At 36.8% G+C, this 72089-nt stretch overlaps 2 protein-coding genes and 1 long non-coding RNA gene across 4 annotated transcripts; 2 read left to right on the top strand and 1 right to left on the bottom strand.

The window, feature by feature from the left end:
• Nucleotides 1–12879: 12879 nt before the first annotated feature.
• LOC115721283 (uncharacterized) lies at nucleotides 12880–20438 on the top strand. The gene is made up of 11 exons (XM_030650550.2): nucleotides 12880–15751; nucleotides 15956–16195; nucleotides 16533–16662; nucleotides 17020–17172; nucleotides 17289–17533; nucleotides 17636–17705; nucleotides 17854–18060; nucleotides 18702–18937; nucleotides 19021–19099; nucleotides 19174–19311; nucleotides 19529–20438. Exons 1-11 carry the CDS (start codon nucleotides 13296–13298, stop codon nucleotides 19730–19732), a joined length of 4158 nt encoding a protein of 1385 aa, XP_030506410.2. The 5' UTR covers nucleotides 12880–13295; the 3' UTR covers nucleotides 19733–20438.
• LOC115721284 (uncharacterized) lies at nucleotides 20410–23696 on the bottom strand. 2 transcript variants are annotated; one of them, XM_030650551.2, is made up of 14 exons: nucleotides 23451–23696; nucleotides 23255–23352; nucleotides 23087–23169; nucleotides 22595–22721; nucleotides 22419–22482; nucleotides 22196–22293; nucleotides 22012–22096; nucleotides 21787–21910; nucleotides 21495–21596; nucleotides 21343–21407; nucleotides 21178–21259; nucleotides 21013–21092; nucleotides 20801–20915; nucleotides 20410–20656 (listed from the first exon to the last, which is right to left on the bottom strand). In XM_030650551.2, exons 1-13 carry the CDS (start codon nucleotides 23666–23668, stop codon nucleotides 20858–20860), a joined length of 1284 nt encoding a protein of 427 aa, XP_030506411.2. In that variant the 5' UTR covers nucleotides 23669–23696; the 3' UTR covers nucleotides 20410–20656; nucleotides 20801–20857. The 2 variants fall into 2 exon arrangements, with proteins under 2 accessions (XP_030506411.2, XP_030506412.2); XM_030650552.2 differs by lacking the exons at nucleotides 20410–20656; nucleotides 20801–20915 and having other exon boundaries at nucleotides 21009–21092; nucleotides 21178–21254.
• A 17961-nt stretch (nucleotides 23697–41657) lies between these two features.
• On the top strand, nucleotides 41658–43864 carry LOC133034952 (uncharacterized). Its single transcript, XR_009686262.1, has 3 exons — nucleotides 41658–41746; nucleotides 42463–42525; nucleotides 43601–43864. It is a non-coding gene; the product is annotated as an uncharacterized LOC133034952 (long non-coding RNA).
• Nucleotides 43865–72089: the final 28225 nt, after the last annotated feature.

The following is a 72089-nucleotide window of genomic DNA, read 5'->3' on the forward strand; positions in this document are numbered from 1 at the left end:
AAATAAAATTGAGGAAACTGCAAAATCCAAGTGAGGCCCATTTCCCTCCATGGCCGGCCACTCCCTTTGCTTGTTTCCCAATTATTATTTTCAATTTTAATTGCCATGTAATTGCTAATCAAAGCCTAGCAAAAATAGGAAAGTGATGGATCACACTAAATAAGGCAGTTAATTGATTACACAGTAATTAAGGAAACTGTTTTATTTGGAAAGTTGTGCTCTCCCTTCTCCCTATATAAAGCAACCTTTGTTCTCTTCTCTTGTAAGCCATAAGCCACGAAATTCAAGAGAGAAAAAGAGAGAAAATTTCGAAATCCTTGTGAGATGAGTAGTGCCCACACACATCAAGTGGTATCTCAATCATAGTACGTAAGACTATGGAATTTCTGCATCAAAGAAGGAGAAAAGAAGATCCAGGTTCAGATCTTGGTGATGCTCTGCTACAGAAAGGAATCAAGGGCTAGAGATCTGAACGGAAGGAGTCATATTATTCCGCTGCACCCACTGTAAGGTTTTCTAACTTTATATGTGTTTATTTTCATTGTTTTAGAATTCATATTAGGTTGTTAATCTAACATACTTGTTAGTAAATCTAGATCCTGGTAAATAATTTCCAACAGACACGTGGAGTCTACTTGGAACATCTGCTCGGGAAGCACAGTCCGAGCAGAATGCCTCACTGGCATGCCCAGAGCAAAGTATTCAGTAATCCGCATAGAACACTTAGCGAATTCAACTTTCGCATCGTGAGTCATCAGCACAATCCCTATAACTCAGGGATCAATTTACGTGGATATGGCATACACACAATCCCGCTATCAATGTATTCAGCCTCAATCCCACGATCCTTGCATTCAGCATTGATCCCACGATCTTTCTGTTTATACGCATTGTAACGAGAGGGGAAACTCTTCCTCCCCAAGCTTACTAGCCCTATAGATAGTGATGCATATTCACTGGGTAAGAGATAGGTCGAAAAGCAGTTGAGCTAAGACTATACCCTAAATATATTATCTAAGAATTATATATTCAGAGATACTGTTGTAAGAGCTATAAGAAAAGGAATCTTTCTCCTTGATCTTAAGTCAATACAAGTAACGAGGATTAGGCTATTACCGAACTGCTCGAGGCTGAACCTCTATAAAATTCCTGTGTCTTTTTATTGCTTTATCATATATTTGTTATTATAAATCATTTATCGCTTATAAAATAGACTCATTGTCGCTGACTAAAAGTGAGGTCAACATTTTGGTGCTTTCATTGAGAGAAGGATCACGAATCGCTATTTATTCAACATCCAATCGCTAATACGATGTTGCAAACTCGTACAAGCCTGACTGATCCAGCAAATTCACAGATGTTGGATCCTGCATCGCAAAACCTAGAAACACGAGGGTTCCGCCTGCTATTAATCCTGGACAGCCGACGAACGTGGGGAATGGTGAAACAGTTCCTATAGATGAAATTGCGCCTGGTGTGGAAGAGACTGGGAATAACAGTTTTGCACCCAAACAGGGCATTCATAACACAACTATTTTGCCTGGAACCAACGCCCAGACGACTATCGGAGATGCCACTGAATTACAAAATCTCTGTGACGCGCTCAGACTCATGCAGGGTCATAATAATACCCTACATCATGATCAAGACGAACTACGCGTTGCAGTATATCTCGCGTTCGACGAACAAAGGCGTATGTTCACCGAATTGAGAGATAGAGAATGGAGGCATTAAGGGCTCACCATGCAGAGATCGAAGATCGTAGTCGGCAAGCTACCGTGCTGATACGAAGAGCCTACCAAACTGTAGGTCAGCAATCGGCAAATGTCATTCCCTTGGGAGAGACGGACGAGGATCCAATGATGAATACTTCCCAGACTGCAAATGGTCAGCCGCCCAATCCCCGGTCACAAGTTCCACTCGTGGGCCCAGCAGTAGGCGAGCAGACCTTGTCTGGTAATTCATTAGGAGGAGTCATACCTGATGGTTCCAACCAGATCAATGGTACCATTCGTCAACCAAGCGAATCAACCGCTAAGGCAGCCATACGCTTCTATGTTCGAAAGGTTAGGGACAACCCATGACCTAAGGAATGATCTAAACATAAGGAGGGGAGCAGACGATCAGAATGTTACGACAATCGTGCAGCCCAGAGCCCGTACTCAAATCCTCGCTCAGAAAGATGCTGACGCAATCCAAATTGACCAGAATGCCGAGCAGGTCAGCCCAGTCGTACAGGCTCAGCTAGACGAACTGAAAAATATGTTTCATGACATGGCTGGACAAAGAAATAATGATCTCGAGCTAGACCGAGCACGCGGAACTCCTTTCTCGTCGGAGATCAATCTCCTGCCACTGCCCCACAAGTTCAAAATGTGGACGTGGAAAATGTACACGGGGAGAGAAGATCCCCTTTCCCATCTCAAGTACTTCGAAATGCAAATGGATTTGCAAGGGGTACGAGGAGATGTATGCTGGAGAATCTTCCCTGCCACTCTGTCAGAAGCCGCTCAGCAATGGTATTTCAAGTTGGCTCCTGGAAAGTTTAGTTCATGGAAAACCTTCTCTTCGGAATTCCATGCACAATTATCCTCCTCGCGCCAACTCCCATTGCATTTGGGAGACCTGGTCGAAGTTAAGCAACGACCGGGCAAGCCACTCTAGGCATACATCAGCAGATTCATGACGGAGGTGACCAAAGTTTCACGGGTAACTGAGGATGGAAAGTTATCTGCAATACTAGGGGGCATCGAAGTCATCGGTGAACTCTTGAAGGATATAAGGAAGAATGGGCCAGTAGATTGAATGAGTGATTTCCTTGATCGAGCCGAAGACTTCATCAAGCTCGAAGAAGCTATTCAACGAGCGGAAGGTGAACAAAAGCCTGGCAAGTCAAAGGCTCCTTCCACTGGAACATCCACCCAACTTCCCCAATGCCCAAACAATTCAAGCTCAGGTGGTAAGCGCTCCAGTAACAACCACAAGCAAGGGAATGGGAAGAAAAGAAAGTTTACTGGAAAATCCTAACAAGCTCCCCGGGAGAATCATGCCAAATACACTGCATTCACTATTCTGACTGAAGATATAGAAAGTGTATACATGGCAACTGAGTCGCTGGCCCCGTATAAGAAGCTCGGGCCCATGAAGAAAGATGCCAACAAAAGGGACATGACAAAGTTTTGTCGGTTCCACGAAGACTACGACCACGACACTAATGAATGCTACAGCTTCAAGCGGGAAAATGAATTCTTAATAAGGAAAAACAATCTGCACCTGCAAAAGTATGTTAAGACCAACCAAGGTCAGAGGAACGACAACAACCAAGATTTGCTACCTCCACCAGTAGATGGACATCTGCAAGTCATTGTTGGAGGCCCTCACATTGCTGGAGATTCGGGCAAAGCTCGGGAAAGGTATGCCCGAACAGTGCAGCACAAGCAAGAAGTCATTTTGGCCGTGGAAGAAAGGAAGCCCAAAGTTCCAGGAGCAGGAGAGCCGACCATAACCTTCAACGATGAAGACGCTATCAAAATTAGATTTCTGCACAACGACCCGCTGGTCGTGGAAGTCCAGATAGCCAATAAAATGGTGGCCAGAACAATGATCGATAATGAGCCTCTTCTAACATTTTGTTCAAGACTGCTTACGAAAAGATGGGACTCCAACTCAAGGATCTAACCCCATGCCTCCAGCCTGTCTATGGTTTCTACAGTCAAGGAGTTGCACCTCTAGGACAAATTCGTCAACCCCTCACTATTGGACAAGCTTCAACGAGCATGACTATCATGGCACAATTCCTAATATTGGATGTTCCTTCAGCTTTTAACGTAATGCTTGGCCGGGCGGCCTTGTATGACTTAAAGGCTGTCACATCAATATTTCACTCGTGCTTGAAGTTCCCAACAAAGAATGGGGTAGGGTGTCTGAGAGGAAACCAGCAGTCTGCACGGGAATGTTATAACCTTGCAGTGGTCAAGGCTAAGAAGGAAGTATCCTCCAGCCAGAGCACAGACAAGGGAAAAAACATTCCCAAGTAGGGAACTTCCCAAGGCGGGGATGAAGATGTGGATCCTCGACTTGGGGACCCAAGCAGCAATGTTGGACCTGTAGAAGAATTAGAAGAGATCGAAATCGATCCAGATATCCAGACCAGAAACCTAAAGATCGGAAAAGGTTTGTTGCTCGAAGTAAAATCAGAATTGATAAAATTTCTGAGAGCAAACCTAGACGTTTTTGTCTGTTCACATGCGGATATGGTCGAAATCAATCCTTCTATTATTTCACATGTTATAAATATCGATCCCAACTACCGGGCGATTCAACAAAAACGAAGGTTGTTGGACAAAGAACGAGCAGTAGCTCGAAAGGATGAAATTGAAAAGCTGCGCAACAACAACTTCATAATTGAAGCTTTTTACCCGGCTTGGGTCGTAAATCCCGTACTAGTGCCCAAGCCGAACAAGAAATGGCGAGTCTGTATTAACATCACAGACCTTAACAAGGCGTGCCCTAAAGACTGTTTTCCATTTCCAAGAATTGATCAGCTTATAGATGCAATAGCATGGCACGAAATATTAAGCTTCATGGACGCTTACTCAGGCTACAATCAAATCAAAATGCATCCACCAGACCAAGAACATACAAGCTTTCGAACAGATATGGGTCTCTATTGCTACAAAGTCATGTCGTTTGGTCTAAAAAACGTTGGGGCTATGTACCAAAGATTGGTAACAAAATGTTTAAAGATCAGATTGGGCAAAATATGGAAGTATACATGGATGATATGCTCGTAAAATCCAGAAAGCCTGGGGGGAACATAGATGACCTGGACGAATGCTTCAAAGTCCTTATCAAATACAACATGAAACTAAATCCCTTAAAGTGTTCCTTCGGAGTCAGCTCGGGAAAGTTTCTAGGCTTCATCGTCAATGCCCGAGGAATTGAAGCTAATCTAGAAAAGATTCAAGCCCTCCTGGATATGGACTCGCCAACAAAAACCAAAGAAGTGCAAATCTTAGATGGCCGGATCGCCGCGCTCAGCAGATTTGTTTCAAAATCAACAGACAAGTGTGTCCCATTCTTCAACATCCTGCGAGGAAACAAGTAGTTCGAGTGGACAGATGAGTGTGAAAAAGCTTTCCAAGGACTAAAGGCACAACTTGCAAAACCTCCCGTACTCTCAAAACCTCTGGACGGTGAAGAACTGGAAATATACTTAGCTATTACGGAACATGCCGTGAGTGCCGTGCTAATCAGAGAAGAGAATGATATACAACACCCAGTCTATTACATCATTAAAAGACTCATTGAGGCCGAGGGTCGATATCCGTTAATAGAAAAACTCGCCTACTACCTCATTCTAGCAACAAGGAAGTTGAGGCCTTATTTCCAAGCTCATCCTGTTCGGGTGTATACCGACCAACCACTACGCCAAATACTGCAAAAACCAGATGCTTCTGGACGGCTACTCAAGTGGGCGGTAGAGTTGGGCTAGTACGAAATCACTTTCCAACCCCGAACAGCAATCAAAGGCCGAGCCTTGGCAGACTTTGTGGAAGAATGCACAGGCAAAAAAGAAAGCATACCAGAAAGCGACCCCTAGCCGGTACAAATACCTCAGCCAAGTCACAATGAGGACAAACCGACCTGGAAACTACATGTGGATGGGTCAGCTAATAATCAACTATCTGGTGCAGGAATTGCCCTTGTCACGCCAGGGGGCAACACCTGCACGCTGCAGTCAAGTTCGGATTCAAAGCATCTAACAACGAAGCCGAGTACGAAGCTCTAATCGCTGGGCTAAGACTAGCCCACGAGATGAAGGCCGAACACATCGAAATCTACAGTGATTCACAGCTGGTGGTAAATCATGTATCCGGAGAATATGAAGCTCGGGGAGAAAAGATGATAGCACATCTGGGCAAAATACATGATCTGCTCGCACAATTCAAAAGCTACGGTCTCAGACAAATTCCAAGAGAAGAAAATACAACTGTAGACGCTTTAGCTCGATTGGCAAGCAGCAATGTAAGTGACAAGGCAAACCTCGTTCCTATCCAGTTTCTCGAAGAGCCTAGCATCACTGACATGGAAGAAATCGAAATGATTTGATACATCCCCAAACTGGATGACACCAATAGCGGCCTACCTCGAGTCTGGGAAACTCCCAGATAACCAAAATGAAGCTCGGAAAATGAGAAGGAAAGCTGCACGGTACATCATAGTAGAAGGAGTCATGTACAGAAGAGGATTCTTGATGCCATTGCTCAGATGTGTCACTCAAGAAGAAGCTGCACGACTCCTATCCAAAGTACACGACGAATTCTGTGGAAATCATGCCGTCAGACAAAGCTTATCAAAGAAAATTCTAAGGCAAGGTTACTTCTGGCCGACAATGATTGAAGATTCAAAAGCCTATGTTAAGAAGTGTGACAAATGCCAGATATTTTCAAAGATACCAAGAGCTCCACCCAACGAGTTAACACAGATGCAAAGTCCGTGGCCCTTTGCCATTTGGGGGATTAACCTGATCAGACAATTACCTAAAGGTAAAGGTGGAATGCAGTATGCAGTGGTAGCCGTTGATTACTTTACTAAGTGGACTGAGGCCGAACCACTCGCAACCATCACATTAAAGAAAGTTCAAGACTTTATTGTGAACAAGATAATATGCCGGTTCAGATTACCGTACAAAATAGTCTCAGATAATGGCAAGAATTTTGACAGCCAATCCTTTACTGATGTCAGTGCAAACCATGGTATCATCAAAAGTTTCTCCGCAGTGGCGCATCCTCAGGCAAACGGTCAAATTGAGGCAGTCAACAAAACCTTGAAGGATACACTAAAGAAAAAACTTGAAGATGCCAAAGGAAACTGGCCAGAAGAGCTTCCTGAAGTCCTATGGTCATACCGTACAACTGAAAAAACGGCAACCGAACAAACACCATTCGCAATGGCGTACGGTTATGAAGCTATGCTGCTCGTCAAACTCGAGCCACCTTCCCATAGAAGATTGACGTATGATCAAGGTACCAATCACATACTCCATGCAGAATCACTTGATGAAATCGAAGAAAAACGAGCAACTGCAAACTTAAAGTTGATGGCCCATCAACAAAAAGTAGCTCGGTATTTTAACAAACAAGTGAAGGCTCATAAATTCTTCGTGGGAGATATGGTCCTAAGAAGGGTCTTCCTGAACACCAAAGACAGTACGACAGGTGTACTTGGACCTAACTGGGAAGGACCATATCAAGTGGTCGAAGTTCTCGACTCCGGAGCATACAAGTTAGGTAAGTATGACGAAAGAATGCAACTCGTTCTAGTACCACAGTATTGGAATGGGGAACATTTAAGAAAATACTACCAATAAAGTACCAGGTTGAACGACCACATTAAGTACTGAATAAGCTTGACTCGTGGACTGTACAGAATTTTAACTGCAAAATCACGTAAAAAATTTTATGTTCATATTTTTACTTTTATAGCTTTATTTTTTCTGTGTGAGATTGTCACGGTTAGGCTCAAATTTAGTTAACGAAAATCTGCGTTAACAAAAAATATTATTTTAAGATTAAAATAATAAACAAATAATAATTATCTAAATTATATGTCAAAATATCTCAAATTAAGCCTTTTTTTAATATTTCTATAAAAATATCTAGGTAATTTAAATATTTAAAATACTATTTATAAATTTTGGATAAGTAAAATGATATAAAACATTATTTTCCTAACTTATAATTTATGAACAATTAAATATTTCACAAAATAACCTATTTTTGAATTTGAAAATATAATGATTAGAATATCTATAAAAATATCTAAGTTAATTTCAAATTTATTAATATTATTTAATTTATCGTATAAGATTATTTTAATAAAATATTTCAAATTAAAAGATAAGGCTATCATTTAATTTAAAAAATACTCAATATTAAAATATCTAACTTTATAATTAAATAATGTATAATATTAAAGAAATTGACAAATTTTTAAAATCTTGCCATAATTTAAAAAATAAAATAATCAATTTTTAAATCTAAACCTCAACATATTAGAAAGTAATAATAATCTATTAAAAATTAAATATTATTAATTTGCGAAATTGATATTTAAGTTTAAATATATTAAAAATAATATTTTATTTTGAAATTAAGGTTTAAAAATTGGAAAAATTCAAAATTGAGTGAAAAATCCCCGAAAAATTGGATTTCGGTGAAAAATCACCCATGGTGTGCACACATGCTGCGTGCAGCCTCATCTGCGCGCCCAGGAGGCTGCATTGTAGCCTTCGTGTGCGTGGAATCAGGCGTGCGTGTGTCTGAACAGGGGGAGACCGAGGGTTTTAAACAAAATCTGTCTGATGCACGCGCGCGCATCCTGGTCTAGTCCGAGGGTCTGTGCGTGCGGCGTGCAGCCCTCGACACACCTTGGACCCAATTTTTCAAATGCCCATAACTTCTTCGTTTTTCATCGGAATCGAGTTCCATAAAAACTAAAATTGCTTAATTTTTCGCAAGGAACCCAAATAAAATAATTTTAGAATGAAAATAAAATTATTTTCATGTAAAAATTTCGTAATTCACATATATTCATCAAATAATCTATAAACCAACATGAACATATCCAAATCAAAACAATAAACAATATTCTTCATTTTAAATCCATATTACATGAAAGTAAATCATTACCATGGCTCTGAGGCCAGTTTTTGGGAATATTTTACTAGGATCTAGATTTACTAACAAGTATGTTGAATTGACATCCTAAAATAAACACATAAGAGTTTAGAAAACCTTACATTGGTTGCAGCAGAATATAATGACTCCTTTTTGTCAGATCTCTAACCCTTGTTCCTTTCTATCGCAGAGTATTATCAAGATTTGAGCCTGGATCTCTTTCTCTGCTTTGGGTTTGGTTATCACCGTCTTACTCACTATGATTGAGTACTTGACTTGCTATGTGTGGGTATGACACTCTATTACTAAGAGTTCGAATATGAAGAACAATGAAGGAGGCTTGAAAACTGTATAGAAGGTGTCTCTCATATACTAGCTGTCAGATAATGAAAACTAGATTTTGGCAGGTTGAAAACCAAGTGTTCAAGTGGATGAGATGAGAGCGACATGTTCCTTATATAGTGTTTCAACTAGGGCTTAGGGCTGAATTATATGGATTAAAACAGAATAAAATATTGGGCAAAAATAACTCTACGGCTGACCACATAAAAGGACCATTCTCTAGTTACAATGATGCCACTTTATTTCAACCACATATTCTTCTTTCAATAATACCATATTTTCCAATTCAATCCTAGAAATGCCGAAACTATTTAGTTAATAATTATAATTAATTATCAAATAAAAATACCATTTATATTATTTATTATTTAGACCATACAAAATCTCTTAATCAATAAATTGACCCCATAATATTTTTTTCTTCACAATTAAGCCATTGCTTAGTGAAAATTCATAAATAAGACAGTCTAATTTTAGAATTATAATTGATTAATTAAAACCAATTAACTGAGCCTACAAGCAGTATTATCTTAACTAGTGAGGGGGACCACGGGCCTTTATAACCGAGCTTCTAATAAGTAGATCTAGAATTTACCAAGTAAATTCTCTAACTTATTAATTCTGTCTTGCGCCACTATAGATTTGGAATTGAATACACTCTCAATTATATAGAACGCTCTATATGTACCACGATATAGATACGTTATGATTATCCATTGTTACATCCTAATAGTCAAAGATCCTCTATAGATGATCTACACTGAATAGGGACAAATTTACCGTTCTACCCTCAATATATTTTATCCTTAAAACACTTAGCTACCTATAAATGATACTTCAATAAACTAATATAATTACTGAAATGAGGCCTTAATCATTTATCTCTATTCAGACAAACTCAAAGGAAATCATCGTTTCACTTCTAAAAACTTATAGAAGCTATAGATTCCGTATCGTTTCAATTGAACTACCATGTTCCCAAGATGTAAATATCTGCCAGAACCAATGGTTAGCTTCTACGAATAACTTGAAGAACATAAATAATACAACTAAGTTGAACCTAAGTATATCAGGATTAAGATCCATAGACCTAAGATCAACCATTGATATTGACTTAGAAAGATAAAATGGTAAGTTTATGATATCTTATCCAAGATCAATATCGGTCCCTTCCAATGTATACTCCATACATCCAATACTAGTAAAATTTTCCAATGCCCTGGAAATGACATAACACTTATCTAAGATGTAAGTATACCTTATCGCTGATTATCATGTCAGTTTAAATCCAGTGAATTGACAAATCATGAGAATTAAACTCTAGAACATATAATCATGATTATATTCTACTGTGCTGACGACACTATAATCATGAACAAATATATATAAATTTATATATTTTCTTCATAGAATTTATACATTAAATATAATCAGAAAATAAATCATGTGAACCATGCAACATAAAATAATTTCTGATCTTTTATTAATTAGTAAATTTGGTTATATTGAAATGTGTTTTATTTAGGGGACAAAACCCAACACCCTAGGTAGTGTATTTAAGTTTATTTTGCCTTTTCTCTGTGTTCCCGACTGGTTATACAGAGATGCATCTTCTTAGAGGACTGGGCTATGCCTCTTGACAATTAATCTGAGGGGGACCTCTCTAAGCAGTTCATAGGGGAGGCCTACGTAATTATCATGAAATTCATTTTGAGTTTATGGTATTGAATTCTTGGAACATGTCAGGTAGTGACTTTGAGCTCGAGACTGTAGATCTCGTTGAAGTAGATGTTGAGGCTGAACTGTGGGAACCAGCTTTGAAAGAAGAAATCATAGCTCTTGAAGCGTCTTCAGAAGAAGAGGTGCCAGCGCCCCTAGGTTAATATTTTTTCAACCTAAGCCAATTCCGAAGAGTTTTTCCAAAAAAGCTTTTACGCATATTCTCTGTTTTCTTCAAAGATTAACACTCAACTATTTTTGGGGAGCAAACAAAATTGTGCAAAGGCCTTAAGCTAGACCCAGTGCCCAAGTTGACACCTAGCATTGGGCCCAGCACCCAGGTTGACATATTGTCAACCTGGGCTATTTTCAATAAGTTTTCTAAAAAAGTGTTAAGGGCATTTTTTTCTTCATCAAAAATAACAAAGGTACAAGTAAACTCGAGGGAACACAACAAATCTAAGAGCTTAAAAACTGAGCCCAGTGCCCAAGCTGACTTAGTGTTGGGCCCATCGTGTTGGTTTCGATCATTAAAATGCAAATTTTTCTTCGGGCATTCTCTTCGAAATGATCAAAAACAAGGTAGGAGACCTCATCCTCAAGTTCAAGAACCTTGGAAGTGTCAAAACAACATCCCAGAAGCTCTAAAATAAGCCCCTAGCGCCCAGGTTGACATATGGCTTGGTGCGCTAGGTTCTATTTATCCGATTATAATTCTGTCTCGACCATTCGTCTAGTTTTTCATAGTAATTGGGAGCTAAATTCAGAAGTGTCAAATTCACAACTTCATATTTTTACTTTTTCAGCAAAGTGACTTATTCGAAAATTGGGGAGTTTCAAGTTTCCGTTTCTGCAAAACAGCAACATCTCCGAGAACTAGTAACCAACCTTACCAGAACACATAAACTAGTTAAGTGATGTCCAAATATCACTTAGGCATCAATAAATACATCTCCGTCATGTTTTTACTCACTCAATATTGCACCGATTAATGTGATTCAACTTGCCTTTCGAAGTTATTTCAATGCTCAATCAAGTCATGTCTCATACTCCAATTGTAATTCTGAAGTTATCGACTCCAAATTTCACCATCAAGAGAGTTACGAATTTAAGCTGCAACTTACTCGAAGCAAGCCCCGCGGACGCGACTCAAGCTCTAAAAATTGACGACCGATCTCAAGAGTCAATTTCATCGTTAGATCATCATCAACGGTCAAAAATAACCTAAATGTACTTTTTTATATTTTTTTTATTATTTTAATAGGACCTTCTTCCCTATAAAAGTAGAGATCCACTAGCTTATTTTTTAAGTTCAGAAAAGTGTCCATAATGTCAAAGCATCTCTCTCTAGAAATTAGAGCATCCAGACTTAGTCATTTTTCTGTAATCCATCTCAGGAGAAATAAAACTCGAAGTAGACGTAGCTCTATTACTGTCGCGATATAGAGAGTCAACTACTACAAATCGTCGTGTCCCTCTTATTTATACTTAACTTATAATACATTCTCGTCAATCTAATCAACGAGTGTGACCAGATATTTGTGTCCAGATTTCTGCGTCAATAGGTATTTAGACATATAATGAGATGTTTGGATGTGTTAAGTAAGAGTGTAATAAGGTGGTAAGGGATTGGATAAGAGATGCTCTCCATGAACTCTCACATACTCGATTAAGCTAATATGTATTTATCTATAATTTTACCTTTTTAATTAATAATGAATTTATTTATTTATAAATATATGATATGAGATGAGTTAAGGACTACTTACTATTTTTTTTAAGAGGTTATGGCTACTAATCAAGCCAACGTGGAGGATCAAACCAACCCTTTTGGGTGGGTTTTTTCCACGTTTTGATGGCAAACCTATTTGATAAAAACAATAGTTACATAATTCAAATTGACATAATTTGTTGGGTAGCTAAAGAAAAGAAATAAGTTGATGTAATGTAATATTTGGTTGTTACATTAAATTATTGTTTGAGATCCAATATATATAAATAAATAAATTGAATTCTATTTATCAAAATGCCAACACAACACTTGTATTATTACATTACTATTCTTCTATATCAAACTACGTCAGCTTAATAGCGACTCAAGGCACAATTATTTACATAAATCCACCCAAAAAAAAAAGAAGACACGAAATGAGCGTAATATAAATTTTATTTTCGGTACATTTGAAGAATTTTTTTTATGTGTGAATAAAAAAAAAAACAAAAGTGCACTTTTATTAAATAAAAAGAACAAGAAGCTGCAGAAGAAAAAAAAAGGATAAAGATTAGATTTTTAATAAAACGACATTGAAATGAAAAAAAAAACAGAGGAGGGAGATTAAATAACACTCTTTGAACCCGTGATTCTCTGAAATCATTTCTATTTTCCGTGCCTTATTACATAAGGAAGGCAGAAAAGAACTCGTATTTTGGGTTCTTTCCATCTTCGTATGTGTTTGTATTTGTATGTTTGTGTAAGATAAATCATAAATTTCTAACGAACTCTTTAAACCACAGTTCCATGACCGCCACCACCTTCATCGACCGCCCGGTTATATGTCGGCGGTGTTGAACACTCAAGCTTCGACAAGCATCAATCATCTTAGGCTTGACAACGGTCAGATTTCTTATTCTTGGTTGTTTTTAAATTTTTCTGGGTTTTCTCCGGGATATCAATCTGAGCTGTGTAAGACCGTGTCGAACGCCATGAATCCGTCGAATGCTGGAAATAGAAGTTCTGGGTTTTCGAGTACGAATGAGAATAAATCGGATTTGAGGTTTGAGACCCCGTCAGTTTCGCGATCTGGGTCTGGTCTTACGAGGCCAAGGTTTGTGAAGGTTAGGAAGGGATTGAGCTCGCAGAATTTGAGGTCTACGGAGATCCCTAAAACGCAGGTTGACCTTGGATACAATCCATTTCGACCCATTTCGGAGAACTCGTTCTCGGCCTCATCCGGGTCCGAAAGGGGATCATCAGGTTCGGGTGAGTTTGGGATTGGTAAGAGTGGTAATGACGCATTTGTGTTTGGAGCGGACAAGAGTGATTCGAGAATTTATGTTGCAGGCTTTGAAAAAAGTATGGTGGATGAACTTAAGAACATGAAGATTGGTAGTGAGTTTATTATTAGAAAAGATGATGTTTCTGATTCAAGTTCAAGTGTTAGAGCTGGTTATAAACAAAGTAACAAAGTTGATGAAAGCATTATATCTAAGCTTCCGGAAGATTTGAAAAAGTTGGACATTGGAGGTTCTGGGGATGAAAGGTTTGGCCAGGATTCCAGTAGTAGTATGGACATGAGGCTTCCTGAAGATATGAGGAAGTTGCACATTGAAGACCTTGGCCATGAGAAACAAGCTGAGAAAGTTGGAAGTGAAAGGCTTAATGTAAGTGGAAATGAGAATGTCAGGTTTGGATATGGGAGTAGTGACAGTGCTGGTGGTTCTGTTAACAGAAATATAGAGTTTGAACTTCGAAATGAGTTGAACAAGAAGTTGAATATTAAAGAAGAAACTGGTAAGCCTGATGGTGGTAGTGTCAGATATAATGCAGATGATATGGAGAAGTTTGAATTTGGTAGTAGAATGGGTATTGATCCATTGGCTTCTACACTTTCTGATCAGATAAATAATTTGAACTTAAAGGAGTCTCTGAACACCAATGACACAGAGAATCCTGATTTTCTAAGTTGTAAAGATAAGGGTAGTGATTATGATGGAAGAAAACCAACTTTTTTCTCAGCAAACATGGAGGAAGAAAAGGGTAGCAGGACTGGATATTTTGGTGGCATGTTATTTCATAAACTTGATAAGACTGAACATAATGATTCAATCATTCATACCAGAATGCATGGTAAGAGTGTGAGTGGAAGTTCGGGCCAACCAAAAAATGAAATCAAAATGAGTGGAGGTATTGCCTCATCATCGTCTTCATTCTCATCTAGCAGCAGTCCTGCTCAAACAGCCACGAACAACTTTGAAGTGCCTTCTATGAATACACCTGAAAAGAAGAATGAATTTATCTTTACTAGCGCACGGGAAGGTTTTGGGACACCCTCTTTTGAATTTAAAACCCCAACAAATCTATTTTCTGGGATGAATGAGAACTTGGAATTTAGTGCAAAGAGGGAATCCATTAGAGACACAGTAATGAAGAAAAAGAGTGGCAAATCGAAACGTCCAACGAAAGTCCAGCTATGGCTCGGGCAGGATTTTGTCTCTAGAGAAAGCATTTCCCAGGAAATTCCTGAAGCTTCTGACTCCTATTCGCCAATGGATGTTTCTCCATATCAGGAGATATTGGCTGATCATCGATGTTCTAGAGAGAATTCTGTGACTTCTGATGATACTTTCAGTGTTGATAACTCTATGGGAACTGATTCAGTACAAAAAGTGTCAAACGATGCCATTGACGAAGATTTGGCCATGGCAACAGAACGTATGAATATAAATGAAGGGAATGTACCATCTGGAGAAACAAAAGAGGAAAGCTTTGATAATAATGTTAGTGCCGAAGGCACCCTTGAAGATTGTGTTTCTGGGGCTGAAACTGAAAGCTTTAAGTCTGCAACTGAGGAGGTAGACTTTATTGGTGATAACACAGTTACTGAAACTGAAGCCAGCTCTAGTTCAAATATTGAGGGATATGACAATGATGGCAGGACAAAATTTGGTATTCCCTCTAGTTCTGAAGGTTTAGGTGGCTCTAACTTCACCTTTTCCGCAGCTTCTGCTGCTCAAGGTCAATCATCCTCTTCAAAACGTCTCCTTAAAAAAAAAAACTGGCTCAAAGCTGATACAGACAGTACAACTCCAAATGCTAAGATTTCCTATGCAACATCCTCTTCGCAATATATTCCATTCTCTGCAGCACGAGGTACGAAAGGAGACTCAACTATCCTGCAACGGAAAAGTAGAGAGAGTTCCGAGGTAGGTAGAGCTCAGGCTGTCAACCAAGAGTCTGAATCTACCTCTGCTGTTAAAGCTCAGGAAGCTTGCGAGAAGTGGCGACTAAGGTTAGAGTCATATCTTAATGTTTTCAGTTGGTAAATGTTAATAATAGCTGATATTTTCTTGTATTTCTTTCATATTTCCTTTTGAAGCATCTTTGATGTTGGCATGTGGGCACTAACAGATCTTTAAATGTAGCATTAGGAATGGTTTATGTATCCCTGCTTTTAAGAGTCTTCCTTTTTTGTCATATATATGATATAAATCAGAGGAAACCAAGCATATACAACTGGGGATCTGTCTAAAGCTGAGGATTGTTACACACAAGGAATGAATTGCATTTCTAGAAATGAGGCGTCTAGGAGCTGTCTCAGGGCATTGATGCTCTGCTATAGCAATCGTGCAGCAACACGCATATCTCTTGGAAGAATGAGAGATGCACTTGTAGACTGTACGATGGCTGCTGAAATAGATCCAAGCTTTCTCAGGGTGCAAGTTAGAGCTGCAAAGTGAGTTTTTGAATTTTGCTGTCGTCGATATTATTTTGGCCATTCATTATTTTTTATGACTTTATAGTGTTTTATGTGATTTCATCAGTTACATACATCGGTCTGTTTACATGTTTGATTATGCATTGTTTGGTTGTAATTTTGTAAATTAAATATATCATGGCACCAATCTTTTGCTAGATAGTCTTTCAGTCTGTTTTGTTATTTATATCTTCCTTTGTTGAATTTATTGGTCTTCTGGTGTGATGCATAGTTCAACTTTTTTTCATTTCACGAGGCACCGAAAAATGAGAAATAAATATGATGTTTCCATAATCTATGATTTTGATTTTTGAAGTTGTTATCTTGCGCTTGGGGAAGTTGAAGGCGCTTCACGGCATTTCAGGATGTGTCTGCAAGCTGGAAGTGATGTGTGTGTAGACCGAAAGATTGCAATAGAAGCTTCTGATGGCTTACAGAAGGTTCAGGTACAGTAATTTGTTTATGTTTGTACTTGGTATACAGTGATGTACATGTATCCATTTTCATGTAGATACCTGTATTTAATGTTATTTAGTCTTATGTAACATTATTTCAGAATGTTTTAGATTGTTATCTTTGCTGAAGTTTGTTAGTCTAAATTTTCTGGTGTGATTGCATAAGTATGCAAAAAAAATAAAGTGAAGTTGTACCAGTGTTTTGTATCTTTACATGTCTGTACGCTGTGGCTATTATGAGAAGCTTGATGCTATATACTCTGTCATATGTGTTTTTTCCTCTTCTCTCTGTTCTGCTCCTATTAACTATTGCCTTAAACTAACTTGTGTACCGTGATTGGCTGACAGAAAGTCTCTCAATGCATGGAGCAATTGGCTGAACTTTTGCACAGGAAAACATTTAGTGATGCAAAGAGCGCTTTGGAATTAATTGCCGAGGCTCTAAAACTAAGTCCATATTGTGAAAAATTTCTTGAAATGAAAGCCGAATCTCTTTACTTGGTTTGTGCTTCTCTGTTTTCACACACACTCACACATAAATTATTGGTTTTTAAGCATTTACTAGTTTTGGAATGATCTTTGATAGTTACGGGGTAACTTCTGTGTCTTATTAGCAGATTCGTAGATATGAAGAAGTGATTGAGCTATGTGAGCAAACCATTGTTTCTGCTGAAAGGAACTCTCCTCCAGTAGATACTCTTGACCAGTCTGCGGATATGGATGTTTCCAAACTTTCCAAGTACTTCTACTTTCGTATTTGGCGGTGTCATCTTGCTTTCAAATCCTATTTTCATTTGGGAAGGCTTGAGGATGGTCTTGCCTCATTAGAAAAACAAGAGGAAAAGCTGTCAGCTACATACAGGTAACTTCCAACCCATGCTTGAACTTCATTTAAATTTCATTGTTGTGGAGGTCAGACTCAGGGTTACTGTTTGTAATTTCTCATGCTAATTGTACTGTCCAGGAATGAAAGCAAAATATTGGAATCATCAATACCCCTCACTGCCACTGTGCGTGAGCTCCTGCGTCATAAGGTATATTATCTATATCCATGCGTATCATATCTCTACTATATAGTTACACACGTATGCATTTAATAGCTTAAAGCATAGCAGTAATCTCAAAGAGGTCAAATTAATTGTCTTCCATTTACTGACAATATGTTAACTTACTTTGGTACAGAATGCAGGGAACGAAGCATTTCAGGCTGGAAGGCATGCAGAAGCTGTTGAACGCTATACTGCTGCTTTGTCATGCAATGTAGAATCACGTCCTTTTTCGGCTGTATGTTTCTGCAATCGTGCTGCTGCCTACAAAGCACTGGGTCAAATTACTGATGCTATTGCAGATTGCAGCTTAGCTATAGCTCTTGACGGAAAATATGTGAAGGTATTCTTCTTAACCGATTTCATCAGTTCCTCTTCATGTTTCTTCCATGCGCCATGTTTAATGAGAGACTGTCAGTGGAGTGGTGGTATGAATAAAGTTTATAGGAGTTTTATACTAGAGACTGATTGGACGTTTGGTTGGATGCGGTTTGCACATGCTCATGTTTTCCTGACATTGCAAGGCTTGATGGCGGCTCCATCTTCGAAGTTGAAGTTGATAATCATAAGTGAAAGTGGACTTTTTTTATGTCACTTGGCAAAATAGCATTCTTTTGATTTATAAATTTATATATTTTTATATTTATATATATATATTCATCTTTTTTTTTTTGTAAAATGGCCTCCAGCCAGGGTGTTGATTCTAAAAGAGCATTTTGCAAAGAATTATCAAAACTAGACTACTGTACAAAATGACTAAAAACGAAGTTATTTTGTCAGAGGAAATGGAAAAAGAAGAGTTAAGTTTGCACCTGAAGATTACTTGTTGCTGTTGTTTAGGAGATATATTATAAAATGTTCTTTGGTGCAGAATCGACATGAAAACTCGAAAGAGAGATTTTATAAGATAAAAGTAGATCTTTTCATATGCTGCTGGTTGACTAGGTGTTATATACGTTGCTTAATTGGGTTTATATTTTATAGGCCATTTCTAGACGAGCCACTTTATACGAGATGATCAGAGACTATGGACAAGCAGCTCGTGATCTTCAGAGACTTGTATCTCTTTTAACTAAGCAACCAGAGGACAAGGCCCATAACTTAGGAGCATCTGATAGATCGAAAAGCGGCTCAAATGATTTGAGACAAGCTCGTTTACGATTATCTGAAATAGAAGAAGAAGCTAGAAAAGATATGCCCTCGGATATGTACCTTATCCTGTGAGTTTCTTTTTCCCCTAAAGCTTTGACTATTGAAATTTATTGTTGGTTGAGCTAATTTTGTGTTGTTTTAATGATGCCAGGGGAATCGAACCATCTGTTTCCGCTTCAGAAATTAAGAAGGCTTATCGTAAAGCTGCACTTAGGCATCATCCTGACAAGGTTAGCTACATGCATTTTTTATTTTTACCTGTTATGGCAATCTAAAATCTAAACAAGTCACCTTGTCATTCCAGGCAGGTCAATTCTTGGCGAGAAGTGATAATGGTGATGATGGGCTCTGGAAGGAGATATCAGAAGAAGTTTACAAGGATGCTGATAGGCTTTTCAAAATGATCGGGGAGGCATATGCTGTGCTTTCGGATTCTACAAAGGTGTGCTATTATTGTGCTTGAATTGTCATTTATGCAACGCTAAATTGTTAGACTTTGTCACAGATAAATGGATGTTGGAACTCTTCAAATATGGCATAAAATATAAAGTGTTTGGAGTAGAAAGTTGATCTAGGAGGTTGATTATTATTTTCATATATTCTCATGTCTGAATCTTGTATAGTTATGTGATTGTTTATTGGTCAACCACTCTTTGCAGCGTTCACGGTACGACGCTGAAGAGGAGATGAGGAATGCACAGAAGAAAAGAAATGGCAGCAGCACATGTAGAACCCAAACAGATACCCAAAATTACCCATTTGAAAGAAGTGGGAGTAGGCGACAATGGAAAGATGTTTGGAAACAATATGGTGGTGGAAGCTCGACATGGTCAGAAGCCACTCGATCAAATAGGTATTCATGAAAACTATATTTGGACAGGACTCTAGTTTAAAGAAGATGGACATTTTTCCATAGCTACCAGAGAATGTGGCTTCAGTTTGAAGGTCAAATATAAATGAGAAAAGAAGTTTAGTGGCATAGAAAAGGTGAAAACAGCCAGATAATCAGAAAGGCGAGCATCGGGATTTGTTTCGAGTTGTGAAATAATTCTTTTTACTAATTCACAAAAGCACAGAAGAAATTTTTTTTTTTTGTTTCTTTGTTTTTTCCTTGGGAAGTTTGAAAGGTATCCAGAAGCTTAGATTGATGATGGTGATGGTTCGGAGGATAAATCCACACGGAATGTGTACAAATGAGATGGAGTATAACTTAACATGCAGATGAGTAAAAGCTAAGCCAGAAAGTAACTTGCTTCAGGAGCCAGGAGCCAACTAATCTGGTTGAAAGAACATAGAGGAGACTGCAGAAAGGATTTTCCTATGGGAAGAACGATCAATTTTGTGTTGTGTTTGTGTGTTTAATTTTTTCCTTTATTTTTTTTACCTCATTGAATTTCAAAATGAAAAAAAAAAATGTTTCATTAGAATATACTGTCAATAAACTGATTATACATGAGTTGATAGCTTTTCCACTGTATAGTTGTATTTCTTTTCTAATTACATTAACTATAATTGCAGAAAAATAAATATTTAGAGGAAGTTTGAATGAAATATTTCTCCTTTCATTTCCATTCAAGTTTCTTTATCTTAGAAATACATTTCTTGAAGTATATTATCGATGTATATGTTTATAACCATCTTTCAAGTCATATATATATATATATATATATATATATATAAATTTATATATATAATAGTGTTTGAAAAATTGCATATTTTTCTCTCCTAACAATTATGGTTGTGTAAAATGGGGAAACCTCTTTAAGAAGGTTTTAAACTTCCACCACCTGTTTAACATAAAAACAAAGAAAGCTTATTAAGTGGATAGCCAATTGTATGACTTTTTGAGTCAACCAAAAGACATGTTTGTATCACAGATGATAATATAATATATATATATATATATTTATATATAAATGCATACATCTCACCATGGAGAATGGTAGTGGATGAGCTGAAGGAGACTACTAGTGATTCTTTTCAGAACCTTATACGTATATGCCTAAACCAAGCTCCTTTGGGTTTGTTTCCACCATCCAAGCTGGTCTGTTGAGCAAACATGTTCAGTTGTCACTGTATAAAATAAGTAAAAGAGATGTAACGTAAGATGTTAATATTTTGTGTTATAGACTGGAAACTATACTTGTTCATAACAAAATTGAATGTTCCTTGTGAACCGCGTTTGAGAAGAACTTCCCTTGCCTCCACAGCAATTCCTTCAGGCTGCAAAGTAAGATAATCCAACAAAATATTAGGAGTTAAGTTTTGGCCTACAAATGCCTAAAACGTGTATTTTCCAGCAACCTACCTCTTCTGGAAACCACACCCCAGGCTTTGTACTTCCCTCCAGAACAGCAAGAGCAAATGCAGCAGTTGCAGTTCCAACTGAACTGAAACACAAAATGTATATATTGAAGATGATAATTCAGTGGAGAGCCTTTTAAAGACAGATGATAAATGCTTTGGTACTTACACAGAGAGACTTTTGTGACTGAATAACCCAATAGTATTGCGCCCATTTGGAAACTCCAAATCAACCTGCCACGGATAAAAACAGTTAGAAACAAATTGTGGAAAAGAAGAGTGGGGTGTTCATTATTTTTATTCCACTTCTCCTCTTCTTACTCTCATTGAGACTCTCTCTCCAGCGAACCCATCAAGCGCTCGAACTATGGGATCGAAAAGTTGAACCAACTGTTGAACTTTGTTTTTGTCTCTGAAATACTCCTGCAAAAATGAACATATGCAAATTAAACCTGGTACATGTCTTAATTTTTGATAACAAAATCATGTACTACTGAAAAGAAAAAAAAAACAGGAAGAATTGGACCACAGTACAATAATCAAACAGCAAGTCATGTATGATAAACTCCTTTAAGTAATATTAAATATGAAAAAATGTTGATGTGTAAGGTACCATAGGGAGAAGACTTGTCATGGCCTCCATCCCCCAATTCCAAAAGAATGGTGCAGTTCCAAATCGAGCACTGACAGTCGGTATTCCTAGGATTTCATGAGCACTTTTAACCTCAGGCAGATTCCTGAAAACAAGAACCCTTTTTTCAGGCATCTGTACATGCCATCACATGTGCTTGGAATCCAATATATTAACAACACAACTGGTATATTGGTAGGTGCTTACAACAGATAAACGTCTCTCTTTCCAATGCCCCTTCCAAAATCAATGTTGAGCATTCCAGTATATGGCTTTAGTTTGATCTCTTTTCCTAACAACCCATTATTGGTTCTATTAAATCATACATATGAAGATGTGATGGAACATAAAATTTAAATAACACTTCACAAAAAAAGTCTTCAGAACCAACCTTTATTATAAGCAACCACCTCCTCTCCAAGTAGCAAAAAGCTAGTGGCTAATATAGTTGGACCAGCCCCACCAGTACCGGCTGTGTAATAGTAGAATCTTCAAAAGAAGAAGAAAAACTTGGCAGATAAATTGCCCGGACAATAGTTTCCCCTGTCTATGTTTGATCAGGGACTTCCAAATTCAAATCTAATCAATGTTAGTAATATAAATTTGTTCGTCACCTTAGTCTTTCTGGTTCTAATTTGTTTTCACTTCTTGCTAGACGAACTAGTTCTGCTGCCATTACTGTCATATTAGAGCAATTGTTTTTTAGCATTCCAGATAAAACTTTGCATGGTAGCAGTATGTGCCATATTGTATTACAGAAGAAGAAGAAGAAGAAAAGCTTATGAGAGACCATTGCTCACTCCAGGATAAATTCCACCGGTTGTAATAGCTGGTACATTTGCAGCAACAGCTCTGTCCTTGAAGGTTTTAGCAAGTTGAGCGTAAGATGTATCATCACAAACGTCTACATAGGCTGTCTGTAAGTGAGGGACAGAAATATTTCTATGACTAATACTTTGATAAACAGAAAGCACTAACATGATAACATTTATATATATATATATATATAAATATATATATACTCACTCAACACTAGATCAAAAGGGTAATGTTCCACGAGAAAAAACACAGATATATACATGTAGAGATATATGATTATATGGTTTTGTTTGGAGAGTAGGATTATACTGGATAAATGAATATATGGATTTGGGGTTTAGGTGCATAGGCTGTCTGTACTTAATTAAAAATTATTAAAGCCTAATCCCACCTTACAAACACGACATATAAGTATGAATTATTATATGCAACACTATAATCTACAATAGTTACATTTTCTCACCTTTGTGTTTATGGCAGCTTCTAAGACAGAACACTTATGTGTTTGTTGAAATGGCCCAGCAGCATGTACAACAAGATCACAATCTGCCCACATTCAAAACTTCAGAAGAAGAAAAAGGTTCAAGCACAGGAAAATCAAAATTAAAACAATATGAATCAATATACGCACCATTCAGAGTTGCTTCCAATGAATTAACATTGTCAATATCAACTTCAGCAAACTCTGAGTTCCCACCAAGAGTAGCCACCATAGCAGCTCCCTTATCCCTAACAATACAAAACTCATAAAAGTTTCAGTTTCATTTTTCTGTGAAAATAATTAAACGGGTATGAAGTTTTCCCATATGGGTATTTGTATGTCGTACCTGTTTCGACCGCCAATGAGAATGCGAAGGTCGGGGCAGAGCTTGGAGAGAGAAATGGCAGTGGATCCTCCGACCCGACCCGTTCCGCCAAGTACCAAGACCTTCGAGTTCCGGATCTTCTCCGGAAGTTGTATGGTTCCTGGAGCACAAGCCATTGGTGGAATTGTGGGCTTGGGGTTAATTAAATGCAGAGAAGCTCCTCCTCCCGCCATAGCCATATCTTTTCTCTCTCTCTCTCACCTTACCCTCATTATCAGTTTTTATCGTTTGCTGTGACGTAATGTCACAATTCTTTATTGATGACGTGTCTTAATCTTTACCGTTACATCTATTTTTTTTTTTTTTGAAAAGAACCTGTATCCATTATGAAAAACATTAAGTACAAGATACATGATACAATTAAGTTTGGACAGAAGGGTTCATCCATAAGGTTCCTGTTCTAAGCTTAAAGCTGTCTTAGCTAAACAATGGGCAGCATGATTTGCCCCTCTTAGGATGTAGCTAAGAGAAACATTAGGGAAGTAAGAGAGCAAGCTCTTGATTTCAATGACAAAAAGGTTAAGATGAAGATTATGAGTTTCATTTTTACAAATATAATTGACTAACACATTACAATCTGAAACAATACTATCCGGATAAAAAGAGTGTTCATGGCACCAAGCTAAAGCCGAATAAAGTGCTTGTGCTTCCATTAGCAAAGGTGTAGTGATTCCACTCCTAGGCTTGGTCAAGTTTAGGAGAACTTTACCTGAATTGGTATGGATGGTCATGCCAAAGCCCATTTTGAGTTGTTGGGAATCTTGGGCAGCGTCCACAAAAAGTCAATGATGGAAGGGTGGAGATGATGTGCAGTTATCGTTGGGTAGGAAATGATCATCATGAGCTGGAGAAGGAGTGGGAGTCTTCTTGTTCCAGACCGTATAGTGCTCAAAATAGGCTGAGGCTTCACGAAGAATCTGATCTGGGGAAAGGGATAGACCCTCATGAAGCCAAATATTCCTCCAGTTCCAGAGCTTCCACAGCAAACAAACAAAGAAATGATAATGTCCAGTAATAAATTCAGTGGCAGCAAGATATAATAAGTCCATACAGTTAAGTGAAGAGTGTGCAGAAATAAAAGTATTAAAATCAGTTAATTTCCATACCTTCTGGGCAGCGAGGCATCTGAAGAGAGCGTGTTCTAGGGTCTCATCGTGATAGTGACATCGGCTGCAATGGGGGGAGTATAGAGTCTTTCTGTTGAACAGGTTTCGGCTAGTAGGGAGGATATCATAACAGACACGCCAAAGGAAATGTTTCAATTTAGGAGGCAAAGGAAAGGTCCAAAGATTTTTCCACTAGGCATCTAAGGACTTGTGATCCGAGGGGGTAGGTTCATTTTGATGAAGTTGGCTATGGGCAAGGTGGTAACCTGAATTGACCATGTACGAACCATGAGGGGTGAGGGACCAAAAGTGTGTATCCAGAGTGGAGATGGTATGAAGGGGAATAGCCATTATAGCTTGTGAAATGTCTGTAGGAAAAAGGGATTGGATAAGGGCATGATTCCATTGTTTGTTAGGTGTGATAAGGTCTGCCACTGTCATATCGGCATTTGAATGATACCTCAAATAATGCAGTTTACCATAACCAGGAATCCAAGCATCATTGAAGATGTTGATGGTAGTAGCATCACCAATTGACTTCCTAAGGCCTGACTGAAGAAGTTCTTTGCCCCAAGTAATACTAGACCAAACAAGGGAAGGTCTATGACCCTTGCCAAAGTGAAGGAAGCTAGTTTGTGGGAAGTATCGAGCTTTAAGGAGTGTGTCCACTAGAGAATAAGGATATTGGAGTAGCCGCCAAGCTTGTTTGGCCAACATCGCCTGTTTGAAAGCTTTCATAGAACGAAACCCAAGACCGCCATGGAATTTTGAATAGCAAAGAAATGACCATGTTTTCCAATGGATTTTCTAGTTGTTCTCATTTCCGCCCCACCAAAACCAAGCCATAAGGGATTCAATCTTAGAATGGAAAGATGCAGGAAGCTTAAAGCAAGCCATGGCATAAGAAGGAATGGCTTGAACAGCTGATTTCAAAAGGACTTCTTTACCACCTTTGGAAAAGAACTTAGAATTCCATTTGTTTAAGTGAGACCAAACACGATCGTTGATGTAGTTGAAGGCATCATTTTTAGATCTTCCAAATGCTTGAGGAAGACCCAAGTGCTTATCCATCGTCTCACGTACGGGGATGCCAAGAAGCATAGCGATTTCATGCTGGAGCGCAGGAGTCGTATTTGGAGAAAAGTATAAGGCCGATTTAGTGAAGTTAATCAGTTGTCCAGATGCGCGGTTGTAGTCACAAAGAATGCTTTGGATGGTGGTCGCAGCTTCAACAGAAGCTGAGCTAAAGAGGAGGCTATCATCTGCGAAAAAAAGATGTGAGATGGTTGGGGCTCGCCGAGCAATTTTACTGCCAAGGGAATGACTCCGAGGTTGGCGCTGCTGGGTTTTATAATGGATGAGCGAAGAAAGACCCTCAGAGCAGAGAAGAAATAAATATGGGGAAAGGGGGTCTCCCTGACGGATGCCTCGGGTAGGTTTTGTTGGAATTTATTTTACCAGGATCTTAGATCTACTCACAAGTATGTTTATTAACACCCTAAATATGAACTTTCTAAAACGATGAAATTAACACATATAAAGTTTAGGAAACCTTACATTGGGTGCAGCGGAATTAAATGACTCCTTCCGTTCAGATATCTAGCCCTTGATTCCTTTTTGTAGCAGAGCATTATCAATATCTGAACCTGGATCTCTTTCTCTGAATCTTTGATGCTGAAACTCCTTCTTGCTGAAAGTCTTTCTTCACGATCTTCCTCACTATGATTGAGGTATCACTTGCTGTGTGTGGGCACTACTCTTACACTAAGAATTTCGAAATCTCAATGAGGAAGAGAGAGAGAGTGGGTTCAGCCAAAGATAGGGAGAGAGAAGGCTCAGGTTTTTCTGATTCAGAAAGTGTCAGAAAAAAGTGTAGAAATTTTAGTGTAAATTTCCTGAAGCCTTCACTATCTATTTATAGCATTCCACTAGGGTTAGGTTTGAATTATTTGGCATTAAAATAATGAAAATATCAGTTTAAATTTCCTACAAAAGTGGCTGGCCCTATACTAGTGGATTTGGGCCTCACTTTTTGCAATTTTGCAGTTTTACCTTTTCTGCATCTGATTTTCTCAAAAACGCCAATTTTCAAATTCAACCATTTAAATGCCAATTCTAACTATTTAATAACTATAAATAATTATTAAATAATATTGTCATTTATCATATTTATTAATTGAACCATACAAAGTATCATAATTAACAAATATGCCCCTAAAACTCTTTCTTTACAATTTCGCCCTTACTTAGTGAAAATTTCACAAATAGACATAGTCTAATTTGAGAATTATAATTGATTAATCAAAACCAATTATATGAGTCTTACAAGCAATATTATCTCAACTAGTGGGGGCCCATGGGTCTATATAATCGAGCTTCCAATAAGTAGATCAAGAATTTAGCACTAAAATTCACTAACTTATTAATTCTTCGTTGAATCAACGCATAGAACTTAGAATTGCACTCTCAGTATATAGAATGCTCTATATGTTCCACCATATAGACACATCATTAGTTATACATTGTTATAATCCTAATGTGATCAATGATCCTCTATATGAATGATCTACACTGTAAAGGGATTAAATTACCGTTACACCCTACTATGTATTTTATACTTAAAACACTTGACCCCGTATAAATGATATTTCAGCTTATGTGAAATGAGTACTCCACCATTTATGTTCGTTTGGTCAAGCTCGAAGGAGATCATCCTTTGCTTACTATTTGCCAGATAGAAGCTATAGATTCCATGTTTATGATAGCACTCCCACTCAATTGCACTACCGTGTTCCCAAAATGTACGTTTCACCCTGACCTAAAAATAGGCTTTACTAACAAATCAAAGAACACGAATAGCCTTTGAAGATTGAGCCTAATTATATCAGGATTAAGATCATTTGATCTAGGATCAACTAGGCGATATTGACTTGAATAGATATTACGGTAAGTTTAATAAATCTAAGTCAAAGTTCAATATCGGTCCCTTCCGATGCATACTCCATGCATCCAACCTGAGCTTTACTTTAACCAATGCTCTGGAAAGAACATAGCATTTCTCCAAATGCAAGTAAACTCTGTTGTAGATTATCATATCAGTAAAACCCTATGACTGATAAATCTAGGAAACTTTATTCACATAGTCATGTTTACTTTCCAATGTGTTGACAGCACAATAAACAGGATCAAGTATGTGAAAAGGGTTTCAGATGAATTTATACATTATGTACATATAATCATGAAATAAATCATGTGAACCATGCAACATTAAATGTTATTTCTGATCTATATTAATAAGTAAATCTGATTATATTGAAATGAGTTTTATTTAGGGCATAAAACCCAACAAACTCCCACTTGCACTAATATAAAACAAAAAAGTGTGTTTCAAATAATCTCAACACCTTGATATACAAATCAAGTGTAGTAGTAGTAAACTCCTCGTAATAGGATCTGAAAGGTTGAATTAAACACAACCTTTTCTCCACCATTACTCTTCCTTTAATCACAAAATCATTGATAATGTGAAATTCCTCTCTATATGTCTACTCTTTTGGGATACTGGATTCTATATCTTTGGCAACTACTTTTGGTTAATCAGGAAATTAACACTAGTAGTTTAAGGCAATTTGGAATGGTGCCAAAGATATATAGAACTTTCCTTAGACTGAATAAGTACCTTTCCTGCAACTTTAACATTCAGTCTCTTCCTGGTAGACCTAGAGACTTTAGATAGGTTTTTACACTTCTCCAAAATAACTATTCCACCCCAAGAGTAACCACCATCTTATCAGAAAGATTTACTAGCACAAAGGCAAATTTCGAAATCTGATATGGTGTAGTCTAAGAGTTTTAAACACACCCTTATAGACTAACATATAGTTTCTCTTCTTAATCTTAAGATTTACTTGATTGTCTTCCAATGTTCTTCTCCTGGATTAATCTGATACCTACTCATTACTCCCACTCAACAGCAGGTGTCTGGTCTAAGGCATACAAAAGCATATCTAAGACCTCTCACTGTTGATATAAGAAATTCTTTCATGACTTTATCTTTTCTGGAATAGTTGAGACTTTTCCTTAGATAAAATCTATGCCTAAGAAGTTGTGAAGCTTCTATAGATTGCCATTAGAAAGAAAATGCTTCAGCATCTTACTAAAGTAAGTTGCTCGCATTAGAGTAAGTAATTACCAGGTATACCACAAGCCATGGGTTTAGATAAACTCAAACCTATAATACTAGGAATAGGAAGTTTTGTTAAGTCCATTGAATGGACTTATAAACGAAAATTTCCTTTTATGTCCTTGTAATAGAAAAGTTTAGGTTACTCCATGTGAATGGATTAAACCATAGTTCTATTGGCTTTCTTCTTAGTTTCTTATCTTGACAATCCATTACTTGTTTAAACTCACAATGGATTTTAATCACTAGTGTCTCCCAAGTCATAAGAAGGTGAGTTCCTAGAAACTCTCCCACTACGACAAGGTACCGTGAATTATGTCGAAGAAAACTAAATGGTATTGACCTCTTTGGTTGTGACAAGACAACAGAGGCAGTGGGATCATCATATGTAAGATGATAGAACACTTTTGGAATCAAGAATTAAATATCTCCTTTATTTGCTACTTGTTTTTCAGACTTAGTCATTATCTTAGAAAAGTAGTATTTGTTTGAACGAACACTTTCTTATCTATTGACAATGGGATGGTCCACCCCTAATCACTTAGAATAGCTAACAAACCATGGTTAATAGTTCTAGCTTTTCTTAAGATTTTGATTAGGTCATCCATGAATCTAGTAATGATTTACATTAAGTATACAACCATTACATCATTCTGAAATTGTATTACCATAGAAGGAATTAGGCAACGACTAGTAACTAATCATCAATATGCAACTCGAAATTTCTGGGGAGGTAAGTTTGGATATAATTCAAAAATCAATTTAATGATCTTTGAACTGCATATCTACTAACTATTTCTCCACCCCTATCAGTTCGCAAGATCTTTAACCACTTACCTTAATGGTTTTAACCATTGCTAGAAATTAATGAAATTTTTCAAACATTTCAAATTTCTTGCTAAAAGGTATAATCTAGAGTTATCGTTTTAAGAATACAACGAAAAACTCATATCCACCCCTGAATGTACATCCATCTGCGAATGAGATGAACTAATTTCAGTGGAAATAGGCATATTAACTCTTTGCAGAGATTGATCTTGTCAAATCCACTATGAACAAGATACAAATGCCATAGATTAATAAAAATATGGTTGTGTCTTTTGATGACTTATGTATAGTTACATCAAAGAGTTCTTAGAATACTGCAAGTGGATCCTGGTCACAGAATACCTAACTCATATTCCATACTGTTTTAATCCATTAATAGAAGATGGATATTAAACACTTGAGAAAGTGTAACTGTATTGTATTCTAGAATTAGAAATATAAGAAAATTTCTATTTGGAATCTAAAATTAAAGTCAAAGACTTAAATTTATACCAAATATAATGAGTAATTCTATCTTGGACCACCACTAATAATTTAACTCTAAGTCGGATTTGCCCATACAAGCAGGAGATTTCTAAGATTGAGGATTTATATCAATTGGGAATAGAAGTTCGGGATTATAATCATATGCGTCATTTAATTTCTTAAGAGAAAATATAGAATGACATGAAATGATTTATAGACCATTCATCCAATGATATATTATTGAGCTAATTCGAAATGAATAAGCTAAGAGGAATTAGGATAATTTCGTTTAAAATAAGAATCCAACGATGCTTCGATTAGCAAAAGTCAAAGTAATCTTATTTATACAATCTTCTTGTTTCATATCGTAAAAATACTAGTCTAAGGTGTCATCAATTGATGAACAGCTAGATGTCGCATATACAATATTTATCTTTCGAGATCTAACACTATTATGTATGTCTAATGGTGAAAATCCACTAGGGATTTATCTCATTAGATAAACAAGCCAAGTTAGACCAACAATGAAGATTCGAAATTAAACTACAACTTAATAACAGAAAATAACATGGTTCAATATAAATTCATACACAATTCAGAAATTACAAACATATAGCAAGTAGGAATGACAAATGAAAATACTAAAACTTACAATCCTAAATAATTTCCAAGGTTTTCAACAAACTGATATCAGTGTCCCGTTTAGGCGAGAGTCAAAGCTACCATTCATTGAATAGAGTTGTCAGCTCGTCTAAAATGTTAAACATTCTAGCAACCTTTTATTCGATCAAGATTGGAATTCAGCGTTGTCCCGTTTAGGCGAGAGTCAAGGCAATCTATCTTATGAGCTTCCACCATTGTTGTATAATTTGCAAGTCAAGTATGGTCGCCACCATTAGGGTGATCCATACCATACAAAACACTTACAAACTACTTATCATGCGAGGTTAAACGGTGCGAAATTGCAATGAACGTTCCTCCATTAGGGAGGATTACTCACTAAAACAAACGCGGTGTAAAACCCACAATGGAGATCGAATATCTTAATAATAATCAAGCTCATTATTTAAAGTGAGTTGTATTTTCTTTGATTCTCTTTATTTAATTTATTTATTTTAAATATATATTTATTTAAAATTTCCAATTTAGAATGAAAAATTCTAAATATAAATTTTAATTTAATATTTATAAATTTTACTTAGATGGATATGAAAATAACATGAATTATTTCCATCTTAGTAATAATTTCCAATAAATATTTAGAAAAATATTCAATTTAAGTTGTTACAAAATTAATATAAATTAATTTACAACTCAAATTTAATTTTTCTATAAATATATATTGCATTTCGAAAAATTAAAGTATTTAAGAATACAATTTTCGAAAATGCATGTTAAAATAAAAAATTAATCCTGGAAAAATTATTCTAATTTAATGTTGGCCCAAAATTAATTAATAAAATTAATTTACAACAAAAAATATAATTTTCCTATTTAATTAAATATATAAGAAAAATTTCAAATATTTAAGTATGATGATGAAAATCAACTTAAATATTAATTTTCTATTTAATTAAATACACTAGAAAAATACTTCAAGCAAAAATATCATCTATCTAGATTTTCCTTTGACTAATTAATGCAATTTCTAATAATATACTTTAATTCAATTTATTTTAAATTAATCAATAAATGAAAAAAAATCATTGATTTAAGTTGATCCAAGAATTAATTAAAATAAATAATTAATTTAAATCTATTTTTCAAGATAAAATTCGAAATTCTAGCATTTAAGAAATGCAATTTCGAAAATTGATTAATAAAATAAAAAAAAATATATATTTTGAAAATTATTTAAATTTAGTTGAAAAAATATATTTCAACTAAAAATAATTTTCTATTTAATTAAATGTCATGAAAAAGAAATATTTAAGTATGATGATAAAAATCAACTTAGATATTAAATTTTCAAATTAATTAAATGTATTAAATTCAAGAAATAAATAATTAAGTGTAGAGAAGGCTTAATTATTAATTTCTAGTTTAATACTAGGAAAAATATACTTAAAATAAATTTGTACCAAAATTAATTATTTAAATAATTAATTTCACAATGTATAATATTTTCCTATTTAATATTAGAAATAATAAGTAGTCTAGAAATAACTATCTAGAAAATATCTTATTTGACTAAGTATCTTTTCCATAAAATTTGAAAAAATATCTAATTTAAGTTGTATTAGAAAAAAAAAATCTAGAACTTAAATATTTTTCAAATTTAAATTTAATTAAATATAAAAAATTAAGTTGTAACCACTTAATTTGAAAATATTCCATTTTAAGTTAATATTCGAAAAGATATTAACTTAAAAAATATCTAAAGAATCTTAATAACCAATGCCTAAAATTCCTCAACTTAATTTTGAAATTTGAAATTCAAAAGATATTCAGATTTAAGTTGGTTAGTTGTAGATAACTAAATATCAACTTAAATAAGAATATTTAATGAAAAATTTAAATTAAGTTCCAGAAAGAATCTAGATGGTTATAATTCTATATTTAATTAAATACAAGAAAATACATATAGTTTAGCTTAGAATAAAAAATTCTTTAAACTATAATTTTCTTAAATTAATTTCAAAATAAATGAAATTAATTATGTTGCTAATCAATTTTTATTAGGTTAAACTAGTGTAATTAACCTAGTACAGTTGTTCAAATCAGGCAAATGGGCCTTCACAATTGGGGTGGTTTGTGTGAAGGGGTGCTGGGTTCAGTATGTCGTACCCACTTCTATGGCTCCCAACTCTCACACAAGGCCCAAAAGAGAGGAATTTAACCTTAATAAGAACAACTGTTATTAATTGAATAGGCCCAAAAACTAAATGGGCCTAAATAAATTCTATCAATAACTATGATAATTTAAACTAAAGGGGCTTCACTAGACTTCTCTCCTTCACCTTTACTACCATAACATTAATATTATTTCCTCACACAATGCTTTATTATTATATCTATGCTCTATTTATATAAATAGGTCCAAACTTCAATAAAATAATTGGTAGACTTCAATGTGTCCAATATTTTCATATTTTTTTTTTATAAATTATTATTGTTAAAATTAAATATTAAACCTACCATATTTACAGCATAATTAATCATTTACAAAGATATATTATATTGACTATTGAGGAATTATTTTATGTACTATTTTTTTTTTTTTTTTATTTATTTATTTTTACAGTTTGAGTTGCTTTCTTTGTTGCTTTAATATATAGTTAATGCGTTACGATGTGCATTTGGATTACAATTTAGATTGCTCAGTATATTTCTGTATAAATGTAAAAAAAAAATATTTTGAAATGTATAAATAAAATAATTCCTATAAAAAATACTAATAAAACTTAATATATTATTATAAAGTGTCATGTCCCTAATAAATTTCATTGGCTAATCCAATCAAATCCAATAAATAATTAGATTTAATTAAACACATAGGCTCACACAGGCACACTTTGGATGTGTCCTATCATGTTGCTAGGTCATACACAGATGAAAGAAGATTGTAAATATACCTGTTACAAATTATTATCTTGACCAAGAGAGCCATCAGATCATTAGATCTGGCAAAAAGTAACCATGGCTATTTGCAATCAAGTAATAATAGGTTTTAAAAACTTACATATAAGCTAAAACACATACTCCTGCAACAAGGTTAGCTGGATAGTTGGATGTAGGATTTATTTAATTTTAAATTAAATATTTAATTTCGAAAAATAATTAATTAAATAATAAAAAAATTTCGAAAATTTTAAAAAAAATTTGAAAAAATTCGAAAATTAAAAAAAATTAAATTTAAAATTAAACCTACAATTTTGAAAAATTAGGTTTCAACCAACCTAAATATCATTTCAAAAATTTGCTAACTACTTTTAAAATTAAATGTTATTTTAAAGATAAAAATTAGAAAAGATAAATGAAATATCTTTTCAGATTTTAAATTTAATTTAAATAAATAAAATAACAAAATTTAAAAGTTAGCAAAATATCTTACATCTATTTAAAATTACATGATTATAAATATCTTATTTTAAATTTAAATAAGGTCAAAATATCTAAAAAGATTTAAAAAAATCTTAAAAGATAAGATATAATTAAAAATATCTTAAAAGATAAGATATTTTAAAAAATATCTTAAAAGATTTTATAAATATCTTATAAAATCTGACCTTAAATTTAAAAAAAAATAAGATATAATCAAATTTAAAAATAAGATAGATTTTTAAGCAAGAAGATAGATACTAATTCTATTCAAATTCAAATTATACTAATATCTTGAATTAAATTTAAAAAATATTAAATTAATTCAAAATGATAATTAGAATTGAATTAGGAATAGTAATAGTATAAATACAAAACTATACAAAAAATTGGAAGTTAATTCCATGAAAAAACATGAAAAATCGAAGAAAAACAAAAAAATTCGAAACTGTACGGACAGATTTGCGATCGCAGGAAAATATCAAAGACAAAATTTCCGATTTTTCCAAATCTTCAAAAAATCATAACTAATTCAAATAAAATCCAAATTAAGTTCTGTAAAAGGCTAACTTGCTTAATTGTTTCCATACTATCCAATAAAAATAATTCCAGAGATAAAATCGCAATTATTTTTCACGAAAATTTCACAAACATCAATCAATCATCAAATAACACTCAATACAACATGATACCATCCAAAGAACATACAAACAATCGTTTTAAAGTCCAAATTTCTTGCAAGTAAATCAATTACCATGGCTCTGAGGCCAGTTGTTGGAAATTATTTTACCAGGATCTTAGATCTACTCACAAGTATGTTTATTAACACCCTAAATATGAACTTTCTAAAACGATGAAATAAACACATATAAAGTTTAGGAAACCTTACATTGGGTGCAGCGGAATTAAATGACTCCTTCCGTTCAGATATCTAGCCCTTGATTCCTTTCTGTAGCAGAGCATTATCAATATCTGAACCTGGATCTCTTTCTCTGAATCTTTGATGCTGAAACTCCTTCTTGCTGAAAGTCTTTCTTCACGATCTTCCTCACTATGATTGAGGTATCACTTGCTGTGTGTGGGCACTACTCTTACACTAAGAATTTCGAAATCTCAATGAGGAAGAGAGAGAGAGTGGGTTCAGCCAAAGATAGGGAGAGAGAAGGCTCTGGTTTTTCTGATTCAGAAAGTGTCAGAAAAAAGTGTAGAAATTTTAGTGTAAATTTCCTGAAGCCTTCACTATCTATTTATAGCATTCCACTAGGGTTAGGTTTGAATTATTTGGCATTAAAATAATGAAAATATCAGTTTAAATTTCCTCCATGCATCCAACCTGAGCTTTACTTTAACCAATGCTCTGGAAAGAACATAGCATTTCTCCAAATGCAAGTAAACTCTGTTGTAGATTATCATATGAGTAAAACCCTATGTCTGATAAATCTAGGAAACTTTATTCACATAGTCATGTTTACTTTCCAATGTGTTGACAGCACAATAAACAGGATCAAGTATGTGAAAAGGGTTTCAGATGAATTTATACATTATGTACATATAATCATGAAATAAATCATGTGAACCATGCAACATTAAATGTTATTTCTGATCTATATTAATAAGTAAATCTGATTATATTGAAATGAGTTTTATTTAGGGCATAAAACCCAACAGGTTTGACGATTCCAAGAACTTGTTGATTAAGGGAGAAGGAAAAGGTAGCAGTGGAGACACAAGCCATAATTAGGTCGATGAAACGCTTGGGAAATAAAAATCTTTCCATAACTTTGCGAATGAAGACCCATTCAACCCGATCAAAGGCTTTGGCCATATCTAGCTTTAAGGCCATCCATCCCAACCGACCGGATTTACGATGAGAGAGTGAATGCATGACCTCTTGACCGATGATAATGTTGTCAGAGATTAAATGGGAAGGAAGAAAAGCACTTTATGTGTGGGAGAAATGATACGACTGAGAGTGGGTTTAAGACGATTAACCAAGACCCTTGAAATGATTTTGTAGAAGGTGGAGCAGAGACTGATGGGTCGATAGTCAGTTATCTGTTCAGGATTTGGCCGCTTGGGTATAAGAACAATGAGCGTCTGGTTGATGGCCGATAAATTTGCTTCCCCATTCAGGAAGTTGAGAGCAGCAATGGTAACGTCATGACCCAGCAAGTGCCAATTCTTTTGAAAGAAACTACCACTAAAGCCATCTAAGCCTGGAGCTTTATCACGAGCGAGTTGGAATGTAGCAGTTTTAATTTCAATAGCCGTAAATGTGGCCTGAAGAAGGTCAATTTCAGCAGGGGTAAGGCCCTCAGAAATGCCTGAAAGAACATATTCAATGACTGCATTGTCAGGCGATTGACTTTGAAAAAGGTTAGTGAAATATTGTTCAATAGTTGTCAAAATGGAGGGCGTATCAGTAGCCCAGGAACCGTCCAATCGTGGAGGGAAAGAATTTTATTGGTGGTTCGTCTCATGGAAGCCATACGATGGAAGTATCTGGTATTTTTATCACCAAGTTGGAGCCATGTGACTCGAGAGCGTTGTTGCCAGTAAACTTCCTCTTTTTGCAATAAGCCACTCAACTCTTCTTCAAGCTTCCTACACTGCTCTAAGTGATCATTCGTAGGTTGGGGTAAGGAGTTGATAAATTTGAGCTGCGATTGGACATTACGGATTTGAGTAGCAAGCCGGGGGCCCAGAGATTGCTTCCAATGGTTGAGTCGAGAGGAGCAATTTGTTAGTCTTTCATTAAGACCAATTAAAGGATTGGAGTGAGCATTCGAACTGGTCTGTGCCCAAGAATCGCCCAAGCAATTCTCGAATCAAGGTTCGGACATCCAAAGCTTATCAAAAATGAAACGGGGGGTATGATTACGATGATCGCTCATATAATGCAAGGTGAGAATAAGAGGGCGATGATCAGAACCAAAAAAGTCGCCATGATTTAGACGGGAAGCAGGAAAGATGGCATCCCAAGCATCATTAGAGAGGCACCAGTCAAGCCGTTCCTGAGTGTGATTTGGTTGCTTTTGGCGATTAGTCCAAGTGAAGAGATTACCTAACAGAGTGAGAGGGTGAAGTTCATGATTGTCTATGAAAGATTGAAATTGCGTGGATGGAGCACGTGACATATTACCCCCAATTTTGTCAGAAAGAGACAGGCAATCATTAAAATTGCCCATAATGAGCCAAGGCTGGAGCCGAGGGTTAGAACCAAGTCGATCTATCAAATGCCAGGAGTGCAATTTATTTTGAGCGTGTGGTGCACCGTAGAAAGCAGTAAAAGTAAAAGCAGTAAAGTTAGGAAACTTAAGATAACAGTGAAAATGACTTATATTATAGGAAAGCAAGGTTACATCCACATCATGTGTCCAGAGCAACAAAAGACCACCACTAAGCCCGACACGTGGGACCTCTAAACCGTTAGGAAATTTAAGACTCGAAGCAAACTTATTTAAAGCTCCAACAAGGAGTTTAGACTCCATTATATACAGAAGTGTTGGGCGGTTTTGCTTCACCAATAGGGAGAGAGAACGGAATGCTCGTTTACTCCTCAATCCACGAGCATTCCAGCTGATGATGCTCATGGCTCTAGGTGGGTACGCTGAGCGTCACCCGCCTCTTCAACAGTCTCTTCTTCAAGGGACTTGGCTAAATTGCGTGTGCGTTTGAGCATTCTTCTAAATTCAGCAGCGTTCAAGCAATCGGGATGCTGAGGTTTGAACTTCCTAACCCTTGAGGAACTTGGAGCAGGGTTTGCAGAAGAGCCCACAGCGAAGCGAAGTGGCTGAGATGGGTGCAGGTCCGCTAATATGGTAGAAAAGCTTGAGAGATCGGCACCACATGTTGAGGGGCCCCAGTGGTGGCCGCTAGAGCCTCGGCTGAAGTGGAAATAAGCCTAGGAAGTGGTGTGGCAAGTTGTTCAGCAATGGTAACTGGTGGAAATGGCGGTAGGTTAGGTGGAGCGGTGTTATTTGGTGAGATAGCAGGGGAGTTAGCTTGTTGATCAATGGTTGTTGTAGCAGCAACAGTTTGGTTAGACGGCCATATAGTGGTAGTTGGAGGGGAGTGATTGAGATTGAAGTGGGGTGAAGAGAGAGTGGTGTGTAAGCCCATAAGTGTAGTTTGTGGCTGGCTGAGATGTTGTACTCCATAGGCTGAAGTAGGTTCATTGAAAGGGCCTTCAGTTATAATGGGGGCTTGGTGAAACCGGTAAGGAGGAGGCGGAGCCAAGGAAGCAGGATTGGCTATATGAGGCCGCAGTCGAGTGCGAGAACAGGCAATGTAGAATGGGTTGGATGTGATTCAAATTTTTGCTCCTAGGGATTGATCATAGTGAAGTAGAGGAGGAGCTGAGGAAGAATCACACTTAGCAAGAAACTCATGGCAATGATTCACAATATGGCTAAGTCGGCCACAGTAATGATAGAAATCAGGTAAGTTTTCGAAGCGGAATTCAAGCCAAACCGAGGCAGCCATACCATGAAAATGGAAGCCCGTTCCACGCGGGAGAGGCTGAGTTACATCCATTTCAATTCGGACTCAGAGATAAGGATCCCAAGTCTCTTTGAGGGATGCAGTATCTACTTCGATAAATCGCCCCAGTACTTCACCGAGCCTTTGTGCAAGAGCACGGGATCGTTTCAAGAAGGGGATACCTGAAACTTGAATCCAAAAAGGGGTGGTAGTGAGAGTTTCAGCAGTTACCATAGAGCCGGCTTCTAAGGGGGTCATGACTATGAGTGTAGTACCCTAGAATTAAGGAATGGATTAGCAAAACCCTAATTAGATAATTATGAATAATTGAGGAATTATATTATTATATAATTCAGTATATGTGAATTAATTTGATTAATTATATGTTAAGACCCCGTTGGTGAGCCAGGGGCATTTTAGTAATTATGACCCGAGAAGGGTAAAATGATGAAATTAATTTAATTACGTGCTTAATGGAACTATATTATCATGTAGTATGACTGTGTTGTCTTTTCAGGGGTGTTCTGACAGGTTGGCGTGGTATAGTCACAACCGGGTATTTCGGGCCGAACCGGGTTCGGGCCCGAAATATAATTTGGATTGATTTATTTGGCATTATTATTTATGGGTGATAATCTGAATTTTTATTTGAAAATAATTGATTATGAATTCACTAGAATGCCCTTGTATGTGTGAATAGGTGAAAATTGGCCTTAGGGGCAAAATGGCGAGAAATGTGAGATATACACTGATCATAAAAGTCTGAAATACTTCTTTACCCAGAAAGACCTGAATATGAGACAGAGGCGTTGGCTAGAGTTGGTGAAGGATTATGATTGTGAAATCCTTTATCATCCTGGTAAGGCCAACGTGGTTGCTGATGCCTTAAGTAGAAAGGGTCAGAGTCAGTTGAGTACTGTGAAGCAAATCTCTCAACAGTTAGCAAATGAAATGACTCGAGCTCAGATTGAGTTGGTTGTAGGGCAATTGGCTAATATTACTCTGTAATCCACTCTTCTAGAGAGAATTAAAGAAGCACAAAAGCAAGATTCGGAATTGATAAAAACCCAAGCTAGGGTTTTGGCTGGGAAAGCTAGTGATTTTTTTTTTAGTGGATGAAACGGGAATGTTGAGATTTGGGAATCGAGTTTGTGTGCCTATGGATGAGAACATCAAGAAAGAGATCATGGATGAGTCTCACACGACTCCTTATTCAGTTCATCCAGGGTCGACAAAGATGTACCAAGACCTGAAAACCATGTTTTGGTGGCCAGGCATGAAGAATGACATCGCTGAGTATGTTGCAAAGTGCCTTACATGTCAGCAAGTGAAAGCTGAACACCAACGACCTGCAGGGTTGCTGCAACCACTGAAAATACCAGAATGGAAATGGGAAGATATAGCTATGGACTTCGTGGTAGGTATGCCCAGAACCACGGGACAATTTGACTCTGTGTGGGTCATAGTGGACAGGTTTACAAAGTCTGCTCACTTTTTACTTGTTCAGACGAATTTCTCCATTGATCAGTATGCTGAGTTATATGTTAGAGAAAATGTGCGTCTACATGGTGTCCCCAAGTCCATTGTGTCGGATAGAGATCCGAAGTTTACATCGAGATTCTGGGAGAGTCTGCATCGAGCTATGGGTACTCAGTTAAAGTTCAGCATAGCTTTTCATCCTCAGAGGGATGGACAATTCGAGAGGACCATTCAGATTTTAGAGGACATGCTACGGGCATGTGTGCTTGACTTTGAGGGATCATGGGTAAAGTACCTTCCCCTGATCGAGTTTTCTTATAATAACAACTATCAGGCAACAATCGGGGTGGCTCCTTATGAACTTTTATATGGAAGAAAATGTAGATCACCCATACACTGGGATGAAGTGGGTGAAAGAAAGTTCTTGGGTCCCGAAGCTGTTCAGAAAACAAGTGAGGCAGTTGATAAGATTAGAGCGCGAATGCTCACAGCTCAGAGTAGGCAGAAGAGTTATGCTAATCCAAAGCGTCGAGATATTGATTTTCAGGTCGGGGACATGGTATTTCTCCGAATATCTCTGATGAAAGGCATAAAACGCTTTGGGAAGAAAGGAAAGCTTAGCCCGAGGTTCATTGGACCTTTTGAAATCCTTGAGAGGATAGGGCAAGTAGCGTACAGGTTGGCTATGCCCCCAGCGCTGGCAGCTGTACATAATGTGTTTCATGTTTCAATGCTTCGGAAATATGTCTCAGACTCGTCCCATGTTCTGAGTTATGAAGCATTGGAACTTCAGCCGGAGTTGTCATACAAGGAACAACCAGTGCAGATACTTGATAGAAGAGAAAAAGTCTTGAGAAGCAAGACAGTGGCACTGGTGAAAGCACTGTGGAGAAACAGTAAAGTAGAAGAGGCAACCTGGGAACTCGAGACGGATATGCAGCAGATATATCCGGAGTTGTTCAGGTAAATTTCGGGACGAAATTTCTATAAGGAGGGGGTAATTGTAGTACCCTAGAAATAAGGAATGGATTAGCAAAACCCTAATTAGATAATTATGAATAATTGAGGAATTATATTATTATATAATTCAGTATATGTGAATTAATTTAATTAATTATATGTTAAGACCCCGTTGGTGAGCCAGGGGCATTTTAGTAATTATGACCCGAGAAGGGTAAAATGATGAAATTAATTTAATTACGTGCTTAATGGAACTATATTATCATGTAGTATGACTGTGTTGTCTTTTCAGGGGTGTTCTGACAGGTTGGCGCGGTATAGTCACAACCGGGTATTTCGGGCCGAACCGGGTTCGGGCCCGAAATATAAATTGGATTGATTTATTTGGCATTATTATTTATGGGTGATAATCTGAATTTTTATTTGAAAATAATTGAGTATGAATTCACTAGAATGCCCTTGTATGTGTGAATAGGTGAAAATTGGCCTTAGGGGCAAAATGGTCTTTTGACCTTATTTGATTTACTTTAATAAAAGGTGAATTTTGAGGAAATGAAATTAGAAATTCTGGGTCCTCTCTCTCTCCTTAACCCGACCCCCTCTTCCTCTCTCTTTATCATCTTAAATATTTTACAACTTTGAAATTAAGGCTTGGATTGGAGAAAAGTTAAGGAGTTTGGGTGATTTTGGTGCTTGGAGCTTAGAAATTAGTGGTAAAACTTCTTGATCCTTTTTGTTTATGATTAAATTCTGGTATGTGAATATTTTTTGAGTTTAGGTTTGATGTTCTTGATGTTCATTTGAGATTTGATGCATGTTGGTGAATTAGTGGTGATATTGGTCATTTTTTTATGTGTTTGAGCTATTGAGACCATATGGATTGCAACTTGAATGTTGTGTGGGATTATTAGAGTTTGTTTTGGTGTTTCCATTATCTTATGCAGCTCTGAATTGTATGTTCTTCTTGAGCTTGTGTTTGAATTTAAAGATTCAAGGTTTGAGCTTGAATTAGTGGGAAATTTAGCTCAATGTTTGGAGGTTAATTTTTATATTGATTAAATCTGATTTTGGTTAAGGATTAATGCATGAATTTTGTATTTTTACCCTATGTTTGGTTGGGGTTCGAAATCTAGGGAAGGTTGGCATTTTAAGACCTTAAAAATGGAGTTTTGGGGTGTTCTAAACCCAGTCGTCGCGACGGGATTTTCGGCCGTCGCGACTAGATTTGGCAGTGAGAAATTCTGTTTTTCTCAATTTTGTTTTGGCCATAACTTTTGACTCGGGACTCCGTTTGGGACGTTCTTTATATCGTTGGAAAGCTCGTTCCGAGCTCTATTTGATTATCTGTGTTTTGAATGCCATGTTTATATTTTGTGAAAGTGAAATTGGGGATTAACCCTATTTGTAAAATCCCGGATTGTGTGACTAGGATTACCGGCACCTGATCAGGAGCACCCAGGGGTTTGGAATCTCTGTTATTGCGGGACAACAGGTAAGACAGTAGTTTGCACGTAGAGTATGCGCGGTGGCACTTATGTTGAATGTGATATATGTGAGTAATTGCAACCAGGATTAGGGTTATTACCCTAACATGAGCGGTTTAATAGCCTAGGGTTATTACCCTAGTGATATATGTTGTGTAATACTATGCCATGTCGGATATATCTATATATTGGAATTATGAATTATGCGCTTAAGGCATAATTAAACTAGACTCGGTAAGGTACTACCTTGAGTTTAATTTTAATGCGGTCTAGGGTTATTACCCTAGAATATTATGAGTCCAGTGAAAGCATGAGTCAGGGTTGATACTCTTAGTAAATGTCATCTAAGTATATAGAAATGTATTATATGCGTGATTACATAGTATGCAAGTTAGGGTTATTACCCTAAGATTATATATGTTGTAGTAAATATTGAATACACGCATGTATGTTAGAAGTTATGTGTTTAAGACATAACTGGATTAGACCTGGTATGTATCACCAGGATAAACCACCGAAAGAACGTAATACATGGATTACGTATATACATGAATAGGGTTATGCGAGCAAGGCATAACCAGGTTAGGCTCGGTAATCAGAACCGAGGTAAACCCTACTGAGGCCTTATTGTATATAGACGTGTGAGAGCAACACGTAGGTCTACGCCACGTAGACATAAATAGGCATGTGAGCGTAACATGCAGGTCTATAGCAAATAGACAAATAGTGCGGTGACACTAATAATTATGTGTTACATATTGAGATTAAGGGTTATGTGTCAAGGCATAATCAAGTTGGACTCGGTATCTAGAACCGAGATGAACTATTCTAAGGCCTTATTGTAATTAGACGTGTGAGAGCAACACGTAGGTCTACGCCACGTAGATATATATAGATGTGTGAGCGCAACACATAGGCCTACGCCACGTAGACATAAATAGGCATGTGAGTGTGACATGCAGGTCTGTGACACACAGACATATATGAATGGCATTACTGTTTAAATAGCATGATGAGCATATTATATTTGTTATGATTTATACTGTCTTGCTGGGCTTGGCTCACGGGTGCTCTACTGTGCAGGAAAGGGTAAGTCAGTGGCTGATCAACGATGAGTTTGAGGAGCAAAACGAAGAATGTACATGTTCAAGCCATATCAGACCAAGCGGGTTAAGGGTCTATCAGTGTTGAACTTTTGAATTCTGTTTTGCCGCTTAGGTCGGCTAGAAAGAAAAGACTTGTAATAAGTTTGTAATTATTTTTGGGATCCCAACTATTTTGAAAAGTTTAAATATATTACAAGTTTATTTTCATTCTGATTAATATAAAAGTTTAAATTCTGCGCTATTTTAATTAGTAATCCCGATTAGGGGATTAGGGTTTCATAAGCTTTTTGGGTAGCGTGCCTAATTATTTAGGGCGTTACAATTTGGTATCAGAGCGCCAAGGTTTTTAAACTTCCTGTAGACCGGCTGAACATGTACATTCGTCGTCAGAGAGAAGCTCGACTCATGGTGCAGTAAGTATTGAGAGTAAATACTTGACTGTATGTGTGATCATCTGTTTACCGCTTTCCATTTTAGGCAGTATGCAAGCATCTAAAGTATGTATGTGTTATGTGATGCCATGCTTTAAATGCTATTTGATTAATAAATATTTGTATGGGGTAAATAGTTGAGTTAGGGTTTAAGGCAATAAGTGCGTAAGTGTGGTATTGGTGCTTAACTCGCTGGGGTTGTTGATTACATGGGTACTAGTAATGGACCCTCCGCAATCATCTAGACCACAGGGCGAGCAAGTAGAGCCTGGGGCTGCCCAAACCAATCCACCGGCACCGCCTCCACCTCCGTAGGATCCAGGGGATAATGCGGGGGTTGGTAATGCTAATCCTCCTGCTGAATAGCAGCAGATGTTTAAAGAAATGCGAAGTGTCATACTTTGTCAAGAAGAAGAGTTGCGACGATTAAGGCAACCGACACTGCCTGCCCCTGTTGATCAAGTGTTACCACCAGCACCTATGCCAGTGGTGGGTAACCAGGGGTTTGTTATGCCGCATAGGGACTCGGTATTTGAGCGGTTCGTGAAGCTGCAACCTCCGACTTTTCTGGGAGGTTTTGATATAATTAAGGCCAAGCAGTGGATGAGCACTATTACCCGTATCCTGGATAATATGGGAGTGACGGGAACTGAAAGAGTGAACTGTGCAGCCTTCATGTTACCAGATCATGCCCGCGTCTGGTGGGATATCGTGGGCCAAACCCGGGATGTCAGTATAATGACCTGGGAAGAATTTAAAAGTTTGTTTGAGGAAAAGTTTTACTACATCGCTATGAGAAGTTCACACATGGAAGACTTTGTGAAGCTTACTCAGGGAAAGATGTCAGTGGCCGAATACACCCTGGAATTTGACCGGTTATCTAAGTTTGCTGGTGATCTGGTGCCCACAGATTTCACTAGGAAACAGAAATATGTGAGAGGATTGAATGCCACAATCAGTCGGGACTTGAAGATTACCACGTCACATGACGCTTTATATAAGAAAGTGGTAGAGCTAGCCTTGATTGCTAAGGAGGCTGAGTAACATGTAGCAAAAGAGCAGACTGCAAAGGATGCCGCCACGGCATCGAATCCTCCTGCTAGTGGTAATGTCAGTAAGGGGACCGACAGTGGCAAACCTGATCACAAATGGAAGGCTGAGGCTTCCGGAACATCAGGGAGTATTAGAAAGCTTCAGGGAAATTGAGGTGGCTGTCAAGGTAAAGGATCCTCTTTCAAATCATATCTAGAATATTCAAAATGCAATATTTCCATTAGGGTGAATGATGAGCCAAGGTTGCATATTATATTTGATATGGATTATATGAATCGGATGTTCTAGGATTACCTAATCAGATGTGTGATCGTGTTAGTCGATGACATCTTGGTGAATTCTGGTTATCTTGTGTCTCTTTCTTGGGGCACGTAGTAGATAAAGATGGGATCATGGTGGATCCGGCTAAAATTGAAGCTGTTCGGGACTGGCCAACACCAAAATCGATTCTTGAAGTTAGGAGCTTTCTGGGATTAGCTGGGTATTATTGCCCGTTTGTTGAGGGTTTTTCAAAGATTGCTGTACCCTTAACGGGGCTGACCCGAAAGAACCTGAAGTTTGTTTGGACAGATCGGTGTGAGAAAAGTTTCCTGGAGTTAAAGCAATGCTTGATTACCGCTCCTGTACTAACTCTTCCTTCAGATAAGGAAAAGTTTGTCGTATTTTGTGATGCCTCGAGACAGGGTCTCGACTGTGCGCTTATGCAGGCTAGGAGGGTAATAGCTTATGCTTCTCGGCAGTTAAAGGAGTACGAGCAGAGGTACCCTACTCACGATTTAGAACTCGCAGCAGTGGTATTTGCGCTAAAGATTTGGCGGCATTACCTTTATGGCGAGAAATGTGAGATATACACTGATCATAAAAGTTTGAAATACTTCTTTACCCAGAAAGACCTGAATATGAGACAGAGGCGTTGGCTAGAGTTGGTGAAGGATTATGATTGTGAAATCCTTTATCATCCTGGTAAGGCCAACGTGGTTGCTGATGCCTTAAGTAGAAAGGGTCAGAGTCAGTTGAGTACTGTGAAGCAAATCTCTCAACAGTTAGCAAATGAAATGACTCGAGCTCAGATTGAGTTGGTTGTAGGGCAATTGGCTAATATTACTCTGTAATCCACTCTTCTAGAGAGAATTAAAGAAGCACAAAAGCAAGATTCGGAATTGATAAAAACCCAAGCTAGGGTTTTGGCTGGGAAAGCTAGTGATTTTTTTTTCAAGTGGATGAAACGGGAATGTTGAGATTTGGGAATCGAGTTTGTGTGCCTATGGATGAGAACATCAAGAAAGAGATCATGGATGAGTCTCACACGACTCCTTATTCAGTTCATCCAGGGTCGACAAAGATGTACCAAGACCTGAAAACAATGTTTTGGTGGCCAGGCATGAAGAATGACATCGCTGAGTATGTTGCAAAGTGCCTTACATGTCAGCAAGTGAAAGCTGAACACCAACGACCTGCAGGGTTGCTGCAACCACTGAAAATACCAGAATGGAAATGGGAAGATATAGCTATGGACTTCGTGGTAGGTATGCCCAGAACCACGGGACAATTTGACTCTGTGTGGGTCATAGTGGACAGGTTTACAAAGTCTGCTCACTTTTTACCTGTTCGGACGAATTTCTCCATTGATCAGTATGCTGAGTTATATGTTAGAGAAATTGTGCGTCTGCATGGTGTCCCCAAGTCCATTGTGTCGGATAGAGATCCGAAGTTTACATCGAGATTCTGGGAGAGTCTGCATCGAGCTATGGGTACTCAGTTAAAGTTCAGCACAGCTTTTCATCCTTAGAGGGATGGACAATCCGAGAGGACCATTCAGATTTTAGAGGACATGCTACGGGCATGTGTGCTTGACTTTGAGGGATCATGGGTAAAGTAGTGGTGATATTGGTAATTTTTCAATGTGTTTGAGCTATTGAGACCATATGGATTGCAACTTGAATGTTGTGTGGGATTATTAGAGTTTGTTTTGGTGTTTCCATTATCTTATGCAGCTCTGAATTGTATGTTCTTCTTGAGCTTGTGTTTGAATTTAAAGATTCAAGGTTTGAGCTTGAATTAGTGGGAAATTTAGCTCAATGTTTGGAGGTTAATTTTTATATTGATTAAATCTGATTTTGGTTAAGGATTAATGCATGAATTTTGTATTTTTACCCTATGTTTGGTTGGGGTTCGAAATCTAGGAAAGGTTGGCATATTAAGACCTTAAAAATGGAGTTTTGGGGAGTTCTAAACCCAGTCGTCGCGACGGGATTTTCGGCCGTCGCGACTGGATTTGGCAGTGAGAAATTCTGTTTTTCTCAATTTTGTTTTGGCCATAACTTTTGACTCGGGACTCCGTTTGGGACGTTCTTTATATCGTTGGAAAGCTCGTTCCGAGCTCTATTTGATTATCTGTGTTTTGAATGCCATGTTTATATTTTGTGAAAGTGAAATTGGGGATTAACCCTATTTGTAAAATCCCGGATTGTGTGACTAGGATTACCGGCACCTGATCAGGAGCACCCAGGGGTTTGGAATCTCTGTTATTGCGGGACAACAGGTAAGACAGTAGTTTGCACGTAGAGTATGCACGGTGGCACTTATGTTGAATGTGATATATGTGAGTAATTGCAACCAGGATTAGGGTTATTACCCTAACATGAGCGGTTTAATAGCCTAGGGTTATTACCCTAGTGATATATGTTGTGTAATACTATGCCATGTCGGATATATCTATATATTGGAATTATGAATTATGCGCTTAAGGCATAATTAAACTAGACTCGGTAAGCTAGTACCTTGAGTTTAATTTTAATGCGGTCTAGGGTTATTACCCTAGAATATTATGAGTCCAGTGAAAGCATGAGTCAGGGTTGATACTCTTAGTAAATGTCATCTAAGTATATAGAAATGTATTATATGCGTGATTACATAGTATGCAAGTTAGGGTTATTACCCTAAGATTATATATGTTGTAGTAAATATTGAATACACGCATGTATGTTAGAAGTTATGTGTTTAAGACATAACTGGATTAGACCTGGTATGTATCACCAGGATAAACCACCGAAAGAACGTAATACATGGATTACGTATATACATGAATAGGGTTATGCGAGCAAGGCATAACCAGGTTAGGCTCGGTAATCAGAACCGAGGTAAACCCTACTGAGGCCTTATTGTATATAGACGTGTGAGAGCAACACGTAGGTCTACGCCACGTAGACATAAATAGGCATGTGAGCGTAACATGCAGGTCTATAGCAAATAGACAAATAGTGCGGTGACACTAATAATTATGTGTTACATATTGAGATTAAGGGTTATGTGTCAAGGCATAATCAAGTTGGACTCGGTATCTAGAACCGAGATGAACTATTCTAAGGCCTTATTGTAATTAGACGTGTGAGAGCAACACGTAGGTCTACGCCACGTAGATATATATAGATGTGTGAGCGCAACACATAGGCCTACGCCACGTAGACATAAATAGGCATGTGAGTGTGACATGCAGGTCTGTGACACACAGACATATATGAATGGCATTACTGTTTAAATAGCATGATGAGCATATTATATTTGTTATGATTTATACTGTCTTGCTGGGCTTGGCTCACGGGTGCTCTACTGTGCAGGAAAGGGTAAGTCAGTGGCTGATCAACGATGAGTTTGAGGAGCAAAACGAAGAATGTACATGTTCAAGCCATATCAGACCAAGCGGGTTAAGGGTCTATCAGTGTTGAACTTTTGAATTCTGTTTTGCCGCTTAGGTCGGCTAGAAAGAAAAGACTTGTAATAAGTTTGTAATTATTTTTGGGATCCCAACTATTTTGAAAAGTTTAAATATATTACAAGTTTATTTTCATTCTGATTAATATAAAAGTTTAAATTCTGCGCTATTTTAATTAGTAATCCCGATTAGGGGATTAGGGTTTCATAAGCTTTTTGGGTAGCGTGCCTAATTATTTAGGGCGTTACAATGAGTTTGTAGTCAAAATGCCAAGGTTGGCCAATGAGTACTCGACGTCTATCCCCAAAGCAACCAAATTCGACAGTATAGAAGTTGGGCTCTTTTTCAAGAACGTTGATGGAAAATCTTTCAGGCCACATCTGCTTGAGTCGGTTCTTGAAAGCTTCAGAGTTGAAGTGGCGAGTGGTCAAGAGCTTGAAGGCTAAGAAGGCAGAAGGCTCTTCACGTCCATCATCCTCGGGATGGTCAGGTGTTTCAGTAAAAGAATGAATTTGTGTTTCAAGAGCCGTGAGGTTAAGAGTGGCAGTAAAGGTGTTGGACAAGTCGTCCATTGTGAGAACATGGGTGGGAATTTGGGAGTGAACAAAAAAGGAAAAGCTAGTGTTGAGACTGAGATAAACAAGGAAAGTATGCAGAGAATGACAGGGTGCAGAGTGAAACAAGGAAAGAACAGATATATAGAAGTTGAAGTGGTCGAGTATATGCTCTGGCAAGAGGATATCAGCAAAAATTAACTTCTCCATGTCAGGGAAACTATCGATTATACCTGCAGGGATGACAGTGGCTCCTAGAATTGGGGTAGTGTCCTCTACAACTATAGATTTAATCATTGCCCAGGGTGGTTCAGGATGTTTGGTTTTCATTAATGCTAATTCGAGAGAGGGGTTTCCTTTATAAGTAAATACTGAAGAAATGGAAAAGGGATGCAGAAAGGAATTAATCTCAGATGGGACAGCAACACAAGAGTAATGGCAGATTAGAAGGTTACCTGTGAAGGAGATGACAAAGAAATTAAATGTTGGGTTCCGTTTGATGGCAGCAAACGACATCTGGAGGTGATAGGAGGAACCGTCACTTGACTGGAGGGGCAAAGGACGGACTGTAACGCCGATGAACGACGATGACGAAAACAGCAGCATCGACGGCACTACACTTCGAACCCTAGGTCGCACTCTTCTTCAGAGGAGCTTTCCAGAAGTTTTTTTATTTCGAAATAAAAATTTGCATGTGAATACTTTTTACCGTTACATCTATGATTTATACTAACTAATACAAAGTAAAATTATCTTTACGTCATGAGACATGTAAATTATTACAGTTCTTTTGTTTTTTACCCCAACTTATTACCACCACTAAATTATGTCTACTTTTTTTTTTAATAGTTAAATTATGTCTTTTGAATATTTTTGGTCAACTGGAATTGGCCGCTTTATTCTGTCACTTGAGATACAAGCTGACACGGGCAAAGATCTCTTGATTCCTTGCTGCTAAGCCAACTTGGAATCAAGCTACATGTCACCTATCTCACTCATTTCTTCTTGTTATTAATAAGATAGGTTGCACCCTTCTTTAATAATAAGGTCAGATGCTAACGTACTTAATTTGTTTTCCAAACTAATTATTCTAGTTTTGAAATATAGGATTTTAGTTGAATTTATCTCATGTAGCTAACAAACGAAACTTATACGTTAGCGGCTTGATCCTATGTGTTGACTCAATTTTTAACTAAAGACGCGGAATCAAGATTTACAACAAAGTGTTTGTGAAGCTATAAAATAATGACAATAAATTCAATAAACAGTAAACGACACAAGAAAATTTATAGAGGTTAAATCTTAAGTTTTTGGCATTAACCTACGCCCCCTTTGATGGTATTACTCTAAGAACAATTAAGTGTTAGGGTTTATGTCCTGAAAAACGTATAAAGACATTTCTATTTATAAGTAAAAGTTGAACATTTTGATATATGATTGTGTTTATCGAGATTTTCAGAAAAAAAATTAATTAATTAGAACTGAAAGAAATAAAATAACTAAAATAGAAAAAGTAAGAAGAGACAAATAATTTTTTACGTGGTTAGGGCGTTAATTAACCTTAGTCCATGAGTCAGTGTTATTCAGTTGTTCTTTAGCTTGAAAAACCTTTAGGAATACAAAGAATATATGTTCTCAAGTTTGCCTCAACAAGCTTTGCAAGACAATTCAACCTTAATCTATAGGATTTGATGGGTATTTATAGTAGTTTGAAAATTACATTTAGTTTCTTCTTTTCCTCTGTTGGGGAGTTTACATTGGATAACAAACTTGAACTGCCTAGTGAAGTCTAGCCCACGAAGGATAGAATTTGCTGACTAGGCAGATCGGATTTGACTTGATTTGGTCAACACCGTGTGCTTTGATTGAGGGAAATTAACTGTGAATTTATTGCTTGACATTCATTTGAGGAAGTTTCCCCATTTAACTTAGTACGATGCTCGGTCGAGATATTTGGCAGCAGTTGTTTCTTTATTTGTGCGCAAGAATAAAAAAGGAAATTTAAAGAGTCTTCCAAGAACACTTTGTCTCACCCCTCCAGTCTCATGGTACCAGACTTGCTTCTGGGAATGATTCGCCAATGGCAGAAGCTCTATGGTCACGGAAATGGGAGACGTTCCTAGAAGGACTTGTCCAAATGGGCTTGCCCCACTTTATCTTCGTTGAGGGACTCACTGATGGGTCTTAGATGCTGACCTAGATTCCATGTGTCCATTGCTAGAAACGCAGATAACATTTACCCCCAAGCTTCCGGAATGTTTCGTATGGTGGAAGCTTCCTTCACTCCTTCAATATGGATATGTGGAGGTTGAGGGATAAAATCATGAATTTTTAGGTGCTTCTCAATTACGAAAGTTGGCTTCCGTCTTTCATTGTAGTACATCCACGTGTCAATCACATGATGGTGGAAGGGTGCGACTATCGAGGAGTCGCTTTCTAGAAACGACTATCTTGTGACGACTGTTCACTTTTTGGAACGAAAATCAAAAGATGGAATATTCATCATTGATTTGTGCCTCAATCTTGGGGGAGAATTAATTGTAGAGATGCACGTGGATTTTGGAACTCCTTGGCAGTTAGATGAAACTTGTGTTTCTGGGGACTAGATTGTGGACCATCCTTCTTCTTTCACGTGGATTGCTCTTTTTAAGTATAAATACCTTTTGTGAACTCTAGTTACCACTTTTCTCTCGTTTCCAAATTTTACCCTTCAAAGCTCATACTGCATCCTTTGAGTTTGAACCCAAATTTAGAAATGAGTCGTCTTCTACAATATGGAACATGCTGTTGATTTTGCCTTAGTCTGTTGTTGATGATTAGGGCACGAGAATTCCCACATCATTAACCCCCAGTGATTAAGACTTTTACAGCATGAGAAATCGCAAACCTAAATTTCAACGTAGAAAATAATTCGTTGATCACTTTAGCATCTTGTCTTCGTGAAAGGTGCAATCGACTTCCCCAACCAGACCCAACGACGATTACCTTGACATCTCCGCTTTCGATAGTAGGTATATTGTTCCTTCATCTGTGAACCGTGTTTTCTGGGTTTACTGTTATAAGTTTTGCATGTATTTGTTCTAGGATGCGATTAAGGTTTTGATCTTTATGGCTGTCATCGTAGATAGATATAGACATCAAAAACCATTTTATTTTCTGAATTTTAAATTTTTTGAAAATCGAGTATTTTGCAGTAGACATGCTGGCAAAATTTTTCCACGCCCAAAATCCTTCTAGTTTTTGTCTCTCCATTAATTTCCATCCTGCTTTTCCTCTTTGTCATTCTTGAGTTCCTATTTGGAATGAATGACTCCTACGAGTTCTCATTTCTGAATAGTTAGTCTAGTTGGGACCTCTCCAAGTAGATTATGGGGGGGGGGGGGGACCCCCAACTCCCTTTCTATGTTAGGTAGTTAGGGTGAATGACTGCTTGGATTTTCTTTTCTTGTACAGAAATCATGCCTAAACGGGTCCATCGAGATGAAGCTGACTCGGAGGAGGAAATTATAGAGCAGGAAAATGCTCCAAAATTGATCCTAAACATTAGTCCATGGGAGATGGACCAACACATAAACAAATTTAGGATTTATAATAATCTGAGGAAGTACAAGACCTAATGGGGGCTCAAAAGTGTTCCAAAGCTGTTCTGGAATAGATTCTCCGTTCACGGTGAAATTCCTAGCAAGTGCGTGGAAGGAGGCTTCGTCATCTGGAGCTGGGCTCATGTCCAAATGGGTGTGCACTTTCCTTTGAGGTGCTACTTTGCTAAATTTTATGTTGTTGCTAGAGTAGCACCTTTTTAATTCACCCCCAAGCATATCGCTTATTGTCGAGGTGGTACATTTTCTGTGATCAGCATAATAAGTCTGCTCCAATGCCGGAGGAGATCTTGTACTTCTACAAGATCCAGTCTCAACCCATGAGAGGCCACAATGAGAAAGTAGATTTCTAAAGGATGGAACGCTACTCCAAGAGTGTTTCTTTTCCAACCAGCTCCACGAAGTACACACATGACTTCAGAGATTACTACTTCTACACCTCCGGCTTCCTGTTGAAGAGAGTTCCCACCCTCAATTTGGATTTTAACCCAGTAAGTAAGTGTTATTCCCTATATTGAAATATAGAATTTCATTTCTCCTCCTGTTTGCTGTACTCTGATATGTTTTTTTACATATGTCAGATTGTCTTCCTTAGTCACCCTTGACCCTAGAGTTGGAAGAGATGATGGCCTTCTACAAATCCTTTTCGTCTAAGGAGTTACAAGTAGAAAAACTCGTGACCAGTGAGAACCTTCAAAATGTGGGTCTCATCGCTTCAAATTAGGACGTCGAACATCTTTCTGTGAAAAAAATGTCCAAGAGTCTCTCTGAGGGGATTCAGAAGAGGTTAAAGAGGTTATTGCAGTCATAACTGCTGAGCATGCCTTAAAGGTAGTGAATGCCAATGAGAAATGGCTGGTGGATTGGAGGAGACAATTCCTTGAAATCTTGAGCAAGGCCAAAGCACTCACTATTAGATTCAAGGAGGTAGTGCAAAATGAAGTTTCTCCAAGAGCGAGCACTTCCCGTAGTGATGAGACACCCTTTCACATAATTAGGCTCCCACTTTAGATAACTTAGATAATATTGACCAAGGTAGATTTGATCCATACTTTTTGAACTTAGACCAAAGCAGATATTCTTGCAGTAGATACACAGATAAGTAGGAATGGCAAATTGGGGATTTTTCGCGGTTCGAGTCGGGGCCCCGATCCGATGGGGCAGCCCCGCCCCGGTACAATCAGATATCTAATCGGGTTTTCGCCCCGCCCCGCCTCGCCCCGGTCAGATTTTTTCGGATCGGGGCTGACCCGATTCGGAAATTCATTATTAACTAAAAAAATTTCAGTTCAAAAATCCCTAAAGCCCTAAATTGCAAATTCGAAGAAGCCCTTTTCCTAGTCTCCTTCCTCAAATCACCGTAGCTCTTATCAACGATTCCCTCTCTCTGTTCGCCTCTGAACCTTAAGTCGACCTCTCTAGCTCATCGCCGCGTCGATCTCCACCACCCTTCTATCCATTTCTCTCTTCTCTGTTAGACTACCAAAGTTAGTTTCAAGATGGGGTAAGTTATATTATTCTGGGGATTGTGAAAACTTATGTCAAAGTTAAGACGTGTTTTAATTATTGTGAAAACAGGAAATCTCCATATTTGTATTCTCTTAATGGGAACTGGAATTTTATTTGAGAAAACAAGAAATCATGCTCATCTTTATTTATTTTTCATTTAATGGTGTTACAGTGATGTTTAAAACTTTTTTCTAATTCAGGACGAGCAAACAATAGATTCTGTCGAGGCTGCGGAACTCAAGAACACAGAACGTGATCACCAAGCAGGTGAAAGCAGTGTACCTGTGACTGAAGATACAAATGGCAATGAGGTCTCTCTTTTTTCCTACTCAACATTTATTTGTCTGTCAGTGCTTTCAATAGAGTGTTCTAGTATGGCTGTTCTTCTTAGAGCTTTCAGAAAAATATTTGTGATACAGAATATGGGTAAGAACAATAAGAAAAAGAAGTAGTAAATTATACATATCGATTATACTTTTTGTAAATTTTAATTTTTATTTATTTTGTAAAAGTGTGAAGAAATTCGTGTCTATATTTGCTTGACCACTTTCGGATCCATAGTTGAATATTTCATTCTATATATACTCATCACTCTGACTCAGTCTTAAACAAATTCGTTTGACCTTCTTGATGCAGATTTTCATTTTTTTTGTGTATTAAATTCTCTTGTATGAGTTTCATGAGTGTTAACAGTTTTTTTTCGAAAGAATAAATATGTGAAAAAGAAAACTTATTATCATAATAGCATCATGTTTGGATTATTTACTTAAATTAGTGATTTGTGGTGTGTGTATATATATATAACTCATAGATACTTTTATAGGTATTAACTCTTTGTAATTGAATACAATGTTCCACCGAATCAGTTTGACTCAGTTTCACTATTTGAGTGGTCATTTGTTTTCTAATTTTTGTCTACTCATCATTGTCCTTTCATGTACCAAACTGAGAATGCAAATTCTATTCTTATTTCTTAGGCTTTGACGCTTTGCAAGTGGAAATTTTAGTCTCAACTTCTGCAGCAACTTATCACTTGATCTATTACATTGGAGGTATATTTTATAGAATTGTTATATTACATATAATTCAATAGAAGAGTTTGAATATCTTATATATTCATCCATAGAGAAGTAGGATCTGTGAAATTTATGTCCTGCGGTGATATAAGGATGAATTGTGTATTATCTGATTGTTTGTGACTGAAATTGACAGATGGTTAGGTTAATAAAATAGGGGAAATGCTGTCCGATTTTTTAAAAATATATTTATCATATTTTCTAAGTAGTTGTGTGCATTGATAGACATGAGAATATGATGTTATTGTAGGTTGATTAAAGAATAATGTCTGGTCAAATCGGTTCTAATTCGGAGGATGATGTTGATTTTGTGCCATCAACTAATGTTGAAGAAATACAATCTGTTAGTAATACATTAGATGAACATCAGAATACAGGGAGAAAAAGAACTTCTCGTGCTTGGGATCATTTTACTCGACAAGAAATTGATGGTAAAATTAAAGCGGTTTGTAATCACTGCGGGCGTAAGTTGGTGGGAGGAAGTACTGCGGGGACTACGCATTTAAATACTCACGTGAAGAGGTGTCCAGTTAGAAAGGCCCAACTTGCTGCTAATCCAACTACAAGTCCTTCAATTCCTTTCAATTTTGATCCTGATTTAGCAAGGATCAAATTGGCTCAAATGATCGTTAAGCATGAGTATCCATTGTCCATGGTTGAGCATAGCGGGTTCATCGAATATTCAAGTACTCTATGTCCTACATTTCAAATGGTGTCAAGGAATACAATTAGGTCTGACATCATGAAAATGTATAAAGCTGAGAAAGAAAAATGTAGGCAAAGTTTGGAAAAAAGTAGGAGTAGAATAGCCATAACCAGTGACATGTGGACTGCTAATCATCAGAAGAGGGGATATATGGCTGTAACAGCTCATTTTATTGATGATTCTTGGAACTTGCACAATCAGATTCTGAGTTTTAAGTATGTTCCATGCCCTCACGATGCTCCAGCACTACTTGAGGCACTAAGATCTTGTCTTAATGAATGGAAAATAGAAGACAAGATCAGTACAGTGACTCTCGATAATTGTAGTGCAAATGATTCCATGATAGATCTTTTGAAAGGACAATTTGAGCCTGACAGTTTTATTTTGAATGGAAAGTTGCTACATGTGCGTTGTTGTGCACATATCTGTCATTGGTGATAGTGTTGACAAAATTCGAGACAGTGTTGCTTATTGGTCGGGCACACCAAAAAGACATGAAAAATTTGAGGACACTGCTCGTCAACTTGGAGTACCATACACCAAAAAAATATCACTTGATTGTGTAACAAGGTGGAATTCCACTTTTCTAATGCTTAGCACAGCTTTATCGTACAAGACAGTATTTGAACGTGCAAGGTTACGTGAGTTGAGATTGAGGTGTGCCCCTTCGGAAATTGATTGGCAAAATGCTCAACAATTATGTGATAAATTAGAGGTGTTTTATGAAGTGACAGAGCTATTCTCTGGAACAAAGTACCCTACCGCCAATATTTTTTTCCCTAAAATTTGTGAAATTAAGACAAATATTGACTCATGGATGTCATCAGATGTGCCTTTTATTAAGGACATGGCAACTCAAATGATGTCTAAGTTTCAAAAATATTGGAAAGAGATTCATGGGCTTATGTGTGTGGCGGTTGTTTTAGACCCGAGATACAAGTTTATGTTGCTCGAATACTATTTCCCTGTAATCTATGGAGATGAGCAATATGTAACTCAAATTGCAAATATTCGTGAGCTTTGTTGCGAGTTACTGGAGGAGTATGGGTCTAAGTTTCCTGATTTGAGAGAGAGAAGGGTTCAGGTAGACAATGTATCATCTTCTTCGACACGGCGAATGGATGCTCTTTCTAACTTTGACAGATATGTTAGAGCTTCCTATCGAGTAGAAAATATGAAGTCTGAACTAGATTTATATTTGGAGGAGAACTTGGTACCTAGGACTGAAGAGTCATTTGATATATGCAATTATTGGAAGGTGACGGGCCTCAAATACCCTTTGTTGAGTATGATTGCTAAGGATGTGTTTGCTGTGCCTGTTAGCACTGTTGCATCAGAATCTTCATTCAGCACTGGTGGTAGACACGTGAGTCCTCATCGATCGAGACTTCATCCTTCTACATTAGAAGCATTAGTATGCACACAGAATTGGTTGATGACTGACAAAAAAGGTAAATATCATTAAATAAATAATTATATATATTTGTGTATATGTTTCATAATTAGTATTGATTTTGTTTTGTTTTTTTTTTTTACAGTAACAATAAATGATGAAGATGTTGATGTTGATCCAACAATGGTAACTAGTTCAGTTTTCGTAATTTATCAAAAAAAAATTATCAATTTTTATTATTAATATTTTTCTTTGTTTTTTTTTTCAGGAGCCTTACGTTGTTGATCTTGATGATTAGAATATATGTTGTTTTATTGTTAGTTTTTATTATTAATGTACTTTGTTATTAGTAATATGAATGTAATTGATATTTCAACTCAAATTATAATTAGGAAATTTGTTTAGAACTTTATTTTTTGGGTATTGTTTAATTTTAATATGAACATCTTTAGAAATTTATTTTTAAGTATGTCTTTATGAATCCAAGAGATGTTTGTTTGTTTGTTTTGTTTGAAAAGTAATATATAAATAATATTATATATGTGACATAGTGTGAGATGAAGAATCTATGTCACATATTTCAATCTCAACTTTTGAATATTACCATTTAAAAATAAAATCATGATTTGATCCAATAATTAAAGATAAATTAACAAAATATATGCTATAGCCTATAGTGAATTTTGTTGCATGCAATGCATTACTAAATATCTATATAAAGCTAACATATTCTTTTTTTCCATCGATTTATATGGTGAAAAGTAATTTTTAAATTTACTCGGTTAGTAAAAAAAGTTTATTAAGGAATATAAAAAAAAAATAAGAGAATATATATTTTTATTAAAAAAAAACTCTTAATGTTAAATTTGATAAATTTTAAAATAATTATAAAATATAATTAAATACTTTAATTGATTCAATAAAATTTCTTATAAAATTTTAGGAAAATATTTTTTTCTTAACTTATAAAGTCACTTATAATATAAAATTTGAAGAAGTAAATTTGAATGAAAAAAAAAAAAAAAAAAAAAAAAAAAAAACGGGTCAAACCCGACCCAATTGGGTCGGGTCGGGTCAGACCCAATTAATTGTTTAAGGTAATCGGGGCGGGGCGGGGCGGGGAAAAAGCTTGTCGGGGCGGGGCGGGTCAGAAGCGGGGCGGGGCAGACCCGCCCCATTTGCCATTCCTACAGATAAGGTAGACTTCATCGTAAGGAGTCCTAACCACTTCGTTCCACCAGTGCACCAATCATTTTATAGTGGATGTGCTTAGTAAGATTTACTTCCCAAGCTTCTTCTAGCATAAGACTAACTTAGGTTGGGAAGACATTGTTCATTTTTCTAGGGGGAAAGTTAATTTTGCTAAAATTAACGGTTTGGATCCCCCTGATGTGCTGTATGATAATTTGTTGCAAAAATCATATATTTCTTCATGGCCACGTGTAATGTGTATTTCTTTTGTTCTTTGTAGATCAACCAGCCACCTTGTAGATGGGTCTACTCAATAGGTTCTTGGGCAACATCCAATCAAGATCTGAAGAGGTTTGAAAGATAGCCAGGGAAGGCAAGGACAAGGGCAAGAAAGGCCAAACTTTTGGGAGTGGAACTCAGCAGCTGCTAGCACCTTTGGCTTCGAATCCAGAGGCTGTTTATATGGCTCCAAGCATGGAAGACTTGTCCACTTCTGTCAATTGTTCTGATCGTGAAACCCTTGCAGTAGGTTCCTTTGGAGAACACTGGAGGGGATAACTCTGATTGCGATGGGTTAGTCGTGATCATTAAGAAACAGTCTAGCTCCTCAGACGGTGGAGCCAATAAAAAGGCTAGGGTAGAGACCAAGGAAAAGGTTCTACAATTGGCGGCTTCGAGGAAGCAGGATGCGAAAGGCCACTCTGGGAAGGGGTCTGATGTCTCTGACAGTGGAAGGGTGCCTAGAAGGAGCACCAAAACTACCAGGGACAATCAAGATCCTCTACCACCCCTAATGCCTAAGATCATTCCTGCTACTACCACCCAACTATCTAGGGAGAAAACTGTTTTGCCTCAATTGAGTCCTCCACCCTTCAACCTTCCTATTAGGCCCTTATTGGTGACGGAGGAAGATAATACACATCTGGAAGTTGTTGAGCAGTTTTACCAAAAAAGGCATAGCAACGAATATGATTAATTAAACAAGTTAACCAGCAATATCTCTACCAGACATAATGTTGAATTTTCTGATTATGATAAATGGGACGAGCCTTGCCCTGCCCTTATGAATAGAGCTGAAATGGTAGAGAGACTCCGTCCTAGGGTTAGAATGACATGGCTTCATTTCTGGCTGATTTGTTGGATCAAAGTGATACCACAAGTTGCAGGCTCGAAGCTGACAAATTTCCCATGATGGCAAATAGGGATCCAATCTATGTAGGAGATGCTATGAGGACCCAGGCCAATGCTGTAAGTTTGACTTTCACTTAACTTAGGTAAACAATATGCCTCTCTTAGTTGTTTGATTCATTTGCACTTTTTCATCCACGTGTGAACTTAATGGCAGAGAGGAACTACTCCATGGTCACCTAGCTAGCTTATGAGCTCGCAGAGCGTACCAATGCTGAACAAAGGAGAGAGGAGGCTACCAAAACTTTAGCTGAGGCCAACACCAGGATGGAGACTATCATTAAACAAAGGGTGGCTGAATCTTTGGATAAAGTCGTAGCATGCAAAAAGAAGGCTACCAAGACTGAGAGGGAGCGTAGAGATAAATATAAGGATCTACACTCCAACACCCTCACTAAGATCAAATACCTGGAAGCTGACTTGAAGCAAGCAAAGCGCACGTCCAAGAGAAACAACAAAAGCTTACCATCCTTTCTCAAGAGTATGACAAACAAGTTGAAATCATCAATGACAAGGTCATTAATGAAACCACTCTGGGGAAAAGGGTGAGGCACCATATGGAGTTGTAGCAGAAGGCAGAGGAAGCTGAACAAAAGGTTGTCCAATGCGCTGAGGAGGGTGAGGCTAAGTTGGATTCATTTGAGAAAGCTCATGAAGAGTCCCGTAAGAAAATCACCAATTTGGAAGGAGAAAACTCAGGACTAAAGGGATAACTTCAGCAAGTAGTCCAGGATAAGCAGGAGCAGGAGGTCGAGACCACAAAAGCTTTAGAACAGGCTTTTCTTTATTCAGTATACACTATCTGGAAGCACAAAAAATCTGTGATAGACCTCTTGGATGCTGAAGACAGGGATTTACTGATGCCTCAGGTCCTTGCTATGGAGGAAGTGGATAAGGCCAAGGAAGTAGCTCAAAATACGGAAGTGGTCGATCTTGGAACTATTCTTCCTGTGGGTGAGAACTTGGATGAATGCACTCTTCAACCTTCTGATGTTCCTTTTGTGACCAATTTTGTGATCCCAAAGGTCTTGCCTGATGTTCAACTCGAAGGTACTCAACCACCAAAGGATTTAGCCCAGCCATAGCCGCATCTATACACTCTTATATTTCTTTCACAACTTTATGTATATTTGTCTTGTAGGGGATAAGGGTCCCCCTTTTTGTTTGTACGGAGACAATATTTTATACCATTGTCATGGGATTTTTAAGTAATTAGTACTATTTGATTAACTATTTAGATATCTGCATTTTAATCTATAGAGTCTGCAAAGTTTCAATGCTTCCAGTATCGTGAGGTTCTTATTCCAAAGGCATGAACCTTTAGATTTTTAATTAAATGCTTAGACTTAAATATTTTTCTTGTTAACAAGTCATATGTACTCCTTGGAATATGATTCTAATGGCCTGAACCTTGGTATCACATTATTTTGAAGAAAAATATTTGAAAGTGTTTTTACTTAAAGGATTTTTGAAACTTAAATAACCAATTAACCTTAGCTAATTAATTACTTTTAATATTTCTTGGTAAATACCACTTGTTATCAGGACTTTTTGAACTTAAATATTTAATTAACCTGAATTAATTAATTTATTTAAGTAGCCTGAATATTTTAGTTATGTTAACTTGAGTTAACTTTGAAGCCTGAACTTCTATTTTAAGTTAACCTGAATTAAGTATGTATTATATTAAATTAATTTTGAGTATAATAAGGTAGTGGCTTACTTCCAGTTCTCTGAGGATCTAGTTCCAGACGATAATCCCTACTCTTATACTTAGTTAAATGCTAGATTAACTTCAAATATAATAAGATAGTGGCTTACTTCCAATTCCTTAAGGTTCTGGTTTCGGGCGATACTCCCTACTTCTATACTTGGTTAAATGCTAGATTAACTTCAAATATAATGAGGTAGTGGCTTACTTCCGGTTCCCTGAGATTCCAGTTTTAGGCGATACTCCATATTCTTATGATTATCCCAATTTTTGCCCACCTGACGTGGCTTATCTATGTGGCCAATATCAGTGCCACATAGCAGTACAACTCGCCAACAAGAAGGCCAAGCCATCTACTCAGCACTTCAACCAACGGGGAGTCCAAGCACTCAAATGGGATGACGAATGATGAACCAGCCACCCCTAGCTGGCCCTATGGCCAGCATAGGCCAGCCAGCTTTTGGACAGCATAGAGCCTGCTAGCATGCATCTTGCAGATGCATGGCAGGCCAAACATTGGCCTAACAAGATTTTGGTGCACAACTTTACACGTGGACAACAAGCTAAACTACAAATTGGGCCTTAACAGCTTAAGAAAATAGAGGGAAAATATCTATTTTCAATCGGCATTTTAGTCATTTGCATATTACTAATTTAATATGTAAAAATCAGCTTATTTTACCTATTTCAAGGGTTTAAGCTCTCCTATATAAAGAGCCTTAACCAAACTCTTAAACCCTAAGTCTTAAGCTAAGTGAGAAGTTCAAAACCCTAAGTTCTAAGTATGATAACTCATCTCTTTCTCTCTCACACACCCACTACTTCTCTTCTCATACTTGAGACTTGCCAACTCTTATTCATACATTGTAACCTTTACATAGCTACTTCAAATCCCATCTATAGTGATATGAGTAGTATTATCTCTCGGTGTCAATACAACTAAAATGGGAGTAGGTCATTACCCACTAAGGAAGGAGGCCAAACCTCTATAAATCTAGGTTCATTTACTTTATTGTTCTTATTGTGCAACACGTGGCAAGCATCAGCATTGAATACGACTTCACTGTCGGTTAGCCAAATCTGAGGTCAATAGTTTGGTACTTTCATTGAGAGTGAGTTTATATTTGATCAAACGCCATGGTTAACGTAAGGAGAACTCCAGCTATACCCTCTGCCTCATTGGGTTTCCCTCAAGATCCTCTGACTGCAGATCCTTATGTCCATGTTCTAGCCACAACTATAATTTCCATGAATACTACAGATGTGGTAAATCTTGCCATCTTGGCAGGCACAATGAATCTTGCCACTACAGATGGCCAGGGTGACACAAACCTCTCAGTGGATCTTAACAATCAGTCCTTGCCTCCAAGGGAAGACCCTCCACTGGCGCCTCCCGCTGAAGGAAGGACCCATGGGGGACAGACCCTAGGCACAACAACTGAACCTTGTCCCCGGTACTATACTGGAGAGATAGGACTAGGAATTGGCACGCTTTCTATTGGCGAGCCCCATGTAGACTTGGGAGAAGATCTCGAGCTAGCCAGACTTAGAGAGGCCGTGTGCCAAGCCATCCAAACTAAAGAACCACGCGCTACTGATTGTGATGTATTCACTCAGCAGAGACGCGAATTCCTAAGATGGATGGATGACCTAGAGCACATCCTTCGATCTCATCAGGTGGAGCTAGATCGCTGCAACAAAGAATCCAGTGACCTGATAAGGCGATTCAATAAAAGAACTGATGGAAGAGGCCAGGATCTCATTAAAGATCCACTCCAAGGAAGAGTAGTCGACAGATCAGGGAGGGTCTACTTATAAATTTTCCAACCAAGTTATTCGGGATCCAAGACAGACCATCCCCTACCTGAAGGAGGATAGGCCTTGCCACAAAGGTCTAATGGCGAGAACAGCTAGATCTCGACAACCAGCAGTCTGGGGGTCGGCCAGGGATCTTAGGCTCAATAACTGCCCCCATTGGCCAACCCTTGGTTGGCCAACCATCTAGTGGTGCACCTCTAGCCGACCCGAGGAGACAACTCCCTTCCCAAGGCATTTGGGAGCAAGTAACCCAAAGGCCAATCTTCAACCAGCTAGGGTCAGGAACAGGTGGAAACACCAAAATAATAATTTGAGAAGTGATAATCACTTTATATATCTAGATCCACCAAACTCCAGCAACTGGTGCAATCTACCTCCTATCAACACACCAGTTGCACTAGCAACCGGGGGATCACGGGCAGCCAAGCCCTACCTAGTACAGGGTTGGCCAATCATGGATAGCTGCTAACCAAGACCAATCTCCATATCTAGGAGTAGCCGGCCAAGGCCAGCAACCGAGCACAGGGCTGGCTGGCCTCCACCATACGCTCTCCTAGATTATGGTCAACAAGACCTTAGCACATTCGAGTCTGCAGCCCATCCAAGGAGGGCTAGTCAGCAAGTCCCTGCAATAATGGATCCTTCTGTGCAAGCACAGTTAGACCAAATAAGGGACATGATCAAGGGCCTAGCTGGTCCAAAACCTTCAAACCTTGAGCTAGACAGGTGAAGGAGATCACCATTCTCGGCATACATAAATGCCTTACCCTTGCCCAAGTTCAAGATGCTGGGATGGAAGATGTATACTGGGCGAGAAGACCCACTGGCACACATCAAGTACTTTGAGATGCAACTCGATCTCTTGAAGATCACACTGGTGATGTGCGGTGTCACATATTCCCAACAACTTTGTCAAAAACAGCTCAGTAATGGTACTTCAAGTTCAATTCTTGGAATGAGTTTTCTCAAGAATTCTACACATAGTTCTCATCCTCAAGGCTTATACCATCACAGCTAGAAGACCTTGTCGAAGTCAAACAACGACAAGGAGAAGCTTTAAAGGATTACATCTAGAGGTTCATGACCGAGGCCACCAAGGTCAAAGGCCTTATAAAAGAAGGTCGATATACGACCATACTGGGGGGGCATCCTTCCATTGAGTGTTTTCTAGAAAGATATTTGAAGGATCTCGACTAACAACATGAAGGAGTTCCTCGATAGAGCAGACAGCTTTATCAAGCTAGAAGAAGCTATCTAACAAGCCCAGCCAGGGTAACTCAGCAATAGGTAATCACAGGGCATCCTACAGCCCCACGACTTGCTAAGCACACAGGTAGGCTCTAGCAACTTTGCCCAAACCTCCAGTGGCAAGAGCACTAGGAGGAAGGTCAATAAGAACAACTCTAAAAGAAACAAAGGCAAAAAGGGGAACTATAACACTTTTCCCACGCCACAAAACTAGAAGGACAAGGAGGAGAAGTACACCTGGTTCACCCTCCTGACTAAGAAACTTGAGGCCATCTTCATGGCTACTCAGGCCATACATGAAGCCCCCTCTTATCAAAAGGTAGTTGAGCAAGAGGGACATGTCAAAGTTCTTTCAGTTTCAAAACAACTTCGGCCAGGTTACCATGAGTGTCAAAATTTATAGAGGGAGATTGAATTCCTCATAAGGAAGAAAAATCCCCACGTGCATCATTATGTGCAGAACAACCACACTCAGGCATAAGGTGTCCAAAATAGAGAACTAATGCTACCTCCAATGGTGGGTCACTTAGGGGTCATCATCGACGGACCCCATATTGCATTCAAAACTTGTAAAGCTAGGGAGCGCTATGCTCAAACACTCCATCACAAGCCCAAAAGTAGCATCCTAGCTGTCAAAGAAAGGGACTCTAAGCAACCAAAGGTTGAAGAGCCCACAATCATTTTCACAGAAGGAGATGGTGCTCAAGTCAGTTTCTGCACAATGACCCCTAGTCATTATTGCAAAAATTGGGAATATGACTGTGGCAAGATTCATGGTGGACAATGGAGCCTCCTTCAACATTCTTTTCAAATCAACATATGAAAATATGGGGCTCTAACTTACTGATTTGGCACCTTACAGTCAACTGATGCACGGTTTCTTTGGCCAGGGCATTTCTGTTGGAAATTATTTTACCAGGATCTTAGATCTACTCACAAGTATGTTTATTAACACCCTAAATATGAACTTTCTAAAACGATGAAATAAACACATATAAAGTTTAGGAAACCTTACATTGGCTGCAGCGGAATATAATGACTCCTTCCGTTCAGATATCTAGCCCTTGATTCCTTTCTGTAGCAGAGCATTATCAATATCTGAACCTGGATCTCTTTCTCTGAATCTTTGATGCTGAATCTCCTTTGCTGATGATCTTTCTTCACGATCTTCCTCACTATGATTGAGGTATCACTTGATGTGTGTGGGCACTACTCTCACACTAAGAATTTCGAAATTCAAGAGGGAAGAGAAAGAAGAAGTGGCAGCTAAAGATAGGGAGAGAGAAAGCTCAGGTTTTTCTCTGAAGGAAAAATAGAAAATTTAAGTGTAATTTTCCTGAAGCCTTCACTATCTATTTATAGCATTCCACTAGGGTTAGGTTTGAATTATTTGGCATTAAAATAATGAAAATATCAGTTTAAATTTCCTACAAAAGTGGCTGGCCCTATACTAGTGGATTTGGGTCTCACTTTTTGCAATTTTGCAGTTTTACCTTTTCTGCATCTGATTTTCTCAAAAACGCCAATTTTCTAATTCAACCATTTAAATGTCAATTCTAACTATTTAATAACTATAAATAATTATTAAATAATATTGTCATTTATCATATTTATTAATTGAACCATACAAAGTATCATAATTAATAAATATGCCCCTATAAACTCTTTCTTTACAATTTCGCCCTTACTTAGTGAAAAATTCACAAATAGACATAGTCTAATTTCTGAATTATAATTGATTAATCAAAACCAATTACATGAGTCTTACAAGCAATATTATCTCAACTAGTGGGGGGACCATGGGTCTATATAACCGAGCTTCCAATAAGTAGATCAAGAATTTATCACTAAAATTCACTAACTTATTAATTCTTCGTTGAATCCACGCATAGAACTTAGAATTGCACTCTCAGTATATAGAATGCTCTATATGTTCCACCATATAGACACATCATTAGTTATCCATTGTTATAATCCTAATGTGATCAATGATCCCCTATATGAATGATCTACACTGTAAAGGGATTAAATTACCGTTACACCCTACAATGTATTTATTCCTTAAAACACTTGACCCCGTATAAATGATATTTCAGCTTATGTGAAATGAGTACTCCACCATTTATGTTCGTTTGGTCAAGCTCGAAGGAGATCATCCTTTGCTTACTATTCGCCAGATATAAGCTATAGATTCCATGTTTATGCTAGCGCTCCCACTCAATTGCACTACCGTGTTCCCAAAATGTACGTATCACCCTGACCTAAAAGTAGGCTTAACTAACAAATCAAAGAACACGAATAGCCTTTCAAGATTGAGCCTAATCATAACAGGATTAAGAACATTTGATCTAGGATCAACTTGGCGATATTGACTTGAATAGATTTTACGGTAAGTTTAATAAATCTAAGTCAAAGTTCAATATCGGTCCCTTCCGATGCATACTCCATGCATCCAACCTGAGCTTTACTTTAACCAATGCTCTGGAAAGAACATAGCACTTCTCCAAATGCAAGTAAACTCTGTTGTAGATTATCATATCAGTAAAACCATATGTCTGATAAATCTAGGAAACTTTATTCACATAGTCATGTTTACTTTCCATTGTGTTGACAGCACAATAAACAGGATCAAGTATGTGAAAAGGGTTTCAGATGAATTTATACATTATGTACATATAATCATGAAATAAATCATGTGAACCATGCAACATTAAATGTTATTTCTGATCTATATTAATAAGTAAATCTGATTATATTGAAATGAGTTTTATTTAGGGCATAAAACCCAACAAACTCCCACTTGCACTAATATAAAACAAAAAGTGCGTTTCAAATAATCTCAACACCTTGATATACAAATCAAGTGTAGTAGTAGTAAACTCCTCGTAATAGGATCTGAAAGGTTGAATTAAACACAACCTTTTCTCCACCATTACTCTTCCTTTAATCACAAAATCATTGATAATGTGAAATTCCTCTCTATATGTCTACTCTCTTGGGATACTGGATTCTATACCTTTGGCAACTACTTTTGGTTAATCAGGAAATTAACACTAGTAGTTTAAGGCAATTTGGAATGGTGCCAAAGATGTATAGAACTTTCCTTAGACTGAATAAGTACCTTTCTTGCAGCTTTAACATTCAGTCTCTCTCTGGTAGACCTAGAGACTTCAGATAGGTTTTTACACTTCTCCAAAATCACTATTCCACCCCAGAGTAACCACCATCTTATCAGAAAGATTTACTAGCACAAAGGCAAATTTCGAAATCTGATATGGTGTAGTCTAAGAGTTTTAAACACACTCTTATAGACTAACATATAGTTCCTCTTCTTAATCTTAGGACTTACTTGATTGTCTTCCAATGTTCTTCTCCTGGATTAATCTGATACCTACTCATTACTCCCACTCAACAGCAGGTGTCTGGTCTAAGGCATACAAAAGCATATCTAAGACCTCTCACTGTTGATTTAAGAAATTCTTTCATGGCTTTATCTTTTCTGGAATAATTGAGACTTTTCCTTAGATAAATAAAATCTATACCTAAGAAGTTGTGAAGCTTCTATAGATTGCCATTAGAAAGAAAATGCTTCAGCATCTTACTAAAGTAAGTTGCTTGCATTAGAGTAAGTAATTACCAGGTATACCACAAGCCATAGGTTTAGATAAACTTAAACCTATAATACTAGGAACAAGAAGTTTTGTTAAGTCCATTGAATAGACTTATAAACGAAAATTTCCTTTTATGTCCTTGTAATAGAAAACTTTAGGTTACTCCATGTGAATGGATTAAACCATAGTTCTATTGGCTTTCTTCTTAGTTTCTTATCTTGACAATCCATTACTTGTTTAAACTCACAATGGATTTTAATCACTAGTGTCTCCCAAGTCATAAGAAGGTGAGTTCCTAGAAATTCTCCCACTACGACAAGGTACCGTGAAGTATGTCGAAGAAAACTAAATGGTATTAACCTCTTTGGTTGTGACAAGACAACAGAGGCAGTGGGATCATCATATATTATATAAGATGATAGAACACTTTTGGAATCAAGAATTAAATATCTCCTTTATTTGTTACTTGTTTTTCAGACTTAGTCATTTTCTTAGAAAAGTAGTATTTGTTTGAACAAACACTTTCTTATCTATTGACAATGGGATGGTCCACCCCTAATCACTTAGAATAGCTAACAAACCATGGTTAACAGTTCTAGCTTTTCTTAAGATTTTGATTAGGTCATCCATGAATCTAGTAATGATTTACATTAAGTACCCAACCATTACATCATTCTGAAATTGTATTACCATAGAAGGATTTAGGCAACGACTAGTAACTAATCATCAATATGCAACTCGAAATTTCTGGGGAGGTAAGTTTGGATATAATTCAAAAATCAATTTAATGATCTTTGAACTGCATATCTACTAACTATTTCTCCACCCCTATCAGTTCGCAAGATCTTTAACCACATACCTTAATGGTGTTTAACCATTGCTAGAAATTAATGAAATTTTTCAAACATTTCAAATTTCCTTGCATAAGGTATAATCTAGAGTTATCGTGTTAAGAATACAACGAAAAACTCATATCCACCCCTGAATGTACATCCATCTGCGAATGAGATGAACTATTTTCAGTGGATATAGGCATATTAACTCTTTGTAGAGATTGATCTCGTCAAATCCACTATGAACAAGATACAAATGCCATAGATTAAAAAGAATGTGGTAGTGTCTTTTGATGACATAGGTTTATAAAAGAATTCTTAGAATAGAGCAAGTGGATCCTGGTCACAGAATACCTAACTCATATTCCATACAGTTTGCATCCATTAATAAAAGATGGATATTAAACACTTGAGAAAGTGTAACTGTATTGTATCTGGAATTAGAAATATAAGAAAATTTCTGTTTGGATTCTAAAATTAAAGTCAAAGACTTAAATTCAACCAAATATAATGAGTAATTCTTTCTTGGACCACCACTACTAATACAAACTCTAAGTCAGATTTGCCCATACAAGTAGGAGATTTCTAAGATTGAGGATTTATATCAATTGGGAATAGAATTTCGGGATTATAATCATATGCATCATATAAAATGACATGAAATGATTTATAGACCATTCATCCAATGATATGTTTTTAAAGCTAATTTGAAATGAATAAGCTAAGAGGAATTAGGATAATTTCGCTTAAAATAAGAATCCAACGATGCTTCGATTAGCGAAAGTCAAAGTAATCTTATTTATACAATCTTCTTGTTTCATATCGTAAAAATACTAGTCTAAGGTGTCATCAATTGATGAACAGCTAGATGTCGCATATACAATATTTATCTTTCGAGATCGAACACTATTATGTATGTCTAATGGTGAAAATCCACTAGGGATTTATCTCATTAGATAAACAAGCCAAGTTAGACCAACAATGAAGATTCGAAATTAAACTACAACTTAATAACAGAAAATAACATGGTTCAATATAAATTCATACACAATTCAGAAATTATAAGCATATAGCAAATAGGAATGACAAGTGAAAATACTAAAACTTACAATCCTAAATAATTTCCAAGGTTTTCAACAAACTGATATCAGTGTCCCGTTTAGGCGAGAGTCAAAGCTACCATTCATTGAATAGAGTTGTCAGCTCGTCTAAAATGTTAAACATTCTAGCAACCTTTTATTCGATCAAGATTGGAATTCAGCGTTGTCCCGTTTAGGCGAGAGTCAAGGCAATTCTATCTTATGAGCTTCCACCATTGTTTCATAATTTGCAAGTCAAGTATGGTCGCCACCATTAGGGTGATCCATACCATACAAAACACTTACAAACTACTTATCATGCGAGGTTAAACGGTGCGAAATTGCTAATGAACGTTCCTCCATTAGGGAGGATTACTCACTAAAACAAACACGGTGTAAAACCCACAATGGAGATCGAATGTCTTAATAATAAAGCTCATTATTTAAAGAGAGTTGTATTTTCTTTGATTCTCTTTATTTATTCTATTTATTTAAATATATATTTATTTAATTAAAATTTCCAATTTAGAATGAAAAATTCTAAATATAAATTTTAATTTAATATTTATAAATTTTACTTAGATGGTTATGAAAATAACATGAATTTTTCCATCTTAGTAATAATTTCCAATAAATATTTAGAAAAATATTCAATTTAAGTTGTTACAAAATTAATTTAAATTAATTTACAACTCAAATTTTATTTTCTATAAATATATATTGCATTTCGAAAAATTAAAGTATTTAAGAATACAATTTTCGAAAAATGCATATTAAAATAAAAAATAAATCTTGGAAAAATTATTCTAATTTAATGTTGGCCCAAAATTAATTAATAAAATTAATTTACAACAAAAAATATAATTTTCCTATTTAATTAAATATATAAGAAAAATTTCAAATATTTAAGTATGATAATGAAAATCAACTTAAATATTAATTTTCTATTTAATTAAATACACTAGAAAAATACTTCAAGCAAAAATATCATCTATCTAGATTTTCCTTTGACTAATTAATTCAATTTCTAATAATATACTTTAATTCAATTTATTTTAAATTAATCAATTAATGAAAAAATCATTGATTTAAGTTGGTCCAAAATTAAAATAAATAATTTACAACTTTAATCTATTTTTCAAATAAAATTCGAAATTCCAGCATTTAAGAAATGCAATTTCGAAAAATTGATTAATAAAATAAAGAAAAAAAAATATATTTTGAAAATTATTTAAATTTAGTTGAAAAAATAAATTTCAACTAAAAATAATTTTCTATTTAATTAAATGTCATGAAAAAGAAATATTTAAGTATGATGATAAAAATCAACTTAGATATTTAATTTTCAAATTAATTAAATGTATTAAATTCAAGAAATAAATAATTAAGTGTAGAGAAGGCTTAATTATTAATCTCTAGTTTAATACTAGGAAAAATATACTTAAAATAAATTGTACCAAAATTAATAATTAATTTCACAATTTATAATATTTTCCTATTTAATTATTAGAAATAATAAGTAGTCTAGAAATAACTATCTAGTAAATATCTTATTTGACTAAGTATCTTTTCCACAAAATTTGAAAAAAAATATCTAATTTAAGTTGTATTAGAAAAAATCTAGAACTTAAATATTTTTCAAATTTAAATTTAATTAAATATCAAAAATTAAGTTGTAACCACTTAATTTGAAAATATTCCATTTTAAGTTAATATTCGAAAAGATATTAACTTAAAAAATATCTAAAGAATCT

This window comes from Cannabis sativa, chromosome 2, assembly GCF_029168945.1.
Source record: "Cannabis sativa cultivar Pink pepper isolate KNU-18-1 chromosome 2, ASM2916894v1, whole genome shotgun sequence".
Taxonomy (NCBI): Eukaryota; Viridiplantae; Streptophyta; class Magnoliopsida; order Rosales; family Cannabaceae; genus Cannabis; species Cannabis sativa.

Excerpts from the sequence above, each read along its gene's own strand:
- LOC115721283 (XM_030650550.2), top strand. The coding sequence starts at position 13,296 with ATGTCGGCGGTGTTGAACACTCAAGCTTCGACAAGCATCAATCATCTT. Across the intron at positions 17,706-17,853 it reads GTGAGCTCCTGCGTCATAAG|AATGCAGGGAACGAAGCATT; the intron begins GTATATTATCTA and ends ACTTTGGTACAG. Across the intron at positions 18,938-19,020 it reads TCGGATATGTACCTTATCCT|GGGAATCGAACCATCTGTTT; the intron begins GTGAGTTTCTTT and ends TAATGATGCCAG.
- LOC115721284 (XM_030650551.2), bottom strand. The coding sequence starts at position 23,668 with ATGGCTATGGCGGGAGGAGGAGCTTCTCTGCATTTAATTAACCCCAAG. Across the intron at positions 22,483-22,594 it reads TTATCCTGGAGTGAGCAATG|TAATGGCAGCAGAACTAGTT; the intron begins GTCTCTCATAAG and ends CTAATATGACAG. Across the intron at positions 21,093-21,177 it reads GGGTGTGGTTTCCAGAAGAG|CCTGAAGGAATTGCTGTGGA; the intron begins GTAGGTTGCTGG and ends CTTACTTTGCAG.